This window comes from Natator depressus, chromosome 28 (genome assembly GCF_965152275.1).
Source record: "Natator depressus isolate rNatDep1 chromosome 28, rNatDep2.hap1, whole genome shotgun sequence".
Lineage (NCBI taxonomy): Eukaryota > Metazoa > Chordata > Testudines > Cheloniidae > Natator > Natator depressus.
Window position 1 is genome coordinate 12,726,796 of NC_134261.1, and position 70,166 is coordinate 12,796,961.

The window sequence follows — 70,166 nt, forward strand, 5'->3', positions numbered from 1 at the left end:
CGTCTCCTCCCATCTCCCCCCCGGCCGGCCTCTTCGTCTCCCCCCATTCCCCCACCGCCGGCCTCTTCATCTCCCCACATCTCCCCCCCCCACCCGTCTCTTCGTCTCCACCCATCTCCCCCCCCCCGCCGGTCTCTTCGTGTCCCCCCATCTCCCCCCCCCGCCGGCCTCTTCGTGTCCCCCCATCTCCCCCCCCCGCCGGCCTCTTCGTCTCCCCCCATGTCCCCCCCCCTCCCGCCAGCCTCTTCGTTTCCCCCCAACTCCCCCCCCGCCGGCCTCTTCGTCTCCCCCCATCTCCCCCCGCCCCGCTGGCCTCTTCGTCTCCCCCCATCTCCCCCCGCCCGCCGGCCTCTTCGTCTCCCCCCATCTCCCCCCGCCGGCCTCTTCGTCTCCCTCCAGCTCCCCCCCCGCCGGCCTCTTCGTCTCCCTCCATCTCCCCCCCTGCCGGCCTCTTCGTCTCCCTCCATCTCCCCCCGCCGGCCTCTTCGTCTCCCTCCATCTCCCCCCGCCGGCCTCTTCGTCTCCCTCCATCTCCCCCCGCCGGCCTCTTCCTCTCCCCCATCTCCCCCCCGCCGGCCTCTACGTCTCCCTCCATCTCCCCCCTCCGCCGGCCTCTTCGTCTCCCTCCATCTCCCCCCTCGCCGGCCTCTTCGTCTCCCCCCATCTCCCCCCCCCGCCGGCCTCTTCGTCTCCCCCCATCTCCCCCCCCCCGGCCTCTTCGTCTCCCCCCATCTCCCCCCCGCCGGCCTCTTCGTCTCCCCCCATCTCCCCCCCCGCCGGTCTCTTCGTCTCCCCCCATCTCCCCCCCCGCCGGTCTCTTCGTCTCCCCCCATCTCCCCCCCCCGCCGTCCTCATCATCTCCCTCCATCTCCCCCCCCGCCGGCCTCTTCGTCTCCCCCCAACTCCCCCCCCCCGCCGGCCTCTTCGTCTCCCCCCATCTCCCCTCCCCCCCGCCGGCCTCTTCGTCTCCCCCCATCTCCCCCGCACGCCGGCCTCATCGTTTCCCCCCATCTCCTCCCCCGCCGGCCTCTTCGTCTCCCCCCATCTCCCCCCCCGCCGGCCTCTTCGTCTCCCCCCAACTCCCCCCCCCGCCGGCTTCATCGTCTCCTCCCATCTCCCCCCCCCGGCGGCCTCTTCGTCTCCCCCCGTCTCCCCCCCCCGCCGGCCTCTTCGTCTCCCCCCGTCTCCCCCCCCCGCCACCTCATCGTCTCCTCCCAACTCCCCCCCCGCCGGCCTCTTCGTTTCCCCCCATCTCCTCCCCCGCCGGCCTCTTCGTCTCCCCCCATCTCCCCCCCCGCCGGCCTCTTCGTCTCCCCCCATCTCCCCCCCCCGCCACCTCATCGTCTCCTCCCATCTCCCCCCCCCCGCCGGCCTCTCCGTTTCCCCCATCTCCTCCCCCGCCGGCCTCTTCGTCTCCCCCCATCTCCCCCCCCCGCCGGCCTCTTCGTCTCCCCCAACTCCCCCCCCCGCCGGCCTCATCGTCTCCTCCCATCTCCCCCCCCCGGCGGCCTCTTCGTCTCCCCCCATCTCCCCCCCCGCCGGCCTCTTCGTCTCCCCCCATCTCCTCCCCCGCCGGCCTCTTCGTCTCCCCCCATCTCCCCCCCCCGCCGGCCTCTTCGTCTCCCCCCATCTCCCCCCCCGCCGGCCTCTTCGTCTCCCCCCAACTCCCCCCCCCCCCCCGCCGGCCTCATCGTCTCCTCCCATCTCCCCCCCCCGGCGGCCTCTTCGTCTCCCCCCATCTCCTCCCCCGCCGGCCTCTTCGTCTCCCCCCATCTCCCCCCCCCGCCGGCCTCTTCGTCTCCCCCCATCTCCCCCCCCCGCCGGCCTCTTCGTCTCCCCCCAACTCCCCCCCCCCGCCGGCCTCTTCGTTTCCCCCCGTCTCCCCCCCCGCCAGCCTCTTCGTCTCCCCCCATCTCCCCCCGCCGGCCTCTTCGTCTCCCCCCAACTCCCCCCCCCCCGCCGGCCTCTTCGTTTCCCCCGAACTCCCACCCCCCCGGCGGCCTCTTCGTTTCCCCCCATATTCCCCCATCTCCCCCCCCGCCGGCCTCTCCGTCTCCCCCCATCTCCCCCCCCCCGCCGGCCTCTTCGTTTCCCCCGAACTCCCCCCCCCCGGCGGCCTCTTCGTTTCCCCCCATATTCCCCCATCTCCCCCCCCGCCGGCCTCTCCGTCTCCCCCCATCTCCCCCCCCCGCCGGCCTCTTCGTGTCCCCCCATCTCCCCCCCCGCCGGCCTCTTCGTGTCCCCCCATCTCCCCCCCCCGGCCTCTTCGTCTCCTCCCATCTCCCCCCCACGCCAGCCTCATCGTTTCCCCCCATCTCCTCCCCCGCCGGCCTCTCCGTCTCCCCCCATCTCCCCCCCCCGCCGGCCTCTTCGTGTCCCCCCATCTCCCCCCCCGCCGGCCTCTTCGTGTCCCCCCCATCTCCCCCCCCCGCCGGCCTCTTCGTGTCCCCCCATCTCCCCCCCCCGGCCTCTTCGTCTCCCCCCATCTCCCCCCCACGCCAGCCTCATCGTTTCCCCCCATCTCCTCCCCCGCCGGCCTCTTCGTCTCCCCCCCTCGCCCCCCCCGGCGGCCTCTTCGTCTCCCCCCATCTCCCCCACCCGCCGGCCTCTTCGTCTCCCCCCAACTCCCCCCCCCGCCGGCTTCATCGTCTCCTCCCATCTCCCCCCCCCGGCGGCCTCTTCGTCTCCCCCCATCTCCCCCCGCCGGCCTCTTCGTCTCCCCCCATCTCCCCCCCCCGCCGGCCTCTTTATCTCCCCCCAACTCCCCCCCCGCCGGCCTCTTCGTTTCCCCCCATCTCCTCCCCCGCCGGCCTCTTCGTCTCCCCCCATCTCCCCCCCCCGGCCGGCCTCTTCGTCTCCCCCCATCTCCCCCCCCGCCGGCCTCTTCGTCTCCCCCCATCTCCCCCCCCCGCCGGCCTCTTTATCTCCCCCCAACTCCCCCCCCGCCAGCCTCTCCATTTCCCCCATCTCCTCCCCCGCCGGCCTCTTCGTCTCCCCCCATTTCCCCCCCCCGCCGGCCTCTTCGTCTCCCCCCAACTCCCCCCCCGCCGGCCTCATCGTCTCCTCCCCATCTCCCCCCCCCGGCGGCCTCTTCGTCTCCCCCCATCTCCCCCCCCCGCCGGCTTCATCGTCTCCCCCCATCTCCCCCCGCCGGCCTCTTCGTCTCCCCCCCCCGCCGGCCTCTTTATCTCCCCCGATCTCCTCCCCCGCCGGCCTCTCCGTCTCCCCCCATCTCCTCCCCCGCCGGCCTCTCCGTCTCCCCCCGTCTCCCCCCCCCGCCGGCCTCTTCGTCTCCTCCCAACTCCCCCCCCGCCGGCCTCTTCATCTCCCCCCATCTCCCCCCCCCCGCCGGCCTCTTCGTCTCCCCCCATCTCCCCCCCCGCCGGCCTCATCGTCTCCTCCCATCTCCCCCCCCCGGCGGCCTCTTCGTCTCCCCCCATCTCCCCCCCCCGCCGGCTTCATCGTCTCCCCCCATCTCCCCCCGCCGGCCTCTTCGTCTCCCCCCCCCGCCGGCCTCTTTATCTCCCCCGATCTCCTCCCCCGCCGGCCTCTCCGTCTCCCCCCATCTCCTCCCCCGCCGGCCTCTCCGTCTCCCCCCGTCTCCCCCCCCCGCCGGCCTCTTCGTCTCCTCCCAACTCCCCCCCGCCGGCCTCTTCATCTCCCCCCATCTCCCCCCCCCCGCCGGCCTCTTCGTCTCCCCCCATCTCCCCCCCCCGCCGGCCTCTTCGTCTCCCCCCATCTCCCCCCCCGCCGGCCTCTTCGTCTCCCCCCAACTCCCCCCCCCGCCGGCTTCATCGTCTCCTCCCATCTCCCCCCCCCGCCGGCCTCTTCGTCTCCCCCCATCTCCCCCCGCCGGCCTCTTCGTCTCCCCCCGTCTCCCCCCCCCGCCGGCCTCTTCGTCTCCCCCCGTCTCCCCCCCCCGCCGGCCTCTTCGTCTCCCCCCATCTCCCCCCCCCGCCGGCCTCTTCGTCTCCCCCCATCTCCCCCCCCCGCCGGCCTCTTCGTCTCCCCCCATCTCCCCCCGTTCCCCCCCGCCGGCCTCTTCGTCTCCCCCCATCTCCCCCCCCGCCGGCCTCTTCCTCTCCCCCCATCTCCCCCCCCCCCGCCGGCCTCATCGTCTCCCCCCATCTCCCCCCCCCGCCGGCCTCATCGTCTCCCCCCATCTCCCCCCCCCGCCGGCCTCTTCGTGTCCCCCCATCTCCCCCCCCGCCGGCCTCTCCGTCTCCCCCCATCTCCCCCCCCCGCCAGCCTCTTCGTCTCCTCCCATCTCCCCCCCCCGCCGGCCTCTTCGTTTCCCCCCATCTCCTCCCCCGGCGGCCTCTTCGTCTCCCCCCATCTCCCCCCCCCCCGGCCTCTTCGTCTCCCCCCATCTCCCCCCCGGGCTAGGGGGGCTCCGGGCTCGCTCCCTGCAGGCTCCGGCCCAGGGGCTGCCCCCCCCCGGGCAGGGAGGGGTTATCGCCGGCCCCGCGGGGGGGCGGGGACAGGCTCCTGCCCGGGGGGGGGAGGGGCCGGGCCCGGTTCGCCCCCTGCCCCGGTGGGGGGGGCCCCCCCGAGCTCCCCGCGGCCGCAGCGGGGCGGGGCCGGGAGCGGCAGGCGGGGCTCGGGGCGGGGCAAGGGGCGGGGCTGTGGAGAACCCCGCCCCCAACGGAGAAGGGGGGGCAGCGCCGCGCTCCAACGGCCCTAACGGTTGCAACCGTCACGTGCCTTCTCCTTCCCACTCCCGCGCCCACAGCGCTGTGTGCGTCACTTCCGGGGCCAGCTGCGGCGGCGGGAAGCGCGGGGCAGAGCCGGTAAGAGCCGGGCGGGAGGGGGGCGGGGCGCCCGGCCTGGGTCCGAGCCGCGCCTCGGGGGGGGGACTGGGCCGAGCCCCCCCGCGCCTGGGCCAGCCGGAAGCTGGGGCGGGGCCTGCGCTGGTTGGTCCCGGTTCGGCCTCCGTAGTGGGCGGGGGGGGCGTTGAAGTGTCTCTGGTCCCTGGGAGAAGCGGGGGGGGGGCACCCGCCCATCCCCCGCTGCTGCCCCCTTCCCTGGTCCAGGGACCGCCCCCCCCGGGCCCCTTCAAACTGCCCCCCCCCCCGCGGCCCGTGTGAAGGGGGGGGCCCACTTTGTGTCTGTCTGTGCTGGGCAGTCCCATAAAACCCCTTCAAACGGCCCCCCCTCCCCCCCTTCCGTGGCCCCATGAAATCCCCCCCCCGCCCGCTCCGGGGGGGTGTCTCTCCTCTCCTCAAAGGGGGAGTCTGTGACCCGTTCCCCCCCCCCCACAACCGACGGATAGAAAATATCCCCCAAATCCCCCCCCCTCCACAACCGACGGATAGAAAATATCCCCCAAATCCCCCCCCCCGCAACCGACGGATAGAAAATATCCCCCAAATCCCCCCCCCCCCGCAACCGACGGATAGAAAATATCCCCCAAATCCCCCCCCCCCCGCAACCGACGGATAGAAAATATCCCCCAAATCCCCCCCCTCCGCAACCGACGGATAGAAAATATCCCCCAAATCCCCCCCCCACAACTGATGGATAGAAAATATCCCCCAAATCCCCGCCCCCCACAACTGATGGATAGAAAATATCCCCCAAATCCCCGCCCCCCACAACTGATGGATAGAAAATATCCCCCAAATCCCCGCCCCCCACAACTGATGGGTAGAAAATATCCCCCAAATCCCCGCCCCCCACAACTGATGGGTAGAAAATATCCCCCAAATCCCCCCCCCACAACCGACGGATAGAAAATATCCCTCAAATCCCCCCCCCACAACCGACGGATAGAAAATATCCCTCAAATCCCCCCCCCACAACTGATGGGTAGAAAATATCCCCCAAATCCCCCCCCCCACAACCGACGGATAGAAAATATCCCCCAAATCCCCCCCCCACAACCGACGGATAGAAAATATCCCCCAAATCCCCCTCCCCCACAACTGATGGGTAGAAAATATCCCCTAATCCCCCCCCCCCCGCAACTGATGGATAGAAAATATCCCCCAAATCCCCCCCCCCGCAACTGATGGATAGAAAATATCTCCCAAATCTCCCCCCCCCCCCCCACAACTGATGGATAGAAAATGTTCCCCCAACCCCCCCCCCACTTGCTCTCTCCTCGTCCGTTCGACCGGGCTGGGCCCCGAGCGTTGGGCCCCGTCCCGCCGCAGTAACGTACGGCCCCTGTCTCCGACTTTGCCCTTCCCCCGATCCGCCGGCCGGAGGGTGCGTTTCCCTGCAAACGCTGCCTTGTCTCGCTCTGTCCGTCGGTCCCACGGCGACGGGAAACACACTCGGGTTTCACCGCTGACCCGCAACTGGCCCGTGCAGCCGAGAGGGGGTTTGGGGTTTTTTCCCCTCAATTGCCTGGCCTGGCGGCGGTGGGTTTGATTCTGTAGGTTGTGTTTTTCTACGTATAGATTGCATAGCACCATAGCAAGGTAGGGCTGGCCAGGACCTCAAGGTGTCATCAAGTCCAGCTCTCTCTGCCGAGGCAGGACCAAGTGCAGGTAGATTATCTCTGACAGAGGTTTGTCCTCCCTGCTCTTAAAAACTTCCAGAGACAGAGACTCCACAGCCGCCCTTGTAAGACTCTTCCAGAGCTGAGCTACCTTGGCCCTGGGGACACCCACACAGACTTTAGGGGTGAGCAGCTCTGGAGAGAGAGGAGACCCCAGTGAGCGGGCAGCTGGGTAAATAGACGAAAGTTGGGGGGAGAAACATTGACGTGTCCAAGGTCACCCAGGCTGTCCGTGACAGAGCTAGAAAGAGATCCCAGTTCTAGCGCTGTTTTGGGTACTGAAGGTCTCTGCCACACTGGTGTTTTAGGCACTGGTGCAAACCCTTCGTACAGACACAATTTACACTAGTGCAGTCTGATTGGCACGGGTGCACCATGTCCCAGTTGGACGGTTTGGGGTGGGGAGGGGGACAGTGACCTCACTGGGGCGTGGGGCTGGCTGAACAGTGCAGCTGGTAACGGAGGGGCAGCAGTGAGTGCAGGAGGTACGAGCCAGGCGCACAGCCCCACAGGACTGGACACTGACTTCTCCTGACCCAGGGGACACCCCCCCAGCTGTCTGCAGGGACTGCAGCTGAGCTGCCCTGCCAGGACACCTTGTGCATCCATGGACAAACCACCTCTTCCCGCAGCCTAATACAGTGGGATCTGGGGACCTTTCCAAGCTGAGAGTGTTGGGGCTCTGGAGTTTGCACGGTCTGTTCCTGGCTCTGTCACTGATCTGCTTGGTGACCTTGGGGAAGTCCCAGCCCCTCTCTGTTTTCCTCCTACCCATTGTCTACTTGGCTTGTGATCTCTCTGGGGGAAGGACTGTCCCCCTCTGTCTGTGCAGCGCCCAGCACAATGGGGGTGCTGATCTCAGTCAGGCTCTCTGCAAAGCGCAGCACAATGGGGCCCTGATCACCATCAGTGTATTCTCAAATCATTATTTAAAGACTTTAAATAACAAAAAAATCCACCATTTACATTAGTTTAAACCTGCAAATGACCCATGCCATGCCCCATGCTGAAGGGGAAGGGGAAAAACCCCAACCCCCTGGGTCTCTGCCAATCTGAGTCTGGGCAAAATTCCTTCCTATCCCCAAATATGGCAATCAGTTAGACCCTGAGCATATGGGCAAGAGCCAGCAGCCAGACACCAGGGAAAAGAAGTCTCTGTAGTAACTCAGAGCCCTCCCCATCTAGTTTCCTATCACCACCCTTTGGAGATATTTGCTGCTAGCAGTCACAGATCGGCTACATGGCATTGTAGGCAGTCCCATCATGCCATCCCCTCCATAAGCTCCTCCAGGAGCTTTGATAAGTGCGTCCTGGCCCAGCGGAAGGAGGGAGAGGACATAGATAGCTTCCTGACGGCCTTTGAGAATGCCTGTGAGATGCACAGGGTTGACCCTGCGGACAGGCTCCAGTTCCTCACCCCCTTACTGGACCCCAAAGCCGTGGAGGTGTACAGCCGGATGACAGGGGCAGAGGCAGGGGACTACGAACTGTTCAAACAGGCCCTGCTCCGTGAGTTTGGGCTGACCCCCGAGATGTACCGGAGAAGGTTCCGGAGTCAGCGTAAAACGCCTGAGGTCACCTACCTACAACTGGTCAACAGGATGCAGGGATATGCCCGCAAGTGGACAGTTGGGGCCCAAACTAAAGAGGACCTGCTGGACCTAGTCGTACTGGAGCAGCTGTATGAACAGTGCCCTTCTGACCTGAGGCTGTGGCTGGTGGACAAAAAGCTCGAGAACCCCCAGCACGCAGGGCAGCTGGCCGACGAGTTTGTGAACAGTCGGTCAGGGGGTAGCCGGGAGGAGTCCCAAAAGAACAGGCTCCCCCCAATGCAGAGAGAGAGTCACCATGGGGCCTCCCAGCGGGGAAATAGGGAGAACCCCCTCCAAAGGGGAACGCCTGGCATCGGGCCCCTCCGACCCGCTCGAGGGGACCAACGTGACCTGAGCTGCTATCACTGTGGCCAGAGAGGCCACGTACGGACCCAGTGCCCCGGGCTCAGGGACAAACTGAGCAGACCCAACGTACCCAGGGTTAACTGCGTAGGGACTCAGCTGGACGAGGGGCAGACGACCCAGGAAAGGGGGGCTACCAGTTTACCACCTGCTGAGGAGGGAAGAGTACCCCCGGCCAGCTCCGCCAGAGGGCCGGATGCTCCGGACTCAGGGTGCTCCGTTTACAGGGTGGGTGCGGGGCTGTCCCTCCGGAGAGAGTGCCTTGTTCCCCTGGAGGTGGATGGGAGGAAGGTCAATGGATTCTGGGATACGGGGGCGGAGGTGACGCTGGCCCGGCCCGAGGTGGTGGCCCCAGATCGGGTGGTGCCCAACACCTACCTGACCCTGACGGGGGTGGGCGGGACCCCATTTAAGGTGCCCGTGGCAAGGGTACACCTGAAATGGGGGGCCAAGGAGGGCCCCAAGGATGTGGGGGTACACCACCATTTGCCCACTGAAGTTTTGATGGGGGAGACCTAGAGCACTGGCCAAGCAACCCCCAGACCGCCCTGGTTGTGACCCGTAGCCAGAGCCGGCGAGGGGCACTGCACCCTGACCTTGGGGAGGGTACCACAACGGAGGCGCAGGACCCTACCCTGGTGGGGAGGGAGTGCCGAGGAGCACGGCTCAGAGAGGCTGCGGCCTCAGACCTGGCCACGGAGGGGGAACCGGGCCCCATCCCTTCCCCAGCCGCTGAGTTCCAGGCCGAGTTGAGGAAAGATCCCTCCTTGCGGAAGCTCAGGGACCTGGCCGACCTCAGTGTAGGCCGGACCGTGAGGAGAGGCTGCCAGGAGAGGTTCCTGTGGGAGAAGGGGTTCCTGTACCGAGAATGGGCTCCCCCAGGGGAAGGGGAGTCCTGTGGGGTCAGGAGGCAGCTGGGGGTCCCCCAGAAGTATCGCCGCAAGCTCCTGTCCCTGGCCCATGACATCCCCCTCGCAGGGCACCAGGGAATCCGGCGCACCTGGCAGAGGTTGCTACAGAACTTTTACTGGCCCGGGGTCTTTACCACCGTCCGGCAGTATTGCCGATCCTGTGACCCCTGTCAGAGGGTGGGGAAGGCCCGGGACAAGGGGAAAGCGGCTTTGAGACCTTTGCCCATCATAAAGGAGCCTTTCCAGAAGGTGGCCATGGACATCGTGGGGCCTCTCAGCAAGACGACCCGGTCGGGGAAGAAATACATTCTGGTGGTGGTAGATTTTGCCACCCGCTACCCCGAGGCAGTGCCCTTAGCTTCCATTGAAGCAGACACCGTGGCAGATGCGCTCCTGACCATTTTCAGCCGAGTGGGGTTCCCCAGGGAAGTCTTGACAGACCAAGGCTCCAACTTCATGTCGGCCCTGCTCTGGTGCTTGTGGGAGAAATGTGGGGTCCGGCACGACTGGGCCTCAGCGTATCACCCCCAGTCCAATGGGCTGGTGGAGAGGTTTAATGGGACGCTAAAGATGATGCTGAAAACCTTTATGAACCAGCACCCGCAGGATTGGGACAAGTACTTACCTCACCTGCTGTTCGCGTACAGGGAGGTGCCCCAGGAGTCTACCGGATTTTCGCCTTTCGAACTGTTATATGGAAGGAGGGTGAGGGGCCCCCTGGACCTGATGAGAGACGAGTGGGAGGGGAAGGCCACTCCCGATGGAGAGTCAGTGGTGGAGTATGTCCTGATCTTCCGAGAGAGACTGGCTGAACTCATGGGCCTGGCCAGGGAGAATCTGGCCAGAGCCCAGAGGAAGCAGAAGGTCTGGCATGACCGCACGGCGCGGGCCTGAGCCTACGCCACCGGGGATCAGGTGATGGTTCTCATCCCCGTGAGAAAGAACAAACTACAGGCCGCCTGGGAGGGCCCTTTCAAGGTCGTCAAGCAGCTCAATGAGGTAAACTATGTGGTGGAGCTGTCGAACCACCGCCGGGTGTACCATGTGAATATGATGAAGCCATATTATGCCAGGGGGAATGTGGTGTTGGCCGTGTGTGGACAGTGGGAGGAGCAGGGAGATGACCCTTTAGTAGATCTGTTCCCTGGGACCAGAGCTGGTTCTCCCCTGGAAACAGTTCCCCTCTCGGATCAGCTAACCCCTGCCCAGCAAGCTGAGGTCAGGGGGGTGCTGCATCCTTACCGACAGCTGTTTTCCAACCAGCCTGGACGCACTAATCTGACTGTCCACCGGGTGCAGACGGGGTCGCACCCGCTGATAAGATGCTCCCCCTTCCGAGTCACGGGGAAAACTGCTCAGGACCTGGAAAGAGAGGTCCGGGACATGCTGGCTTTGGGGGTGATCCAGCCATCGGCCAGCCCTTGGGCCTCGCCGGTGGTGCTGGTCCCCAAAAAGGATGGGTCGGTCCGGTTCTGTGTGGACTATCGGAAGCTCAATGCCATCACTGTATCTGATGCCTACCCCATGCCCAGGCCGGACGAGCTCCTAGACAAGCTGGGAGGAGCCCGGTACCTTACCACCATGGATCTTACAAAGGGCTACTGGCAAGTGCCGCTGGATGCAGATGCCCGGCTGAAATCGGCCTTTATCACCCCACTGGGGCTCTATGAGTTCCTGACCCTGCCTTTCGGCCTCAAGGGAGCGCCGGCCACCTTCCAGCGCCTGGTGGACCAGCTCCTGAGGGGGATGGAGAGTTTTGCCGTGGCGTATATTGACAATATCTGTGTCTTTAGCCAGACCTGGGAGGACCATGTGTCCCAGGTTAGACAAGTGCTGGACCGACTCCAGGGGGCTGGGCTGACTGTAAAAGCGGAGAAGTGCAAGGTGGGGATGGCTGAAGTATCTTACCTGGGCCATCGGGTGGGGAGCGGCCGCCTAAAGCCGGAACCGGCCAAGGTGGAGGTGATCAGAGACTGGCCCGCTCCCCACACCAAAAAGCAGGTCCAAGCCTTTATTGGGATGGCAGGATACTACCGAAGATTTGTGCCCCACTTTAGCGCCATAGCCACCCCCATCACTGAGCTATGCAAGAAGGGGAAGCCAGACAAGGTGGTCTGGACCTAGCAGTGCCAGGAGGCTTTCCTGGAGGCTCTGGTCAGTGGCCCAGTTCTGGCAAACCCAGACTTTGACAAGCCCTTTATGGTGTTCACCGACGCCTCCGACACGGGACTGGGGGCGGTGTTAATGCAGGAGGATGAAAAGGGGGAGAGACTCCCCATCGTGTACCTGAGCAAGAAGTTGCTACCCCGGGAGCAACACTACGCGGCCCTCGAGAAGGAGTGCCTGGCCATGGTGTGGGCCCTCAAGAAACTAGAGCCCTATCTCTTCGGGCGACACTTCACCGTCTACACCGACCACTCTCCCCTGACCTGGCTGCACCAGATGAAAGGAGCCAACGCCAAGCTCCTGAGGTGGAGCCTGCTCCTGCAGGATTACGACATGGACGTGGTCCACGTGAAGGGAAGGGCCAACCTGATAGCGGATGCGCTGTCCCGGAGAGGGGGCCCCGAACTTCCCCAGGTCACTGGTCACAGTGACCCCGCTCAGTTCAGTCTCGAAGGGGGGAGAGATGTGACGATGTGACGCAGCAGGGAGGGGGGAGTGTTGACCTGGGAATGTGCCCTGAGGGTGGGAGACCTGAGAGCCTGTCACCTGAGCCTGGAGGGGGAGGTAACACCTCTGCCCAGGAATGTGGACGGAGGCTGGAGCAGGGAACCTGCTGGGTGGGGTTAGTTTCAGTTTGGAGCTGGGTGGAGGAACACAGGGAACCCCAGGGCTGGGGTCTAAGCTCCCTGCTCCCCCAGAAGGACTTGACTGAGGGGTCCTGGGTGTCCCCACAAGCTCTGTTTTGGACTGTGTTCCTGTTGTCCAATAAACCTTCGGTTTTACTGGCTGGCTGAGAGTCTCAGTGAATCCCAGGAAGAGGGGTGCAGGGCCTGGACTCCCCCACACTCCGTGACATCAACCAATACACCTAGGTCTTTCTCCTCCTCTGTCACTTCCAACTGATAAGTCCTCAGCTTATTTGCAAAATTCTTGTTGTTAGTCCCTAAGTGCATAATTTTGCACTACTGATTTTCATCCCATTTTCTATTACTCCAGCTTTCAAGGTCATGCAGATCTTCTTGGATGATATTCCTGGCCTCCTCCATGTTGGCAATCCCTCCCAGCTTTGTGTCACACCCCCACTTTCTGTGCCAAGGTCACTAATAAAAATGTGAAATAAGATCGTTCCCAAGACTGATCTCTGAGGAACTCCACTAGTAACCTCCCTCCAGCCTGACAACTCACCGTTCACCATGACCCCTTGTAATCTCCCCTGTAACCAATTCCTTATCGACCTTTCAGTGCTCATCCTAATCCCCATCTTCTCCAATTTAACGAATAGTTTCCCATATGGAACTGTATCAAATACCTTAATGACATCCAGATAGATTAGAGCTACTGCATTTCCTTTGTCCAAAAAATTAGGTTTCTCACAGAAAGAGATCAGGTTGCTCTGGCAGGATCTACCTTTTGTAACACCGTGTTTTATTTATTTATAGAGCTGAAGGCTGGAAGGAACTGTTAGCAAAGGCTGAGAGTGGCCATGTGGAGGTGGGGGAAGGGATGGCAGACAGTGCGGAGGTGGGAGGGGATGCGGTGTTGGATTTTGTTTTGCAGGAGTCCATGTCCCTGCTCCCTGTGGCGGTGGTGCCTTCCGTACCAAAGCAGCATGTCAGCAGAGCAGACGCACACACCATAGCTCCATCTGGAACACGCGGCATTCAGTTTTTTCCCTTTATTGTTTTCCCCCTGCCTGTGCCCAAGGCCGCTCTCTTCTTAACTTGCTTTTGTTATTTCAGTTCCAGTTTTTAAATGAGATCTAATAATTGCAAAGCTGAATGAAAGATAAACCAAACAGAACCATTTGAATTTTGGCACATACCTGGTAGAAGTACACCTCGTGAGGGTACGCTGTAATTACCTGGTTACCTGTAGCATTTTCTGATGGGGTGGATGAAGCAATGTCAAAGAGCCAAAGTGCTTTTTAGGGCAAAAGGGCTTGTCAGGTGTTTGCTCTCTAGGGAGCATGCCACTGGCCAGGGCTTGCAGACTTTCAGGAGTGGGGCGCTGGATTGTATTTACTGATCTCAAAATAAAAGGTTAAGATGGCTGGTTCACAATATCCAATGAAATCTTCCAAACAATTATAGAAATACACCCTAATGCTATTAAAACAACATGGTATTAATACTGATTCAAAACCGAAATTAAAATAACGAGATAAACGCATGAGAACTGAACTGACTCCTAACTTCCATGTCTTAATGCCTGAACTTTTGCCACTCACTCACACCATCTTTTTTTTTTTTAAAGCTATGCACCACACACAGTCAAGTTAATGAAGGAAAGCACACCAATTATTGACTGCTTTGTGTTGCATTAGCAACTGATTAAGCACCTAATTAAAACTGTACCACTGTAAGTGGAAATGCCTCAACAGAGCTTCGCTCCAATGTGTTTAAATCTGAATGAAAAGTTTCTAAATTAAATACAGGGCAGGATGGTAAACAGGGGGAAAATACACAGAAGTGCCTCTACCGAGTCCTGTTGACTTCTTGTCCCAACCCCCTGCATAAGTTCTGGCTTCTTGGTCAACTCAGCTCCCAGTCCCACATCAGCTGTGCCCTCTCTTAGGCTAACCCGTTTCTACTGTAGTTCTTCATCCCCCTTGTCCAGGCAGGGGGTTGGCGCTGCAGCCCTAAGGCACCTGCGTTAATCACTCTCTCACATACTGGGGCTATTTAGATTTCAGGGAACGATTTATCAGAGTTACTGACTCTGGGAGGTGGGAGAGAGGAGAGACTGAGAGGGAGTTTGCTCCCCACACTCTGTAGGGCCATGTTCAACCCTGGTAGTCTCCATGTTACCTCATCTTCCACCCTCCCCCATGTGTCTCTGCTCATGTGTCAGAGTGTCCCCTTCTGATCATAATGCCACTGGCCTCAGCAGAGCTCCCAGACAGGAGCTACATCACAATGGGGTTATGCTACTGAGAGTAAAATACATCACAGGGAGGATGTAATTATCCTCAAAGCAAGCATTCATTCTTTCACTTCCTAGACTGTAAAGTACTTCATTACTTAAAAGTACACTTGAAAGGATTGGATTTTTATTAATAAATTGCAGTAAATGTTGATTTCACTGTATAGGTAAAATATAGAAATGCTTCTGGAGAAAGTCAAGTTTGATTTATGGATATTTACACTGTATGTTTTGCATGTGACATTGACAATTTGTGTTTGAACAGTTACAAAGATTTGGCTTTTCAAATCTCAACATTTACTGTAATTAAATAATTGTTGTCTGACCACCCCCATAAGTTCCCACAGATCTGAACATTGAAATTGTAAACATTGAAAAAAGGGCTTAAAAATAACTATCGATATCATCTATTGAAATTAAAAAAAGAAATAGACAAAATGAATTTTGCCAAACCCACTTAACAGCAATCGCAATACGCTAGGGTTGGAAATTCACAGTTAAGGCACCCAACCTTAATTCTGCCATGTAGGTCCCATGGCAGATGGCTCTGGCAGCATCAAGTGGGTCCACCACTGCAGGGGAATGCTGAGGGAGTGTCTGAGATCGGGATGAGGATTGTGTGTGTGTGTGTGTGTGATGGGGGTGGGGGTCCATGCCTGGGGATGGAATTCACCTCCCCACCCCTCTGCAGATCCCAGCAACTAGGGATTTATCTAGTGAAGTGGGTGACTTTGAGCCAGACACTGAAAGATCCTTGTGCCTTAGGTTCCACGCTGGCCACAGGAGTTTACTAGTACTCCCTCCCCAGACTCCCAGGGGCAGCCAGGGATAATTAGTGGGTTATGGGAATTAGAAGATGAAAACTCATGAAGAAAGATGATATTTGTGTGTTTATTATTAAATCCCCAGACACCCACCACTCCCCGTCCTCCTCCTGATGAGCTATAAATATCAAAGGGACTCAGCTACTGATCCTGCAGTGAGTTTCTGCCCCTCCCTACTTTCTATAGCAGTACTTGTAAGAACAGGCCAGGGAAACATGTTAATACTTTGAACCAAAATCCGGAAGCTGCTGAGTATGCACAAGTTAAAATGAAACCAAGGCTCCGTCTCTCCAAGGACCTGGCCCCTAGTGCAAAATAATAGACACTCCCCAGAAATCTGAAATGGCCACTTCATAAATGATAGAATCTTATTTATCTCTTGACTTGTGGGAATTACCAATAAAAGAAAGAACCCAGTGAAGGTGATACCATGAGGGAAAGAGCTCATGTGTCTTTACAAATTGGTATAATGTAATCTGGAAATGTATACAGGAAAATGCTTTATTCGTAGCCCTGTGGCGATTGCCTGTACCCTGTAGGGACCTTAATTCTGCCCAATCCCAGCTGCTTCTGTCCCGCTCCATACCCCCAAACCTCTTCACCCCCTCTAACTATCAGCTGCCAGTTTTCCCTCCTGCCACCCTTTCCTCACTGGCAGAGAAACTCTAAGCTCTATCCCCTTCTCTTGGCCTCTGAAAGTTGCCTTGCCCAGGGCTTTGCTGCCTGTGTGAAAGCTCATAACTGGTCCAGTGAAACTCAGTGAAGGGCAGAGCCCCGAATGCTGCCAGCCCTCTCTTTGGGGCTGGAGATGCTCCAGAGACTGTTCCCTTCCCAGGGCGGACCCCTTCTGAGTAGAGAAGGTCTCTCCTGTTAACTCCTGCTCCAGTCCTGGCATTGCAGGTGTGGAGGGACTGGGCCAGTCCAGACTAAAGCAGCAGTTTAACCCCTTCTATGCCAGTGTGGGGTTTATATAGCCTTTCACAGGCACCCAGGCCCAGGGAATGGCCCCCTATCAGCCCCATGGTGGGGTGACCCACTGGCAGCATTGCCTTTGAGGGTGGTGCTCAGCTAATGGGAGGTCAAGAGCACAACAAGAGTCTTTTGTCTTTTTCAACATCCCATAATGTTGATCTTAAATACAAAAAAGGAGCTTACAAGAAGTGGAAGATTGGACAAATGACCAGGGAAGAGTATAAAAATATTGCTCAGGCATGCAGGAGTGAAATCAGGAAGGCCAAATCACACCTGGAGTTGCAGAGTAACAAGAAGGGTTTCTTCAGGTATGTTAGCAACAAGAAGAAAGCCAAGGAAAGTGTGGGCCCCTTACTGAATGAGGGAGGCAACCTAGTGACAGAGGATGTGGAAAAAGCTAATGTACTCAATGCTTTTTTTGCCTCTGTCTTCACAAACAAGGTCAGCTCCCAGACTACTGCACTGGGCAGCACAGCATGGGGGGGAGGTGACCAGCCCTCTGTGGAGAAAGAAGTGGTTCGGGACTATTTAGAAAAGCTGGACGTGCACAAGTCCATGAGGCCGGATGCGCTGCATCCGAGAGTGCTAAAGGAGTTGGCAGATGTGATTGCAGAGCCATTGGCCATTATCTTTGAAAACTCATGGCGATCGGGGGAAGTCCCGGACGACTGGAAAAAGGTTAATGTAGTGCCCATCTTTAAAAAAGGGAAGAAGGGATCCTGGGAACTACAGGCCAGTCAGCCTCACCTCAGTCCCTGGAAAAATCATGGAGCAGGTCCTCAAGGAATCAATTCTGAAGCACCTTGAGGAGAGGAAAGTGATCAGGAACAGTCAGCATGGATTCACCATGGGCAAGTCACGCCTGACTAATCTAATTGCCCTCTATGAGGAGATAACTGGCTCTGTGGATGAAGGGGAAGCAGTGGACGTGTTGTTCCTTGACTTTAGCAAAGCTTTTGACACGGTCTCCCACAGTATTCTTGCCAGCAAGTTAAAGAAGTATGGGCTGGATGAATGGACTAGAAGGTGGATAGAAAGCTGGCTAGATTGTCGGGCTCAACGGGTAGTGATCAATGGCTCCATGTCTAGTTGGCAGCCGGTATCAAGCGGAGTGCCCCAAGGGTCGGTCCTGGGGCCGGTTTTGTTCAGTATCTTCATAAATGATCTGGAGGATGGTGTGGATTGCACCCTCAGCAAGTTTGCAGATGACCCTAAACTGGGAGGAGAGGTAAATATGCTGGAGGGTAGGGATAGGATACAGAGGGACCTAGACAAATTGCAGGATTGGGCCAAAAGAAATCTGATGAAGTTCAACAAGGACAAGTGTAGAGTCCTGCACTTAGGACGGAAGAATCCCATGCACCGCTACAGACTAGGAACCGAATGGCTCGGCAGCAGTTCTGCAGAAAAGGACCTAGGGGTAACAGTGGACAAGAAGCTGGATATGAGTCAATAGTATGCCCTTGTTGCCAAGAAGGCCAATGGCATTTTGGGAAGTATAAGTAGGGGCATTGCCAGCAGATCGAGGGACGTGATCGTTCCCCTCTCTTTGACACTGGTGAGGCCTCATCTGGAGTAGTGTGTCCAGTTTTGGGCCCCACACTACAAGAAGGATGTGGAAAAATTGGAAAGAGTCCAGCGGAGGGCAACAAAAATGATGAGGGGACTGGAACACATGACTTATGAGGAGAGGCTGAGGGAACTGGGGATGTTTAGTCTACGGAAGAGAAGAATGAGGGGGGATTTGATAGCTGCTTTCAACTACCTGAAAGGGGGTTCCAAAGAGGATGGATCTAGACTATTCTCAGTGGTAGCTGATGACAGGACAAGGAGTAATGGTCTCAAGTTGCAGTGGGGGAGGTTTAGGTTGGATATTAGGAAAAACTTTTTCACTAGGAGGGTGATGAAACTCTGGAATGCGTTACCTAGGGAGGTGGTGAAATCTCCTTCCTTAGAAGTTTTTAAGGTCAGGCTTGACAAAGCCCTGGCTGGGATGATTTAATTGGGGATCGGTCCTGCTTTGAGCAGGGGGTTGGACTAGATGACCTCCTGAGGTCCCTTCCAACCCTGATATTCTATGATTCTATGATAATAGTCTATCTGGTGTTGATGGACCTTTCCTGCCAGGCAGGATGTAATTCATTCTGTTGCCAAACAGCCCTTCACCTAGGTAAAGTCTCTCTCCTGTCTGGTGATTTACAGAGCCACAGAGGCTCACAGTGCAGCTAGTCAGATATTAACCCAGGTAGCAACTCACAAGCATTCAATAAAGTCTAAACACTAAACACATTCTTATAATTCTCATCCCTGTTTTAACAATAGTAACACAGGTGAGCCAGACAGATTCCAGCTCTGTATTTGTCCATGTTCAGTTAAGACATGGGGGCTTTTACAAGAGCTAAAACCTCATCTGCCAGGGTCACAGGCAGGATGGGTAGGGATGGTGTCCCTAGCTTCTGTTTGCCAGAAGCTGGGAATGGGCGACAGGGGATGGATCACTTGATGATTCCCTGTTCTGTTCATTCCCTCTGAAGCACCTGGCATTGGCCACTGAGCTAGATGGACCATTGGTCTGATGCAGTGGGCTGTTCTTATGTTCACAGTCACTATCCGAAGTATCTACTCATTTGGACTCACTGGGGAGCCACAGAAAGAAACAAGGTGTGCTGAGGCAAGACGGCCGAGTCTCACAGCCCCTGGGGTCATGCTTGCCAAAAGCTAAAACTAGGCCCAACCCATGAAAGGGGGCACTCCCAGGAGAGAGTGAATTAAGGCTTGAGCATCAAACAACTTCGTAAACCTGAGACAGTTGCCTTGGGGACAATGACGGGAAGAATCCCCCAAAGGGACTCCTTTGATTCTGCTGTTCTCTGGCCTTTGGTTCATAGAACTGGAAGGGACCTTGAGAGGTCCCTTTAGTCCAGTCCCCTGCACTCAAGGCAGGACTAAATATTATCTAGACCATCCCTGACAGGTGTTTGTCCAGACTGCTCTTAAAAATCTCCAATGATGGCGAGGAAGGCTACACTCCCTCGGCAATTTATTCCAGTGCTTAACCACTCTGATAGTTAGGAAGTTTTTCCTAATGTCCAGCCTAAACTATCCTTGCTGCAATTTAAGCTCATTGCTTAATTATTACTTCTTGTGTCTTGCTTACAATACTCCTCCTAATACATCCAAGAATGATATTTGCTTTTTTTTGCAACAGTGTTACACTGTTAACTTATATTTAGCTTGTGATCCATTGTGACCCCCCCAGATCCCTTTCTGCAGTACTCCTTTCTAGGCAGTTGTTTCCCATTTTGTATCTGTGCAACTGATTGTTCCTTCCTAAGTCGAGTACTTTGATACTGGGAGGGTTTCACCATGTCTCAGAGGGTTAAATCCTGGTGGGAGGGGGCTAGGCCTGTACTGGAATAAGGTCACACTGTGCTTCACAGTGTGGCAGAAGCTAGAATGTCCATTAGCAGGGAAAAATCCTGGGGGGAATTGTCTTGTGGAATGGACAAAAGCCCCACCTGAATTCTCTCACGTTGCCCTTCTCGCCCTGGCAGGCTACAGAATAACATCCATGTTTCGCTCCAGATCATCCCATCCTCCCAGGGGGAAGGAAATGGCTGCAATGGAGCTGGCTCAGGTAAGCAATTATCAGGGAGCTGGTGATGGGCTCTGCTTTGAGGGAGGGGAGCAGTACAGGCAAAAGAGGGTGGGAGCTGCTAGAGGTGGTGGGAGGCAGGAAATATTTAGGGTGGGGAAAGGGAGGGGACAGGTTGTGACAAACCTGCTGAGACTTGTGTAATCTAGGGTGTGATGGGTTGTCACCCCGGGGTGCAGTCTGGGGGGCTTCTGGGAACCGCTGTGCCCTCTAACCCTCAAGCTGGGCTGGCCCTTCTCACACTGCGTTCTGGAGATTCAGCCAGCCTCTCCAGGCCCTCTTATTCCAACATGACAGCAGGTGGCGCCATGCATCCAACTAAGCTACCTGAGTGCTTTACCTAAGCCACTCAAGGACAGATAGAAGACATCAGCCAATTTCCCAGCTCCCCAACCTTGCACACCTGCTGTAGTATAAATCCAGAATTATACCATCTTACAGTGCACGGGGATCTCTATAATGTAAGCTCATTAATATAGTTTGCCTTTCCCTCAATATGGGGAAGATATGCACAACAAGCTTGTGCTAACCAAGCTGAGATTTTCCCCAGACACTTCACTCAAAATACACTGGTTAAGATAAAGCATAAAACAAGTTTATTAACTACAGAAAGATAGATTTTAAGTGATAGCAAACAGATCAAAGCAGATTACTTAGCAAATAACCAAAAACTCAAACTAAGTCTAACATACCAGATGGATAGAATTTGAATTAGGAATTTCTCACCCTGACTAATGATAGAAGCAGTCCACCAAGTTTCCATACACAAGCTAGAAATCCCTTTGAACTGGGGGAAGTGCTGGTCCCAGGGTAGTCTTTGTTCCTCAGGTGTTTCCAGTAGTTCTCTTGTGTGGGGAATGAGGCTAAGAGATGATGTCACACCCCACCTTATGTAGCTTTTCCATATGGCAGGACCCCTTTGTTCCAAACTCAGTTCCCAGTCCAGTTAGTGGAAAAATACACGTACCAAAATGGAGTCCAGTGTCATGTGGTCTGGTCACATTCCCTGCTGAGTCATAGTAGCCATGACTCATAGACTGGCTGAAACATTCACAGGAAGGCTACACTCTTCCACGGTCCATTGTCTTTGTTGATGATCCATCAGCACTGTCTGGCTTCTTCACTGTTGTACCTGAAAGGCTAGTTGTGGGTGTTACCCCGAGTAAGCACATTTAAAATACAAATACATAGTCAATGTCCATAACTTCAGATACAAACATGATCCATGCACACAAATAGGATAATCATATTCAGCAAATCATAACTTTTCCAATGACACCGCACATGATGCATCTTGCACAAAATACATCATAATTATGTCCTAATCATTTTATAATCATACCACTATGCTGAATGTGGAGTGTAATGTCAGATAGGGCCTGATTTCAAAGCACTGGAGTTGGGAATGGAACTTCCCCTCTTCGTGGAACAGGAAATAACCCTCCAGCCAGAGCTGGGAAAACTTCCCGGACTCCCAGTGCTGGAGCCTGAATCTACCGACAGTTCATTAGTTCCTTGACCCCCCCCCCATCTTTGTGGCAACTGCAGACTTTATCAGTGATGATTTTATATTCTCTTCCAGGTCATGAATAAGAATGTTAAATAGCACAGAGCCAAGAACCAATCCTTGTGGGAACCCCCTAGAAAGAAATCCACTCGACCATGGTTCCCCATTTACAATCACAGTTTTTAATCTATTTAATGTATGCTGTGTTTCCATATTCGCTGCCTCATTAACTTGCCCAGTATCGATGTCAGACTAACACTCTTGTAATTAGCTGGGTCATCTCTTTTACATGTTTTAAATATTGGCAGAGCATTAGCTTTATTCTAGTCTTCTGGAATTTTCCCTGTGTTCCAAGTCCTAATTAAAATCAACATTAACAGTCCACCACGCTCCTCCACCGGGTCTTTTAAAACTCTTGGATACAAGTTATCTGGACCTGCTGATTTAAACACGTCTAACTGTAATACCTGCTGTTTACCATCCTCGTGAGTTATTGTTGGAATGGAACGACTGTCATCGTCAAGATCTTATGATATGAGTACCTCATCTGTTTTTCTCCAAATCCAGGAGAGAAATATTTATTGAACACTTTTACCTCTTCTACATTATTTTTGATAATTCTACCATTTCCATCTAGTAATTTAGCACTACCATTGTTAGGGATTGATTTTGTACTTAATATACTTTTAAAATCTTCCTTCTCATTTTCATTGATTGGTCATTGTTTTCTGATAGCTTCCCTTACCAATTTTCTACAATTCTGACCTTCTAACTTTTATTCTTTACTATTGACTTCCCCTTTCTTCCATATATTTTATTGGGAGAGTGTTGGGATTCCTACCAGGGAGCCACCAGCAGGGTCCAGAGACAGCCCCATCTCCTATATCAAACTCTGGGTAGTAGGTATGTGATAAATGTGAAGACCCTGCCTCCATCTGTCAGCTGGGAGAAACAAAGTTTCTCTCTTTGTACCCTCTTATGCCTCCTGGGTGCTCTAAGCAAGGTGTTGTGGGGCTCTGTTAACATGTGCCTCCTGGAGCTTCCATTTACCTGGTGCTGCTGTTCTGTGAATAGTGGGGCTGTGACTGGGGCAGCAGGTACTGAGTGTTGGACTCTTTCTCTTTCAGGGGCTGGTGACTTTTGACGAGGTTGCTGTGTATTTCACCAGGGAAGAGTGGGCTCTGCTGGACCCTGTTCAGAGAGCCCTCTACTGGAATGTCATGCAGGAGAACTATGAGACGGTGGTCTTGCTGGGTAAGGAGTCTTGTCTCCTCGGTTATTAGAAGCTGTGGGGTCTCTAAAGAACCTGAGTAGTAATAACTTTATACCTTTATTCCTCATACAAGTTTTGACATGTTTCCTTGCTCCCCTTTTTTTTTGCCTGATCTCCCACCCACTAGAATAATTTTTGGACATGTGCCTTTTTGGTGCCATCATTCATTTTAAAAGTGCATATAATGTATCCTTATTGGCTACATTGATAACTGTAGCTTTCATGCCTTTTCCTCATTTTAAGAGGAAAATATGCCGCCTGTAGAATTCTAAATTAGGTAAATAGGTGTATGGCTCATGCATGGCTTGTGTGACAGTCAGACGAGCTCCTCTTTTGATAGACAAACATATGATGTTGCCATTCAGGACCCCACGGGTGAAGGGATAACAGAGCCGTAGGAGGGGAGGAGAAGGGGGGAGTAGATAATTCTGGGGTGCCAGGACATGGGGAGGGTGTGTGCAGGGTTAGAGCTAAGAAGCAGCAGGGAGGGATGAGGTAGTGAGAGACGAGGAGAGAATACAAGAAGCTGCCAAGGTACCGTGAGGTGGCTGAGAGTAATGGGAAGAAGGGGAGGGGAGTGTGGAGGAAGGGCATGCGGGAATTGGGGTGGGAGGGAGGAGAGGTATGGGGATGTAGAGCTGTGGTGGATCCCAGACCTTTAACCCTGAATCCCCACCCAAGCCTTGTTGCTTTAGAGCCTACACTCCAGTTTTATTTCTGTTCAGTTTCACTTCATTAAAAATTTTTCCAGCCAAATATTATTTTAACTCTTGCCCTCCCTCTCCCACTCATTACCCCCCTCCCCATGTCTATGCACAGCGACCCTGGCCACCCATCCCCAGTCCTTGCTGCACTCCTCCCTCCCATAGCAGGGCCCCTACCCAGGCACAAATGGGCACTTTGTTGATGATGTCACAGGGTGGTAGTGTAGCCTGTACCATTTTTACAGCTGTAAGATTACGTATTCCGAAGCCCTTCACATCAGTCGGGCATATCTCTATACGCTGATAGAGTCTGTTCCCCGGTGTTCCGTTCCCAGCTCTGATACCGCAGAGCCTTGCCTGTGTCCCTGTTCCCATTCCTCCCCCTTAACAAACATTTGACATTGGTGAGGCCTCATCTGGAGTACTGTGTCCAGTTCTGGGCTCCACACGACAAGAAGGATGTGGAAAAATTGGAAAGTGTCCAGCGGAGTCAAAAAAAATGATGAGGGGACTGGAACACATGACTTATGAGGAGAGGCTGAGGGAACTGGGATTATTTAGTCTGCAGAAGAGAAGTGTGAGGTGGGATTTGATAGCAGCCTTCAACTACCTGAAGAGGGGTTCCAAAGAGGAAGGAGCTCAGCTGTTCTCAGTGGTAGCAGATGACAGAACAAGGAGCAATGGTCTCAAGTTGCAGTGGGGGAGGTTTAGGTTGGATATTAGGAAACACTATTTTACTAGGAGGGTGGTGAAGCACTGGAATGGGTTCCCTAGTGAGGTGGTGGAATCTCCTTCCTTAGAGGTTTTTAAGGTCAGGCTTGACAAATCCCTGGCTGGGATGATTTAGTTGGGGTTGGTCCTGCTTTGAGCAGGGGGTTGGACTAGATGACCTCCTGAGGTCCCTTCCAACCCTGATATTCTATGATTCATAGAATCTATGATCCCAATTTCTCTTCCGTCTCCTCTTTGACTCTGTTTATACAGTAATATTCTAAGCTATACCTTAAGCAATCATTGTACTGAAATTTAACTAACCAATCCTAACATATCATAACATAATTCTGTAACCAATTATATCCCACTACTCTAATTAACTTACACCTAGCAAAATTAATTATACAGCAGACAGAAACAATTAGAGAACCAGACTGATTAACAATGTAAAAGTGGTGGCCGTAAAGATAAAACAATACAGAAATGAAGGTTTCACAACCACAACCATTGACAAGTGATTTCTTGCCAGACAGGATGCTGTTAAACTAAGTTTTCTTTAACCACCTTAAGATCTGTTTCTTTATCTGGTGGTGATGGGCACTATCCAGACATAATCGTCTTCCTAACATCCCAGTACCACCTTATGTCAGTGTGACTGGTTTGGGATGTGAGGATATGACCCTATGCTTCCCAGCTTATGGCTACCCCTGCTGCTTAGCCAAAGGCCTTAGCCTAAGAAGAAGGCCTCAGACGATCCTAGTGAGAGAAGGCCCATAAACAGGCGGACTGCGATTTTGATTCTTTGTTTTTATACCCCTGTAAGTAGCTAAGTGATAAAAATACACCTAAGTTCTTAAAGTGTAGACTTTACAGGCAGGCCTCAATATCTGTCTTCTAACAGTGGGTTCTATCCCTTCCCCCATTCTGTGCCTGTCTTGTCTATTTAGATTGTAAATTCTTCAGGGCATGGGCCATCTACTGTTCTCTGTTTGTACTTTGCCTAGTACAATGGGGACCTGCTGTTAGTTGGTCCTTAGGCACTAAGGTAATGAATATGATTTATAATAATAATAATAACTCTCCTGCTACTTTGAGCCAAGAAAGCTGGCCTTGGGATGTTACTGTTTAAAAATGATCTGGGGTTAAAATCATGGAATATTCTTTGTGACAAGTATCCCACAAATTCCACTGACCTCCTTTTGTTTTCTTTGCGTGGAGTAGGGTTTCCAGTTTCCAAACCTGATGTGATATTCCAGATGGAACGAGGGGAAGAGCCATGGGTTCCAGACCTCCAGGGCTCTGAGAAAGAAGTGCTCCTGAGAGCTGCCTGCACAGGTGAGGAATTGGTAAAGCCAACTCAAAAACTGTTTGGGAGCGCAGGAAACATTTGGGATGCCATAGAAAGACCTTGTGAGCTCTCCAAGTTCAAGATTGTTCCCTGCAGAATGGAATCATTCTGGCAGATGTCCCTCATGGCTTCTCTCCTATTCTGACTGACAACTGGCAGCAGGTCCCTCTCCGATCTCGCTTTCCCATGAGTGTTCTGATGAGATGGGGACCAAAACTGATCCCTTCCTCTGTGGAAGGGTTTGGGGAAAATCAAGCTCCGCAGAGGTTTGATCTCTTCCACACATATTTTGGTTTGTTGGCTCTTTTTTCCATTCATCTATCTGAGATTTCCTTTCTTTCTGGTGCAGGGAATGACCTATGTCTGGATTCTCTCTGTCTCCCATCAGGTGATGGGATGGTGGCTGAGAATGAGGAGGAGAAACCCCAGCAGGAAGATGCTGAGCAAGTAGAACCACATGGGACGTTATCAGGAGGATCGAAAGGGAATGTTTCCGGGAGTTGTGCGCTCTCAGAAAAAGCAAAAGCCTGTGAGACTCAGCAGAGGCCAGAGGAAAACTTCAGTAGCCACTCAGACATTAATACACGTGACAGAATCAACTTGGAAGAGACACGCTACACATGCCATGAGTGTGGGAAAAGCTTCAATCGGAGCTCAGACCTTCTCACACACTGGAGAAACCACCCAGGAGAGAAACCCTACACATGCTCTGAGTGCGGGAAAAGCTTTAGTGGGCACTCAGCCCTTATCACACATCGTAGAATCCACACAGGAGGGACGCCCTACATGTGCTCTGAGTGCGGGAAAAGCTTCAGTCACAGCTCACACCTTATCACACATGAGCGAATCCACACAAGAAAGACGCCCTTCACATGCTCTGAGTGTGGGAAAAGCTTCAATCGCAGCTCACACCTTATCACACATCGTAGAATCCACACAGGAGAGAAACCCTACACGTGCTCTGAGTGCGGGAAAAGCTTCAATCACAGCTCTACCCTGAGCACACATAGGAGAATCCACACAGGTGAGAAGCCTTATGGATGCTCTGAGTGTGGGAAATGCTTCATTCGTAGTTCAGCTCTCATCTCACATCAGAGAATCCACACAGGAGAGAGGCCCTACACATGCGCTGAGTGCGGGAAAAGCTTTAATCACAGCTCTACCCTGAGCACACATAGGAGAATCCACACAGGTGAGAAGCCTTATGGATGCTCTGAGTGTGGGAAATGCTTCATTCGTCGTTCAGCTCTCATCTCACATCAGAGAATCCACACAGGAGAGACGCCCTACACATGCGCTGAGTGCGGGGAAAAGCTTCAGTCAGAGCTCTCACCTCATCAGAGATAAGAGAATCCACACAGGGGAGACGCCCTTCACGTGCTCTGAGTGCGGGAAAACTTTCAATCAGAGCTCCAGCCTTATTAGACATGAGAAAACCCACATGAGAGAGAACTGTAATAAATGCTTTGACTAGGGCTGGCCAAAGATTTCTGCACCATCTTCACTGTGGTCTCTCAGCTCCACCAGATGAGTTGCCAGCTTCTGCCTTTTGCCGCTCACTTTCTTTGGGGTCAGTCCTGTGATCTTTTCTATCCACTCCTTTCCTTTTGAGTTGTAGGTATGTGTGTCCCTCCAGCCAGGAATGTTTATCAGCTCCAGGTGCGGGAGAGAGGTTTGATCCAACAAGGTACACTGAAGCAAAAACTACCCGTGCCTTACATCCACTAGGACTGTACATGGCGTTGGCTGCTCAAGTGAGTGATCTTGGTGTGGAAAGACAATTATAGTGGTAGAGCAGATGCAGCCCAGGTGCAGTGGTTGGCATTAGCTTTCCCCTTGACCTGACCTAAACTCCATCACTTTTCCTAGTCTAAACAAACCCTGAGCATCACGGTTATACTGTTCCCCCATTTCAAAGCAATTGTTAGACATCAAGTTTCTCCTTCGGGAACAAATGGTTTCATTCCCAGTTGCTCTGATGTTGCTTCAAGTGGTGCTGGAGAGCAGATATTTTACAACCATTTTCCTCACTTAAAATATATTGAAGTATAACAAAGGGTAGGGATAGGGAAAATGTCATTTCACGCTCTGTAACAACAAAATGAACTGGGAAGAGGATTCCTTAGTAAATGACTTGTAACTAAGCAAAATACCCATGCGTTGGGCTCCCAAAGCAGCTGTGGCCCAGGCCCTGCAGGCGGTCACTTTTGAAGATCTCTCCTTCGTAATCAGGTGCATGTTGCCTATCATTTGGGAAATGCAATCCCTATCCAGGTAGAGATAGGAAAAATGGAAGTGACATTTCTATTCAGCTCACCCCGGGAGATTACACCTCACCATCGCTCCTGATATGTTGTGTGGTTGGTGAAGAATTCTACGCCAGAGAAGTGTAAAATTACTCCAAGGAAGGTCAAAGATTTGACAAGAACTCAGGTAGAAACTGCTGGTACTGGTGGTTGATTTTCACCCCAGAGATGGAAGCTATGGTGACCTGTGGCCCAGGTAAACTATTTTTTAGAACACTGCACCCTAGTTAAGTGGCACTGATCACACTCCTAAAGGATGCCATGATTAAATTGGGCACAACTCTCTTTTGCCATTTGGATCCAAAGTTTCATGAAGCAATGAGAGAATCATAGAAGATTTGGGTTGGAAGAGACCTCAAGAGGATGCTATGGTGACCTGTGGCCCAGGTAAACTATTTTTTAGAACACTGCACCCTAGTTAAGTGGCACTGATCACACTCCTAAAGGATGCCATGATTAAATTGGGCACAACTCTCTTTTGCCATTTGGATCCAAAGTTTCATGAAGCAATGAGAGAATCATAGAAGATTTGGGTTGGAAGAGACCTCAAGAGGATGCTATGGTGACCTGTGGCCCAGGTAAACTATTTTTAGAACTCTGCTCCCTAGTTCAGTGGCACTGATCACACTCCGAAACGATGCCATGATTACATTGGGCACAACTCTCTTTTACCATTTGAATCCAAAGTTTCATGAAGCACAGAGAGAGGAAAAGGAAGCGATGCTCAGTGGGATAGCTGCCCAGAGTGCACCGCTCTGAACACCTCTGCAAATGCCACAAGTGTGAACACGCTATTGCACAGGCAGCTGACAGTGTGAACACACAATAGCAGTTTCCCTTCAGCGCTCTCTGAGCGGCACTTGTAACTGCCAGCGCTGTAACTCTGCCCGTGTAGACGTAGCCTCAGAGAGACTGACTGCCAGGATCCCAGCACTGATCCCCTCTGGGGAATGAATCACAACGTCGACAGGCTATGCAGCCTTCACTCGTCTCCCTGTACCTGACAAGCCTGCTAGCCCAACGTGCCGCACCATCTATGCCATTACCTGGTTCCTTAACTGCGGCTACAGTTCCTGCTCCAGGTGAATCCAAAGACCGAGAGGTGCAGAGATCCAACCCCTTATAATCTTAGTAACATTTTGTTCCTTTTTCTCTTTTTTGTCTGTTTCTTTTTATGAATGTGGAGACCTCCCAGCCCTTCTATTAGATTGGGGTGTAACAGAGTGTGAGTGTGTGAACACCTCTGAAACCTACAAAGGGAAGATGCTAGGAAGAGTAGTTCCCCAAATCTTAATAGCCTTCAAACTCTGCCCGATGAAATGACTGAATGCATGCTCCTCACCTGCGGAAGCATTGCAAGGAATTGAGCTGTCAGATATGTATTTTTCAGCGAGAGCTGTTTGAACTTCTTTTACTAATGTCTCTCTAAGGTCTGTATGTGTTTTGGGGCGAGAGGGCGAGTTGAAGTATTAGCTACACAATAGTGAAATCTAAGGAGACAACTGTAATTAGCTTTGAGGTTGTAGGCAAAATATAAGCAATAATTTGGTTTTGGTTTTGAAATATTCAGCTGGCTAAATCTGGGTTGCATTGCCTGGGTAAAAATCTCTGATTGGGGTTTTGGCATCACTAAATATACACCTGCCTTCTTGGGTTGCTCTTTTAGGATTTATAAGGGTTGATTTTCTGCTGTATTAATCTGATGGTTTGACTAAATTGATGACTTGATTCCAATGCAATATCCTCGTTAACTCACTGATTTACTGATTTGACCTGAACTTTATCACTGCATTGTTTATAGTCATAGCAGTTCACAAATTTATCTTATCTGCTCCTGGGATTCCTTGAAATACTCTTATCACTTCATCATTTAGCTTTGTTATTGTGCAGATCCATGTCATTCTGCTATTTCATTTCTATTTTACCAACAAGTACTCTTGGAAAATATGCAGCTATAAGTACTTGCTAGTTTTAGCAATGACATCTGCGTTTCTAGCATTGCACTTGCGATGTTTTTTACTGAGATTTCTAATTTGGAATTTTTAATTCTAACTTTTTCTTCTTCTTCTTAGAGCAGAAGTTTGTTCTGCTGGATCATCTGACTTCCAGCCTGACTGAATTTCTGGGCTGGTCTCAAAATGGTTTTTTTTTTTTTTCAATCCACCAATGGTGATTGCCTTTTGCAACTGCTGTGTTACCTCTCAGTGCAGCCCTTAGTGTTTTTCCACATGCCATTGCTTGTGTGTAGAACTGGATCCACACGTATCCTATAAAGGCAGTATATCTCTCACGTCACATCCATCTCCAAGGCAAAAATCTATTGTCACTTTTGCTGAATGTTAGAACGGCTGCAGTGGGTCAGACGAATACTCCGTCTAGTGCAGGACCGTGTCCTCGGGCCGGGGCCAGCAGCAGGTGCTTCTGAGGGAATGAACACGACAGGCAATCACTGCGTGAACCATCCTGGCAGTCGAGAGGTTTAGGGACACCCAGAGCATGGGGATGCATCCCTGATTCTATCGGCTCATAGCTGATGCACCTATCCTGAGGAACTGATCTAATTCTTTGTTGAACCCCTTTATAGTTTTGGCCTTCAAAAAATAATGAACACACATCTACAACCCCAAGAGGGTTTGACAACCACAAGAATTCTAAAAACCTGAATTATACACCCTGAGGTCAAGAAATTGTAATCAATACATAATATTTTGTTCTTATGTGTCTCTTTGATCCTGAGCCTTTCGGGTGCCGTAAGGCCACTTCCACAAAAGCTGGAGCTAAACACCTGAATGAAACTTGGTCTCCCCTCATACTTTTCCTGTTACCTCTCCCAAACCTTTCATAGCCCTAAGGCCATATCTACACTACAAGCCTATGTTAACTCAAGTTATGTCAGCCTAGACTCGCTACAGTTACTGTGTGACTTGTGTGACTTACTGGTGCTATTGTAATAAATAAAATAGAACTGTCATGGTGATCAATTACACCAGCATACAAGTATATTGAAGGCGAACCCTAAGGAAATCAAGAATTTAAATTATCCCCCACATGTCCCGCGTCCCACTACAATGAATCCAACCCACAGGTCACTTGGGCAGAAGTACCAATGTCAGGATGCTCCATTGTGAGCGCAGTAAATGAAGCTGCAAAATAAATGATGTTTGAATGACCTCACTCTGTGTTTTACACTCCTGTATTAAGAGGCAGTTGATACAGATGTACAGGGTCGTTTGGAAGCAGTAGGCTCTATGCGTCCATCCCCCACCACTATTAAGTTTTAGCAAATTAGGACAAGTCATCAAATAAGAACCACCCTAGGGATCAATAACGGCTACTGGTAACAATTTGCTACCTCTGTACCAGAAGATGGGAAAGGCGAGAAGTACCAAATTTGGACAAGTTAGAACAACTGTAGGTATCAGTAGCTGCTACTGGTAGCAAATTACACCAGGTGGCAGTTTTTACAATCTCTTACATATGAGTAACTGCTACAGGTAGCAAATTCCTACAAGTAGCAACTCTGCTCCCCGGCTTTTCTTCGGCTCCTGCTCTCTCCTTAGCTCAGCCCCACTCTGGCCCAGGTAGTTCCAGCTCACATGGAGGATGGGACCCCGTGGCCTGGCAACTCCCTCATTAGTCTGCCTGCCCTGTCAGTCAGGCTAACTTGGAGCTTTGACCTCTCCCCATTGCCCCTGGGGACTGAGTCCCATTGCCCCTTCCCCTTTCTTTTGGTACTGGGAACTAGCCAACCAAAAAACCCCACTAAGTTTTAGTAAGGAGCCAACAATCCCCTTCTACAAGCCAGCCCTGTGAGGGTCACAGATGTCCAGAGAAAACAGCACAAGCTGGTTCCATGGTGTAACGGTCAGCACTCAGGACTCTGAATCCTGCAATCCGAATTCAAATATCAGTGGGACCTCGTCTTTGCTTGCGAGTCTTTTCCCTCCTGCTGGGTGACTCACGCCCACTGGAGCCAGGTCTTCAGTCGGGATGGCCGCAGTGGGGTGGGCCTCTAGAACTTGCCGCCCTGGCTACCGATGCCTGCAATCCTGTGGTTTGACCTGATGGTTGGGATTCTCGCTGCTTCACCTGATGCCCACAAGTTTGGCCCTTGTGCTTGCTGCCACACTTTTCCTCTTGCCCACGTGGACAGGAGTGCCAGGGCCAGGCTTCCTAGTCAGGGCTAGGCAGGAGGGAGGAAGAGTCCCAGGCTGGCGCCCACCACACCTTTCCTCCTCTGGGCACCTAGAGCACAGGTGTCTGGTGCTGACAGCTCTAAGGGAAGGCTTAAAAGCCACAGAGCAACCCAGGGTGAGGCAAGAGGAGGGGCGGACCATGCCTATGCCTGGCCAGCAGACAGCCACAAAGACACCCAGCCAGCCTGCTCCCTGCCATGCCAAACACCCACCCGCAGACCAGCATGTGGGGTGGCTGCTGATGCTCTGTGGCCAACATCAGAAGACAGTAGGAAAGCAGGGCCAGCCCCACTGGTGGGGCCTCTGGCCGTTCCCATTCAAGGTGCTCACTTTTGCAGTGGGGCAGGAGATTTTTCCCCAAGAGGCTTTTCCCCAGCTGGCGAGAAGCAGAGAAGCACCCAGCCTCTCCAAGCACTTATTCAGAAAAGGCAGACACTGTGTTTCTCAGGTCATCTACTGAGGGAGGCAGAGACACTCTGGGCACAAGAAGTCGAGTTCCCAGCAAGACGTGAGACTTAATTCTGTGGAGCCAGGTGCAGGACTTTGGCAGGGAGGCTTAAGCATGGGGGATTGGGGTGCAGCGGATGGACCGGCTGTCTAGGTGTGGAGATTTAGTGGCACTGAGGGACAGGAGGTGTACGGGGAGGTTTTGGCAAACCAGTAAAGTGCCTGAAACCACTATGGCTTATTGCTAAAAGCAGCCAAGTCAGCAAGCTGTAAACTGGTCATTCAGCAGTCTCAGCTTGACCAAGGCAGGAGGGCAGGGAGTTTTGGGTGCCACAGAAAGGGCAGCTTGACCCCGCGTCCTTCCTGATAAGAATTGTGTTGAAGTTACTGATGCATCTTAGAAGAGCAGGATGTGCCCCAGGAATGTCTATTGGGGCCTCAAGGCTGCAAACTCTGGAAGAACCCACACCTGGTTAATCGATAATCAGAAGGAACCTCTTGCTTGACCATTGAAACTGCTTACTTAACAAGTTTGCTTTAAGGGACATGTCATTTTATTACTAATGTATAAATCAGGGGGAAAAGTTTGAGGTGGTTGGACTCTTTTGGACTCTCCCTCTGGATACATCTTGCAGTCCCCACCGGCAGATGGAAGATTTGGCCACCAGAAGCCTGCCGCTGTGTCACTCGAGAGCCACACTCAGCTCTGGTAATTATCAAGGGTTGGGGGTGCCTTACTAACCTCTCACGGACACGTGTACGTGCTTGAGACTAAGTAAAGTTTAGCTTTAAGTGAAAGCACTCTTGTGTTGTCCTGTTTGTGCCAGCCATTGATTGGTCGGACGGTCGTGTCTCCCCGATATATTTCCTGACACCACCTCGCATAGAGTAACAGTTACCGAGACCTTTGGGTTGAAAGAGCCCCAGGTAACAGAGGGAGGAGGAGGAGGATACTGGGCTAGATGGACCTTTGGTCTGACCCAGTCTGGCCGTTCTTATGTGGCTTGCCGAGGTCACCTATGGATCTTCTCTTTGTGTCTCTGAATTCTCTACAGGGCTGCATAAGCTGCAGCAAGTTTCTGGTCTTGGGTTCAATCTTGAGAAACAGGATTGTTGGCGAGGCAGGGAGACAAAGGGTATCACGCCTCACAGCCAGCAGACGTGAATGAGCCAAGGACAACGGGTAAATGTGGTGCATGAATGAGCCCAAACTGGAAGGTTTCTTGTTGGCCTCAAAAGGTAGTTGCTCAAAGGGAGTCATCTGGTGTGATGAAAAGAGGGACCCACGTATGGACCTGACTAGCTGGGGGAGTCCTTGCACTGGGGGGGTTTCGGGGGTTTAATATGTGCTCCAGCAAACAAGTCCCTCTACGTGTGAGGGGAGGGGCTCGGTGGGGAGGGCTATGGGGTATCAGTGTGAATCGAGGGGCTGCGAGGGGGAGGGTCCATGGGGGTGTCAGTGTGAGGGGAGGGGCTGTAACCGGGAGGGCTATGGAGTGTCGCTGTGAGGGGAGGGGCTGTGCGGGGCAGGCTTTTCGGAAAACAATACCTCTCACGAGCCTCATGGCAAAAGCCTGAGCGTTGGCAGCACTGAGTCGGACGGAGTCTTTATTCTCCGGGATTCCCTGGAGCAGGGGTGCCCAACCTTGATCTTTCTGTGGCCCCTGGCCCAACACGGTATAAAACCTCCACAGCCCACCTGTGCCAGTACAATAGGTTTTCTGCACGCCCACTAGATTGAAAGCCAGGGCTGTCGTTAGGGGTTAGCCAGCAGAGCAATTGCGCAGGGCCCCACAACACAGGGCCCCCCGTGAACAGAATTTGCTCCAGCTTTGGCTTCAGTCCTGAGCGGTCAGGCTCAGATTTCAGCTTTCTGCCTGACCCCAGCAAGTCTAAGGCCGGCCCTGCTTTCTGGTTTATTTCGGCGGACCCCCCCCCCCACCTTGAAAGCTGCTCGCTGCCCCCTCAATCGGGGACCCCTGGTTGAGAACCACTGCCTGGGAACGCTGTTTAAAGGAGGGAGCAAAGCTGCTGCCTTTCCTGGTGGCTGAACTGAGGCCCTTAGAGTGGGATACTCAGGCACGGCCAGCCGCACGGGGGAAGCTCACGGAGCAGCTGCCTGGCCTCCGGGACTGTCTGAGCCTCCAGGGCCCCGGGGGGCAATGAAGCAGCTGGGTCAGGCTGGGAACCTTGATTCCCAGAGAACTGCCCTAGCTCCCTTTCAGCAGCAAAGTCCATTCCCCCCACCCCTGATGAATCAGCCTGGAGCCAAGGGCAGAGCGGGGGGTTTCTCCTTTCACTCCTGCTGGGGAGTGCGGGGGTCCCGGGGGCATTTCTAGACGAGCATTTGGAACTGAACTGGGGGAACCGGCCGTTCAGAACGGAAAGCTCACGTTCAGACAACATCTTTCTTTACAGTTTTTTATAATACGACATAAGCCTTCAATCCTAGTGTCGCCGTCGTCGATAACATGGCTTGGTCAGCCTGGTAGGACACCGAGGGTAAAACTGACCAGCTCTTCAAAGCCGAGAGAGTGGAGAGAAATCACCTCTCAGAGTCAATGCGTGTAGAAGAGGGGTAGTCAACAGGCAGATGGCGGGCCAAATCCGGACTGCCAGACGCTTTCGAACGGATGCCGAAATCTTTTTATTTACCGATTATTATCATTATTGTTATTTTTTATTATTATTTTCTCTGGAGCAAGACATTTGGACCTTGACAAAAAATAATGGATCACCCCTAAGAATTGCTACCTTCCTTATGTCCTGCTGGCCATTTCCTTTCCCTCCTTTCGGTGAAAAGCGTTGGGCTTTTGCGCAGAAACTTTCTTTCCTCGGGAGAGACCCAGGAGCGGGGGCTGCCTGCACGTACCAAGCACCCACTAGATTAGAAGGTGACCGACGAACACCCTTAAGACGAGGCAGCCGTCCCTGTCAAAAATCATCTCCTGGCTCCACTTGAGTGACAGCCTGAGTCGTTGCTTAGCCGGGCAGAGCCCAAGGATGGGAATCGTCAGCAGCAGCAAACCCTTCTGTGCGTAGCGGGAACCAACGCAAAGGTGCTTTAGAAGGAGCTGTCTCCTTCCTTCTGCGGTGAAAGTTGCCATTCTGGTCATGGATTTTCATTGCCCGTCTCAGGGGGCAGAGGTGGGGTTGGCGCTACCGCAGGCTGGGATGTGGCCCCCGTGTCCCCATCTGTCCGTCACGCTGGGAGCCCGTCTCCGCTCCCAGCTGACAGGCCGCCTCCAGCCTGTCCGGCCAGCTCCTGAGCGCTGGGGGGGTGAGTCATTTGGTGTAAGTGGCACGTAGGAGACGCTCTCCCAGAGGCATTGGTGGTATAGTGGTGAGCATAGCTGCCTTCCAAGCAGTTGACCCGGGTTCGATTCCCGGCCAATGCAGGGATGTGCTCTTTTCTTGGCCGGGAATTGGTTCCAAGGAGTCACCGCTTGCTCCTCTCCTCCCCCAAGGCCCAGCTTGCCCACTGCTCCTGCCCCTACACCCCTCCTCTGAGGCCCTCTCTGCCCCCTCCCCCAGAGAAGTGTGGGTGCGAGGGTCTGGGGGGGGGAAGAGGCGGAGCAAGTGCGGGAAGAGGAGCAGCGTGGGTGGGGCCCTGGGGGAAGAGGCTGAGTGGGCCCATGGGGGTAAGGGGCCGAGCCCAGGCGGGGTCAGAGTCCGAGCGCCGGTGGACCTGAGCCCAGCCCCTCTGCACTCAGGGGAGCAGTGTGGGTCCATGAGTAAATCCTCAGAAATCTCACACCTGGGTTTGTAATGTCAGGCCCCAGCAAACAAGTCCCTCTATGTGGGAGGGGAGGGGCTGTGAGGGGGAGGGCTATGGGGTGTCTCTGTGAGGGGGAGGGGCTGTGAGAATATGGTCACCTCCAGGCAGCAGGAGCCCCCCTGAGTTGGGGGCTGAACTTCCCCCTTCCCCCAGGTGCTTTGGGGGGGCCCTAGGGCCCAGCATGGAGCTGCTATCCCTGTGGGGTCCCTGGGAGCCACAAAGGGATGATGTGCGGTTACTGCCCCGTCTGCCCTGGGGTGGGGGCCTGGAGCCCCCGGAACGGCCCTGGGGGACGTCACTGTCTGTGGAAAAGCACGTCTAGGAACAGGGATTCCCCGCTGCATGACAGCGGCAGGAAGGAGATGAGAGAGGTAAAGCTCTAGCAAAGTCTGGGTACGCTGGGTGTGAAGGAGGGTGCCCAGCTCTCCGTCTGCAGAACGGCCAACCCCAAACGTTCAAAAACCCTGAGTCAAGAGCACCAAAAATCAGGAGACTGGCTTTAAAACCATGAGATTCTGCAAAAAAGGAAGAGAGCTTTGGATCTTTTTAATCGCCTTCTGCTTGTTGAGCATTTAGGGCGCACGGGGGTCCCATTTTGAAGCTTTCTCCACAGCCACGTACTGTTTCTTTAAGAGCCAAGGCTGAAATCATCACATACTCACTTGACTCCGGGAGCTGGGGCTTTATGGAAAAACAATAATTCTCACGCGACTCATGGCAGAATCCTGAGCGCTGGCAAATGGAGTGAGTCCTTATTCCCCGGGATTCCCCCCCGGAGCTCCGCCTCGACACGTCTGAAGTGGGGGGCAAAGCTGCTGCCTTCGCTGATGGCCGAACTCAGGCCCTTAGAGTGGGATATTCAGGCACGGCCAGCCGCACGGGGGAAGCTCACGGAGCAGCTCCGGGACCGTCTGAGCCCGCAGGGCCCCGGGGGGCAATGAAGCAGCCGGGCCAGGCTGGGAACCTTGATTCCCAGGGAACTGCCCTGGCTCCCTGCTCAGCAGCAAAGAAGTCCATTCCCCCCACCCCTGATGAATCAGCCTGGAGCCAAGGGCAGAGCGGGGGGTTTCTCCTTTCACTCCTGCTGGGGAGTGCGGGGGTCCCGGGGACATTTCTAGACGAGCATTTGGAACTGAACTGGGGGAACCGGCCGTTCAGAACGGAAAGCTCACGTTCAGACAACATCTTTCTTTACAGTTTTTTATAATACGACATAATCCTTCAATCCTAGTGTCGCCGTCGTCGATAACATGGCTTGGTCAGCCTGGTAGGACACCGAGGGTAAAACTGACCAGCTCTTCAAAGCCGAGAGAGTGGAGAGAAATCACCTCTCAGAGTCAATGCGTGTAGAAGAGGGGTAGTCAACAGGCAGATGGCGGGCCAAATCCGGACTGCCAGACGCTTTCGAACGGATGCCGAAATCTTTTTATTTACCGATTATTATCATTATTGTTATTTTTTATTATTATTTTCTCTGGAGCAAGACATTTGGACCTTGACAAAAAATAATGGATCACCCCTAAGAATTGCTACCTTCCTTATGTCCTGCTGGCCATTTCCTTTCCCTCCTTTCGGTGAAAAGCGTTGGGCTTTTGCGCAGAAACTTTCTTTCCTCGGGAGAGACCCAGGAGCGGGGGCTGCCTGCACGTACCAAGCACCCACTAGATTAGAAGGTGACCGACGAACACCCTTAAGACGAGGCAGCCGTCCCTGTCAAAAATCATCTCCTGGCTCCACTTGAGTGACAGCCTGAGTCGTTGCTTAGCCGGGCAGAGCCCAAGGATGGGAATCGTCAGCAGCAGCAAACCCTTCTGTGCGTAGCGGGAACCAACGCAAAGGTGCTTTAGAAGGAGCTGTCTCCTTCCTTCTGCGGTGAAAGTTGCCATTCTGGTCATGGATTTTCATTGCCCGTCTCAGGGGGCAGAGGTGGGGTTGGCGCTACCGCAGGCTGGGATGTGGCCCCCGTGTCCCCATCTGTCCGTCACGCTGGGAGCCCGTCTCCGCTCCCAGCTGACAGGCCGCCTCCAGCCTGTCCGGCCAGCTCCTGAGCGCTGGGGGGGTGAGTCATTTGGTGTAAGTGGCACGTAGGAGACACTCTCCCAGAGGCATTGGTGGTATAGTGGTGAGCATAGCTGCCTTCCAAGCAGTTGACCCGGGTTCGATTCCCGGCCAATGCAGGGATGTGCTCTTTTCTTGGCCGGGAATTGGTTTAATTTCAGTCACGCTGTATCAGTTTATCAATGGAATGAGAGAATTAATGTCCCAAATCCCAGCAGGTCATTCAACCCCCGGTGGAGGAAGAAAGGGGCGGGACTATACAGCGAGCTGTTGGAGTCATCCTTGTATTACAATATTTGGTTTATTTTTTTAAATGTTTCCTTTACTTACCTCTCCATTTTAGACTCAGCCTTTAAGGTCAGAAGGGACCAGCATGATCACCTAGTCCGACCTCCTGCACCTTGCAGGCCAAAGGACCCCACCCACCCACTCCTCTAACAGACCCCTAACCTCTGCTTGAGTTACTGACGTCCTCAAATCATGGATTAAAAATGTCAAGTTACAGAGAATCCACCATTTACACTGGTTGAAACCTGCAAATGACTCATGCCTCATGCTGCAGAGGAAGGCGAACCCCCCCCCCAGGGTCTCTGCCTATCTACCCTTGGGGAAAACTCCTTCCCAGCCCCAAATATGGCCATCAGTTAGACCCTGAGCATGTGGACAAGATGCACCGGGCAGACACCTGGGAAAGACGTCTCTGCAGTAACTCTGAGCCCTCCCCATCTATTGTCCCATCACCGGCCTTTGGAGATATTTGCTGCTAGCAATCACAGACCAGCCACACACCGTTGTAGGCAGTCCCCTCATACCATCCCCTCCATAAACTTATTAAGCTCAGGCTTGAAGCCAGTTAGGTTTTTTGCCCCCACTGCTCCCCTTGGGAGGCTGTTCCAGAACTTCACTCCTCTGGTGGTTAGAAACCTTCACCTAATGTCAAGGTAAAACTTGTTGAGGGCCAGTTTATATCCATAAGTTCATTAATAGTGGGGGCATGTGATAGTGTGGGGGAGGGAGAAAGACTGGAGAACTGACAGGAGGAGCCAGAGAGATTCCCTGTTCCCCGACCACCCATCTCTGGGAGGAACCAATTGGAATTGCCCTTGGGAAGCTGCCGCTAATGACTCAGGTGTAAAATCGTTATTCCATTGGAATCAGATTAAAGCCTCCTCACACCTAGTGTCACAGTCATTGGCATGGCTCCTTCCTGGGATGTCACCGGCCACAGCAATCCAATGAGTGGAACCAGATCCCTTTTCAGCACCAAGGCACACAAAGAAATCTTGGGGCTTTTTGTTCCTTAGCTTCTGGCGCCATCGAGTGGCCCTTTGGTTTCACTCATTTCTGTTAAAACCTTGAGCATTCTGCAAAGAAATGTTAATTCCCCGGGAGAGACTCGGGAGCGTTTCTCTCTTTTGTGTTGTTAAGGATTGAAATGTTCCCCGGGTTCCTCGGTCCCAACCTGCCTCTCGCTCTACTGCCCATGCAGCCCCATCCCAGCCCTCAGCCCCCGGTAGATGCTGATTCCCGCAGCCCCATCTGTGCAGGGTGTGAACCCTGTCACTCCGCATTGCCTAGTTCCCCTAACTCTGAGGGACTTCAGCTCCTCTCTGTCCCCAGGGACCCTCCACACCACTCCCCTGCGTACCACGGTTCAGCTATTGCGGTAGCATGAGTCTGACACTCACTTTAGAGGCCCCAGATTAATAACCATTTTCAATATGCCCTTACTGGAGAGCCTACTGCAATATTTGGGTGGGGGAAACCTGTTAAAAATATTCATAAAACTCCTTTCCCAAGAGAGTCACAGGGCTCTTGATATCCCGTGTTTTGGGTGACGAACGTCCACTGACCATGTAGCTGATTGTGGTATAAACATCTTCGATTTCCCTAGTTAGATAAGATCCCATCTTTACATAAATGTTAGGGAACCCTGCCCCAAAATATTGATAATCTTAGAACAGTTCATCTGCAGAATTATTACACTAAGGCACATATGCAAAGCGTGTGCCCTACCAGTGAGATACTCCCCGCCCCCCGCCACACAGCTAATGCCATACAGGGGGAGAGGGTCTCCATGCCTGATCTTGGTGGCAGAAGTGGTTTGGGGCTTCAAGAGCTTCCACATTATCCTGGGATGACCCCCATCCTGGTCCTGGGAAATGATACGAAAGACCCACCTGGCGATGGAATGGATTGAACCCACAGCCACAGGGGTGGAGCCGGGGGGCATCCCCTGGCACATTAGAAAGTCAGCACCTCTGCTCTGTCTGGCAAAACGACATGCCAGCAGTTTCGTTCAAAAGGTACCACTGATTGCTTCTGTCTGTGCTTTAGTTTGTAATACTTCCGTTCGTCTACCTATAGTTGTCACGGTCTGGCCTTTCCTTTGTTTTTGTCAACATTTAAATGGAACTCCTAGGTGGTGGGTTAAGACTGGTGGGAAATATTGTGTTGTTACAAAGATTGGTCAAGGTATTGCTAAGCAGGGCTCAAGTTTCATTATAAAAACCAGGGTCCAAGAAAGAAAGAAAGAAAGAAAGAAAGAACTCCCCTCCGAGACACAACCCAAACCAACGCGGTCAGAATCCTCTACACGGCCGCGAAGTGCAGGAACCAGAATCCAGATGAGACCGACCGTGTCTGGCCAACAGGGAAAGTCCATCGGCGTGATCAGGATTGGTGAGCCCAGCATTGTACGCTTAGCGTGTGTGTTTTCTATTTTGGTAATTGTTAATAAATAGAGGTTAAGGACAAAGATGACTCATGTCTCCCCACACTTGGGGCGGGGGGACACTCTAAAGGGCAGGACATGTGACTGCCCCTCGTGTCTCCCCTGCACAGTGACACCCCCCACACACCTTGCACCCAGCCCTGTGCTGCCGAGCTCTCCCTGCCCCGCTGCCCTCTCCCTGCGACATGTCATCCGGGGGGTGGGTTCTGTCCTCCCTTCACCTCCTCGCCCCTGCAAGTTCGTTGGCTTCTCTGGCCCACTCCCTGCCTGGACTCAGCTATTGGGGACAGGGGCCGAGCATGCCAGACAGGGAGGGGAGCTTCAGATCACATGGCCATTGTCCCTGGAAGCAGGGCCTGGGCGGGGAGCGGCCCGCTGCTGCTCAAGGTGCCTCGGACAGGGGCCAAGCAAGCCGGAGCATCACCTCCCCCCACCCCTGGCATGTTTCTGGCTCGCTGGTCCCCTTTCTCTCTGTTCCTGTAAAGTGAAAGGAAGAAAACTCCCAAATCCCTCTTGGTGCAGGGAGCCAGGTTTGCTGCTCACAGTCTGAATTTCACAGACTTCCAAGTCTGGGACTGTCTAAGAACGGCATTTCTCATGGGAAGGTGGAGGCAGAGCGATTAAACTGGGGATGCCCAGACCTCGAATGGGTGTGAGCTGGAAATTAATAATATTTTGAGGATCATTGGGGGGTGTAAAGGAGTGAGCAGGGTGGGGCCAGTGGGGGAAGGGGTGGAACAGAGGTGACATAGTGGATGGGGTCATGGGTGGAAGGCATGGAAGCCGCTGCTTAGCGAGTAGGGTTCAGTTTAGGGCAGTGGTCCCCAAAATGTGAGGGATGCCTCCTAGGGGGTATAGAGGAATGTTCATGGGGGCACCTCAGGGCCCAAGCCAGCCCCCATGGAGGGCAGGGAGGGAGCACCACTCAGCCCCCAGCTCTACCCCAACCCTGCCCCCAGCCTGGGCCCCTGTCTCCTGGCCTGGTCTCAACCCCCTTATCCCTGTCCACACCCCTCTCCCCAGCAAGCCATGGCCCCGGTCCCAGCCCTGGTTCTCGACCGTGGCTGCTGAGGGGCCACAGACACAGATAAGAAGGCACAGTGTGAAAAGTTTGGGGGCCACTGATTTAGGGTGACGCCCTCAATCACTTCTAATAAAAGGTATTCCTCACCCACCTAGCCCCTCAAGCAGGACAACCTAGGTGTGTTCTGCCGCCCTTTACTTATCCAGGAAGGATCATAACATTTCATTGCACTCATGTGATTTGTAACCCAGCCCCAGCCAAAATTGGTCCTTTTGGCAAAGCCGCCCCATCATGCTGTGTGCCTAGGCGGAGTAGGCGGGTCTATGCAAACACAGTCTGTTCCTGAAGTCTTTCCCCCAGCTCCTCACTAGATGTGAGGGGGGAGCTCATTCAGACCCTGCTTCCGCTTAGTATTTAAAAACGCCTTATTGTCCCGACCTCTGCTGGCCTTCGATTTCTCCTCCTGTCCCAGCCTTGGCAGCTCAGATGGGGTGGCCGAGTGGTTAAGGCGATGGACTGCTAATCCATTGTGCTCTGCACGCGTGGGTTCGAATCCCACCCTCATCGAAGGCGTTCAGTCCTCTCTCTTCCTTCACAAGCAACCATCTCCCCCTTTGGTACAATGACAGACCAACTCACATTGCTTCCTGCAAACAAAAACCTTCTCAGGAACTCAGAACCCCCTGCTTTAAACCAAGTGCCTAAATTCCAGATTTCAAAACGAATTCTCTAGTCCTGTATTTCTTAGTTTTTATCTCAAAAGGTAACAGCCTCATAATCTCCCCCAAACACCTTGTGGCCTCCTCAAATAATTAAAATGCCCCCATCCTCAGCAAGGCCACGACAGTGACCCACACCTAGAGTGTCTAGGCCAAGCTGTTCGGAAGGAGGCAAGTCAAACATTTTCTCTCCGCTTCCCTTGGCAAGGTCTGACCGGGAAAACAAAATCCCCCAAATGGAAAATTTTCCGCTGGAAAACCAATACTCGTCTGTTTGGGGACTTTGATTTGAATGGATTATTATTATTCTCTTCTGATCTCTGAATTATTTCAGTTCAGTCTTTGTCCTCGAGATGTGTTGCCAGGTCTTGAGTTGTGCGGGAGAGAGGCCAAGTCATGACGTCTCTTCCCTTCTTTCATTGTTTCTTCCAACTTGCTAGGAAGCTGCTTTGCTACGTTATGAGTCAAGCAGTGTCCGGGCTGTCTCGGAGAAGTCTGCATTGTATACAGCTCCTGGGAGAGTCCTTGGGAGCGCGGATACCTTGGATGGGCCAGCAGCGAGTCTGGGGTCCCGGTCCCGTCTCCCCCCATCTCCCCCCTTCCTCCCCGGGTCCCGTCTCCCCCCATCTCCCGTCTCCCCCCATCTCCTCCCTTCCCCCCCCAGGTCCCGTCTCCCCACTTCCCCCATTTCCCCCCAGTTCCATCTCCCCCCCCATTCTCCCTCCTTCCTTGCCCCAGCCCCGTCTCCCCCTTCCGCCCTGGTCCCATCTCCCCCCTGCCCCCTCAGTCCCGTCTACCCCCATCTCCTCCCTTCCCCGCCCCCCCGGTCCCGTCTCTCCCCATCTCCCCCCTTCCCCGCCCCTGGTCCGGTCACCCCCCTTCCCCCATCTCCCCCCGCTCCCGTCCCCCCATCTCCCCCCTTGCCCCCAGTCCAGTCTTCTCCCTTCTCCCCATCTCCCCCCGGTCCCGTCTCCCCCCATCTCCCCCCTTGCCCCCAGTCCAGTCTCCTCCCTTCTCCCCCCCCCCGGTCCCGTCTCCCCCCATCTCCCCCCCGGGCTGGGGGGGCTCCGGGCTCGCTCCCTGCAGGCTCCGGCCCAGGGGCTGCCCCTCCCCCCCGGGCAGGGCGGGGTTAATGCCCGGGCCCCCCCCAGTGCAGACCCCGCGGGGGGGAGGGGCAGGAGCCGCGGGGGGGCGGGGACAGGCTCCTGCCGGGGGGGGGGAGGGGCCGGGCCCGGTTCGCCCCCTGCCCCGGTGCGCGGGGGGGGGGCCCCCGAGCTCCCCGCGGCCGCAGCGGGGCGGGGCCGGGAGGGGGGAAAGGGGCGGGGCTGTGGGGAACACCGCCCCCAACGGAGCGGGGGGGGCCAGCGCCGCCTCACAGCCCCGCCCTGCAACCGCCCTAACGGCCAGAACCGTCACGTGGCCGCACTTCGGGGGCGCGCGGGGCAGAGCCGGTAAGAGCCGGGCGGGAGGGGGGCGGGGCGCCCGGCCTGGGTCCGAGCCGCGCCTCGGGGGGGGGGGACTGGGCCGAGCCCCCCCGCGCCTGGGCCAGGCCGGAAGCTGGGGCGGGGCCTGCGCTGGTTGGTCCCGGTTCGGCCTCCGTAGTGGGCGGGGGGGGGGGTTGACGCGTCCCGGGGCGGCCACCCCCGGGGAAGAGCGCCTGTGACCGTGTGTGTTGCACCTGCCCATCCCCCGCCGCTGCCTCTTCCCTGGTCCAGGGACCTGCCCCCCCGCGGCTCCCTTCAAACTGCCCCCCCCGCGGCCCGTGTGAACGGGGGGGACCTGTCACGTTCTGCGTGGGCGTTGGAGAGTCCCATAAAATCGCTTCAGACTGCCCCCTTTCCCCTCCCCTCCTTCCCTAGCCTCACAGAAGACCAGGGTTGGAAGGGCCCTCAGGAGGTGTCTAGTCCCACCCCCTGCTCAAAGCAGGACCGATCCCCGACTAATCATCCCAGCCGGGGCTTTGTCAAGCCTGACCTTAAAAACTTCTAAGGAAGGAGATTCCACCACCTCCCTAGGTAACGCATTCCAGTGTTTCACCACCCTCCTAGTGAAAAAGTTTTTCCTAATATCCAATCTAAACCTCCCCCACTGCAACTTGAGACCATGACTCCTTGTTCTGTCATCTGCCACCACTGAGAACAGCCAAGCTCCATCCTCTCTGGAACCCCCTTTCAGGTAGTTGAAAGCAGCTATCAAATCCCCCCTCATTCTTCTCTTCTGCAGACTAAACATCCCCAGTTCCCTCAGCCTCTCCTCATAAGTCATGTGCTCTAGACCCCTAATCATTTTTGTTGCCCTTCGCTGGACTCTCTCCAATTTATCCACATCCTTCTTGTAGTGCGGGGCCCAAAACTGGACACAGTACTCCAGATGAGGCCTCACCAGTGTCGACTAGAGGGGAACGATCACGTCCCTCGATCTGCTCGCTATGCCCCTACTTATACATCCCAAAATGCCATTGGCCTTCTTGGCAACAAGGGCACACTGCTGACTCATATCCAGCTTCTCGTCCACTGTCACCCCTAGATCCTTTTCTGCAGAACTGCTGCTGAGCCATTCGGTCCCTAGTCTGTAGCGGTGCATGGGATTCTTCCGTCCTAAGTGAACCTCATCTGTCCTTGTTGGACCTCCTCAGATTTCTTTTGGCCCAATCCTCCAATTTGTCTAGGTCCCTCTGTATCCTATCCCTGCCCTCCAGCGTATCTATCACTCCTCCCAGTTTAGTATCCTCTGCAAACTTGCTGAGGGTGCAATCCACACCATCCTCCAGATCATTTATGAAGATATTGAACAAAACCGGCCCCAGGACCGACCCTTGGGGCACTCCACTTGATACTGGCTGCCAACTAGACATGGAGCCATTGATCACTACCCGTTGAGCCCGACAATCTAGCCAGCTTTCTATCCACCTTCTAGTCCATTCATCCAGCCCGTACTTTAAATTCCTGGCAAGAATACTGTGGGAGACCGTGTCAAAAGCTTTGCTAAAGTCAAGGAACAACACGTCCACTGCTTTCCCCTCATCCACAGAGCCAGTTATCCTGTCATAGAAGGCAAATAGATTAGTCAGCATGTCTTGCCCTTGGTGAATCCATGCTGACTGTTCCTGATCACTTTCCTCTCCTCTAAGTGCTTCAGAATTGATTCCTTGAGGACATGCTCCATGATTTTTCCAGGGACTGAGGTAAGGCTGATTGGCCTGTAGTTCCCAGGATCTGCTCTGGGGGGTTTTCTCTCCTGTTGTCAAATGCGGAGTTTGTGAAAAAGTTGGGGGGAGAAACATTGATGTGTCCAAGGTCACCCAGGCTGTCCGTGACAGAGCTAGAAATAGACAGAATTTACACTAGTGCAGTCTGACTGGCACTGATGCACCATGTCCCAGTTTGAAGGCTTGCGAGGGTAGGATGAAAACGGTGACCTCATGGAGACCTGGGGCCGGCTGAACAGTGCAGCTGGTAATGGAGGGGCATGAGCCAGGAGCTCAGCCCCACAGGACTGGACACTGACTTCTCCTGACCCAGGGGACATCCACCCCCAGCTGTGTGCAGGGACTGCAGCTGAGCTGCCCTGCCAAGACAGCTTGTGCGTCCATGGACAAAGCACCTCTTCTCGCAGCCTAATACAGTGGGGTCTCAAAAAGAAAAGGAGGACTTGTGGCACCTTAGAGACTAACCAATTTATTTGAGCATGAGCTTTCGTGAGCTACAGCTCACTTGATCGGATGCAAATAAATTGGTTAGTCTCTAAGGTGCCACAAGTCCTCCTTTTCTTTTTGCGAATACAGACTAACACGGCTGTTACTCTGAAACAGTGGGGTCTGGGGACTTTCCAAGCTGTGTGTGAGGGGGCTCTGGAGTTACTGGGGTCTGTTTCTGGCTCTGTCACTGACCTGCTTGGTGACCTTGGGGAAGTCCCAGCCCCTCTCTGTTTTCCTCCTACCCATTGTCTACTTGGATTGTGATCTCTTTGGGACAAGGACTGTCCCTCTCTGTCTGTGCAGTGCCCAGCACAATGGGGGTGCTGATCTCAGTCAGGTTCTCTACCATGTGCAGCATGATGGGGCCCTGATCTCCATCAGTGTCTGTGCAACACAAGGCACAGTTTATGGACTCACAGGCTTCAAGGCCAGAAGGGACCATCATGGTCCTCTAGTCTGACCTCCTGCACATCGCAGGCCACGGAACCTCACTCATCCACTCCTGTAATAGACCCATAACCTCTTGCTGAGTCTTCTCTTCTCCAGACTAATAAACACAGTTATTTCAATCTTCCCTCATAGGTCATGTTTTCTTGACCTTTAATAATTTTTATTGCTATTCTCTGGACTTTCTCCAATTCATCCACATCTTTCCTGAAATGTGGCACCCAGAACTGGACCCACTACTCCAGTTGAGGCCTAATCAGTGCAGAGTAGAGCAGAAGAATTACTTCTCGTGTCTTGTTTACAATACTCCTGCTAATACAACCCAGAATGATACTTGCTTTTTTTGGAACAGCGTAACACTGTTGACTCATATTTAGCTTGTGATTCACTATGACCCTCAGATCCCTTTCCGCAGTACTCCTTCTTAGGCAGTCATACAAAATGGGAAATTTGTGCAACTGATTGTTCCTTCCTAAATGGAGTACTTTGCATTTGTCCTTATTGAATTTCATCCTATTTGCTTCAGACCATTTATCCAGTTTGTCCAGAACATTTTGAATTTTAATTCTATCCTCCAAAGCACTTGCAACTCCTCCCACCTTGGTATGCTCCACAAACTTGATAAGTGTAACAGAGAGACTCTGCCACTGGGAGGGTTTCACCATGTCTCAGAGGGTTACACCCTGTTGGGAGGGGGCTAGGCCTGTACTGGAATCAGGTCACTCTGTGCTTCACAGTGTGGCAGAACCTAGAATGTCCATTAGCAGAGAATAATCCTGGGGGGAATCGGCATGCAGAATGGACAAAAACCCCATCTGATTTCTCTCACGTTGCTCTTCTCGCTCTGGCAGGCTACAGAATAATGTCCACATTTCGCTCCATATCATCCCATCCTCCCAGGGGGAAGGAAATGGCTGCAATGGAGCTGGCTCAGGTAAGGGATTATCAGGGAGCTGGTGGTGGGTTCTGCTTGGAGGGAGAGAAGCCGTAAATACAAAGGAGGGTGGGAGCTGCTAGAGGTGGTGGGAGGCAGGAACTATCTAAGATTGAGAAAGGGAGGGGACAGGATGTGACAAACCTGCTGAGACTTGTGTAATCTAGGGTGTGATAGGTTGTCACCCCGAGGTGCAGTCTGGGGGGCTTCTGGGAACTGCTGTGCCCTCTAACCCTCAAGCTGGGCTGGTCCTTCTCACACTGCTTTGCTGGAGATTCAGGCAGCCTCTCCAAGCCCTGTTATCACCCAACATGACAGCAGGTGGCGCCATGCATCCAACTAAGCTACCTGAGTGCTTTACCTAAGTCACTGAAGGACAGATAGAAAACAATGGCCAATTTCCCAGCGATAAGTGTTAGCAAACAGATCAAAGTAGATTAATTAGCAAATAACCAAAAAGTCAAACTAAGCCTAACATATAGATGGATAGAATTTCAATGAGCAATTTCTCACCCTGACTGATGATAGAAGCAGTCCACCAAGTTTCTATACACAAGCCAGAAATCCCTTTACTCTGGGACCAGCACTTCCCCCAGTTCAGTCTTTGTTCCTCAGGTGCTTCCAGGAGTTCTCTTGTGTGGGGAATGAGGCCAAGAGATGATGTCACACCCCAGCTTATGTAGCTTTTCCATATGGTGGGAACCCTTTGTTCCAAACTCAGTTCCCAGTCCAGTTCGTGGAAAAATACAGGTACCAAAATGGAGTTCAGTTTCATGTGGTCTGGTCACATGCCCTAGCATGCCCTGATGAGTCATAGTAGCCATGACTCATAGGCCGGCTGAAACATTCACAGGAAGGCAAAGCTCTTCCTTGGTCCATTGTTTTTGTTGATGAGCCATCAGCACTGTCTGGCTTCTTCATTGTTGTACCTGAAAGGCTAGTTGTGGGTGTTACCCAGAGTAACCACATTTGAAATACAGATACAGAGTCAATATCCATAACTTCAGATACAAACATGATCCATGCACACAGGTAGGATAATCATATTCAGCAAATCATAACTTTTCCAATGACACCGCACATGATGCATCTTGCATGAAATGCCTCATAATTATGTCCTGATCATATCATAATCATACCACTATGCTGAATGTGGGGTGTAGTTTCAGATAGGGCCTAATTTCAGGGCACAGGAGTTGGGAATGGAAAAGGAAATAACGCTCCAGCCAGGGCTGGGAAAACTTCCCAGACTCTCAGTGCTGGAGCCTGTATTTACTGACACTTCATTAGTTACCACCACCCCCAATCTTTGTGGCATTTCTATCTAGTAATTTACCACTACCATTGTTAGGATTAATTTTGTACTTAATATATTTTTTAAAACTTCGTTCTCATTTTCATTGATTGATCATTGATTTCTGATAGCTTCCCTTACCAATTTTCTACAATTCTGACCTTCTAACTTACATTCTTTAGTATTGACTTTCCCTTTCTTCCATATATTTTATTTGGAGAGTGTTGGGATTCCTACCAGGGAGCCACCAGCAGGGTCCAGAGACAGCACCATCTCATTTTTCAAGCTCTGGATAGTAGGTATGTGATAAAAGTGAAGACCCGACCTCCATCTGTCAGCTGGGAGACACAAAGGTTCTCTCTTTCTGATGCCTCCTGGCTGCTCTAAGCAAGGTGTGGTGGGACTTGGTTAACATGTGCCTCCTGGAGCTTCCATTTACCTGGTGCTGCTGTTCCCTGAATAGTAGGGCTGTGAGTGGGGCAGCAGGTCCTGAGTGTTGGACTCTTGCTCTTTCAGGGGCTGGTGACTTTCGAGGAGGTGGCTGTGTATTTCACCAGGGAAGAGGGGGCTCTGCTGGACCCCACTCAGAGAGCCCTCTACAGGGATGTCATGCAGGAGAACTATGAGACGGTGGTCTTTCTGGGTAAGGAGTCCTGTCCCCTTCCTTATTAGAAGCTGTGGGGTCTCTAAAGAACCTGAGTAGTAATAACTTTATACCTTTATTCGTCATACAAGTTTTGACAAGTTTCCTTGCCCCCCTTTTTTTGCCTTCTCTATCACCCACTAGTATAATTTTTGGACATGTGCCATCCTTATTGGCTACATTAATAACTGTAGCTTTCTTGCCTTTTCCTCATTTTAAGAGGAAAATACGCTGCCTGTAGAATTCTAAATTGAGTAAATAGGTGTATGACTAATGCATGGCTTGTGTGACAGTCAGATGAGCTCCTCTTTTGATAGGAGAGCGTATAATGTTGCCGTTCAGGACCCCACAGGTGAAGGGAGAACAGAGCCATGGGAGGGGAGGAGATGGGGGGAGTAAATAATTCTGGGGTGCCAGGACATGGGGAAGGTGTGTGCAGGGTTAGGGCTAAGAAGCAGCAGGGAGGGATGAGATAGTGAGAGATGAGGAGGGAACACAAGAAGTTCCCAAGGTGCCGGGAGGTGGTGCCGGCTGAGAGTAATGGGACGAAGGGGAGGGGAGTGTGGAGGAAGGGCATGCGGGAATTGGGGTGGGAGGGAGGAGAGGTATGGGGATGTAGAGCTGTGGGGGATCCCAGACCTTTAACCCTGAATCCCCACCCAAGCCTTGTTGCTTTAGAGCCTACACTCCAGTTTTATTTCTGTTCAGTTTCACTTCATTAAAAATTTTTCCAGCCAAATATTATTTTAACTCTTGCCCTCCCTCTCCCACTCATTACCTCCCTCCCCATGTCTATGCACAGCGACCCTGGCCACCGATCCCCAGTCCTTGCTGCACTCCTCCCTCCCATAGCAGGGCCCCTACCCAGGCACAAATGGGCACTTTGTTGATGATGTCACAGGGTGGTAGTGTAGCCTGAACCATTTTTATAAGGCTATAAGGTTACGTATTGGGGTACAACTTGCCCTTGTCCATGGCTACTCAAAATTAATTGAGGAGATGAAATTTGGTGAAACACACAGAAACTTGATTTAATACAGACAGTTAGAATTGATATCATAGGCAAAAATCAATACACATAATGATTAGACTAAGATAAGTATAGTAAAGAGGGTCTTCCACTGTGCATACTTACAAGTTATGGACACCATTGGTAACCAAAATCGAGGGCGAGGGAGACCATCAGAAGGGAGGCCCTGCTTCAATTTACACTATCTCGGGGACCTGACAAGATGAAAAAATGGTTACAAGGAGAGGTATTTTATCTGCTTTCTTATGGTAATAGGATGGCTGTATACCATATCTGCTCCTTTACTCTGATTACAATAATGTCAATAGTTGCCCCAACCCATATGTGGCCTTTGGGAAATCCATAATTAAGCATCAGGCATTAATACTTATGATTTACATCACTTATTTCTTAATAATTCCAATATATGAATGATGTCCAACTGCTGAGAAACTACATAGTAACCTAGTTGCTAAAGCCGCCCCAAACTTCCTTCTTTCAGAATCCTGTGGCGTATTGCACCTGTTTGTGGTTACTCGTTTGTCTCTCAAAATGAGGGTGCAAAATATCTGACCTGGGGTTCTCTTCTTAGACCTATTCAGGTAAATCCCAGACTTCAGCATAACTACTCCCACAAAGCCTCAACCTAATATAAGGCCCTCACCTGTAGCAACCTTAGGTTATGTCTACACTACTGCGGTAAGTCGACCTATGCTGCGCAACCCTAGCTACGTGAATAATGTAGCTGGAGTCGATGTACCTTAGGTCGAGTTACCGCAGGGTCTACTTACCTAACTCTTCTCGTCAGAGTAGAGTACAGGGGTCGACTGGAGAGCGATCTGCAGTCATTTTGGCGGGGCTTTACTAGACCCGCTACATCGACCACCGGTGGATCGATCTCAGAGCTTTGATCCTGGCTGTAGTGTAGTCCCTGACCTTAATAGCCCATTTATTTATGTTCACCTCGTTCCCCCTCCACACATGTTCCAAGCTAATAAGCAATACTCTGATCATGACATTTTACCTGTAGTGAGTATAAAATTGCCCACAAGACATGGTGGTCATAGATCATAAAATTAGGTCGGGGTCAACAGGAATGAGAGTTTGGAGAGAGTCTTGTTCCCCCTCTCCCCATCTGCAGCAGCCACAAGCTGTCTTCCCTCCAGGCTCCTTGGATCTTTGAGCCTGGCCCTCCTGAGTTTGCGTGGCCCAGTTCTTGTTTCTTACATTCTCCTTTTCTGGAAGAATTAGAGGCTGTTGCTCCCAAAATTTTGTGTTTAATTCCCCAGCCTACTCCACATACTGGGGGAGTTTAACTCTCCCTCCCATTATACCTGAGTCAGTAGGTTTCCTAATTCCCAAAAATGTGCTTTTGCGATGTCACAGTTCTGGGGTAGCTAAGCCTTTGACCTGCCTCCATGGTCGGCTCAAGGAATGCCCTCTCAGGTATCAGGCCTCTAGCCAGCCCCTCTCTATGGGTAGGGACCCATATGCCTCTCCTTTTTGACCAGGGTTTGAGGATTGCAGCTTGTCTTTCACTGTGTTCGCTGGACTAACCTCCAGTTCCTGTGCTTTGCTTTCTCTCCAAGGGCAGTGAGCAGTGTGTGTGTGTGTGATAGAGGTAGGAATTTTGGTGATACTTGTATGATGCCAATATACACCTCAGTTTCCCTCTGTGATTGGTATTGCTATGATTATAAAGAGCAGGAGACATGAGGTGTTTTGTCACGTAGCTGTCATGGGGTGATATGAATGGGTCATTAAGGACTGGCTGGGACCAACCTACATCAATGGAATACCCGACAGAGACAAGGGAATAATTCTCACCTGTCCATGGAAGGATATTTGCTTGGCTAAGTGAAGCATACATGGACTCGTTATGTTTTTGGGAGCAGGAGGAACGGGGCTCGCAGACACAGGGAGCTCTGCTGGAGCGAAGACAAATGGACAGGCACAATGAAAGGAAACCAAACAGTTTTCCACAGCAGCATGGCTCAAGGGCATTGGCCAACATGGACTATATTGTCTTCTTCACGTCTCTGTCCTAATCTAAGGACTTTCCAATGCTGTGTTTTGGTTGACTAATAAACCCTGCTGTGTTTTAGAAGTCTGCCCAGTGTCACAGCAAAAACTTGCTCTGTGCATTGACTGAGGAACAGTCTCTGAAGAGGAGTGTCGTTCAGCTGGACCTGCTGGGCAGAGCTCACAGGTTGAAATAGGAGTGTTGAAGCCAGAGGCTCAGTCTCTGGTGTTGAAGCTCCATGGCCCATCCTTGTGGAAGAGTGGGACCCCTTGGGGGTCTCGTGCACTGAATGGGCACCTCCCAAGGACTGTTTAAAAGCCAGGGCATTGCACAGATCCTATGGATCCATGACAGTGTGCCTGTGTGCCTTATGGGGAAAAGATATAAAACAAGAAAAGGATCTAAATGTGTATTTACCATCGCCCCCTCATCAGTCCTCATGGGAATCCCTGATCCGTTCCAAAGTGTATTAAAACCTTCCTTAAAGGCTTACCTCTTGGTTATCAGGTCGTGTCAGTTTTGTTAGAGGGCTTTCCCTTCGCCCTCCCACTTCCCTGGTTCTTGTCACGCAGACAGAAAGCAGCAAAAGACCAGAAGTCCGAAGCACAGATAATACAATGTTTATTGAGGTTAGTTTCCAAGCAAGCATACTCCGAAGCCCTTCACACCAGTCAGGCTTATCTCTATACGCCGATAGAGACTGTTCCCCAGTGTTCCATTCCCCGCTCTGACGCCGCTGAGCGTTTTCCCTGTGTCCCCCTTCCCAGCTCTGATGCCGCAGAGCTTGCCTGTGTCCCCGTTCCCTGTTCCCATTTCCCCCCCTTATCAAACATGATTCCAATTTCCCTTCCCCGTCCTGTTTGACTCAGTTTATATAGTAATATTCTCAGCTATACCTTAACCAGTCATTGTACTGAAATTTAACCAACCAATCCTAACATATTGTAACATAATTCTCTAACCAATTATATCTCACTACCCGAATTAACTTACACCTCGCAAAATTAATTATACAGCAGACAGAAACAATTAGAGAACCAGACTGATTAACAATGTAAAAGTGGTGGCCATAAAGATAAAACAATACAGAAATGAGGGTTTCACAAGCATTGATAAGTGATTTCTTGCCAGACAGGATGCGATCAAACTAAGTTTTCTTTAACCATCTTAAGATCTGTTTCTTCATCTGATAGTGATGGGCACTATCCAGACAGGATCGTCTTCCCCATACCACCTTATTTCAGTGTGACTGGTTGGCATGTGAGGATGTGACCCTACGCTTCCCAGTTTATGGCTGCCCCTGCTGCTGAGCCAGAGGCCTTAGCCTAAGAACAAAGCCTCAGACTATCCTAGTGAGAGAATGCCCACACACAGGCAGACTGTGATTTTGATTCTTTGTTTTTATACCCCTGTAACTAGCTAAGTGATAAAAATACCCCTAAGTTCTTAAAGTGTAGGCTTTACAGGCAGGCCTGAATATCTATATTCTAACTACCCCTTCCCCCATTCTGTGTCTGTCTTGTCTATTTAGATTGTAAATTCTTCCAGGAATAGGCCATCTACTATTCTCTGTACTTTTCCTAGCTTAATGGGGACCCACTGTTAGTTGGTCCTTAGGCACTAAGGTAATGAACATGATTTATAATAATAATTACTTTCCTGCCACTTTGAGCCAAGGAAGGTGGCCTTGGGCTGTTACTGCTTAAAAATGATCTGGGGTTAAAACCATGGAATATTCTTTGTGACAAGTATCTGACAAATTCCACTGACCTCCCTTGTTTTCTTTGTCTGGAGTAGGGTTTCCAGTTTCCAAACCTGATGTGATCTCGCAGCTAGAACAAGGGGAAGAGCCATGGGTCCCAGAGCTCCGGGGCTCTGAGAAAGAAGTGCTCCCAAGAGTTGCCTGCACAGGTGAGGAATTGTGATCAATGGCTCCATGTCTAGTTGGCAGCTGGTATCAAGTGGAGTGCCCCAGGGGTCGGTCCTGGGGCCGGTTTTGTTCAATATCTTCATAAATGATCTGGAGGATGGTGTGGATTGCACCCTCAGCAAGTTTGCAGATGACACTAAACTGGGAGGAGTGGTAGATACGTTGGAGGGTAGGGATAGGATACAGAGGGCCTAGACAAATTGGAGGATTGGGCCAAAAGAAATCTGATGAGGTTCAACAAGGACAAGTGCAGAGTTCTGCACTTAGGATGGAAGAATCCCATGCACCGCTACAGACTAGGGACCGAATGGCTCGGCAGCAGTTCTGCAGAAAAGGACCTAGGGGTGACAGTGGACAAGAAGTTGGATATGAGTCAACAGTGTGCCCTTGTTGCCAAGAAGGCCAGTGGCATTTTGGGATGTATAAGTAGGGGCATTGCCAGCAGATCGAGGGACGTGATCATTCCCCTCTAGTCGACATTGGTGAGGCCTCATCTGGAGTACTGTGTCCAGTTTTGGGCCCCACACTAAAAGGAGGATGTGGAAAAATTGGAAAGAGTCCAGTGGAGGGCAACAAAAATGATGAGTGGACTGGAACACATGACTTACGAGGAGAGGCTGAGGGAACTGGGGATGTTTAGTCTTCAGAAGAGAAGAATGAGGGGGGATTTGATAGCTGCTTTCAACTACCTGAAAGGGGGTTCCAAAGAGGATGGCTCTAGACTGTTCTCAGTGGTAGCAGATGACAGAACAAGGAGTAATGGTCTCAAGTTGCAGTGGGGGAGATTTAGGTTGGATATTAGGAAAAACTTTTTCACTATGAGGGTGGTGAAACACTGGAATGTGTTACCTAGGGAGGTGGTGGAATCTCCTTCCCTAGAAGTTTTTAAGGTCAGGCTTGACAAAGCCCTGGCTGGGATGATTTAGTCAGGGATCGGTCCTGCTTTGAGCCATGGGTTGGACTAGATGACCTCCTGAGGTCCCTTCCAACCCTGATATTCTATGATTCTATGAATTGGTTAAACCAACTCAAAAACTGTTTGGGAATGCAGGAAACATTTGGAATGCCATAGAAAGACTTTGTGAGCTCTCCAAGTTCAGGATTGTTCCCTGCAGAATGGAATCATTATGGCAGATGTCACTCATGGCTTCCCACCTATTCTTACTGACAATCCCTCCCCAGTCTCGCTTTCTCCTGAGTGTTCTGGTGAGATGCAGATCAAAACTGATCCCTTCCTTTCTCCTCTGAGGAAGGGTTTGGGGAAAATCAGCTCGTGATAGATTTGATCTCTCCAACACACATTTTGATTTGTTCATCCCTTTTTCCATTCCTCTGTCTGAGATTTCCTTTCTTTCTGGTGCAGGGAGTGGCCTATGTCTGGATTCTCTCTATCTCCCATCAGGTGATGGGAGGGTGAGTGAGAATGAGGAGGAGACACCCCAGCAGGAAGGTGCTGAGCAAGTAGAACCACACGGAAAGTTCTCAGGAAGATCCAAAGGGAATGTTTCTGGGAGTTGTGCACTCCCCGAAAAAGCAAAAGCCTGTGAGACTGAGCAGATGCCAGAGGAAAACTTCAGTAGCCACTCAGACCTTATTACACGAGACAGAATCAACTTGGAAGAGACACGCTACACATGCCTTGAGTGTGGGAAAAGCTTCAATCGGAGCTCACACCTTATCACACACTGGAGAACCCACACGGGAGAGAAACCCTACACGTGCTCTGAGTGCGGGAAAAGTTTCACTGATAGTTCATCCCTCATCTCACATCAGCGAATTCACACAGGAGAGACTCCCTACACATGCTCTGAGTGTGGGAAAAGCTTTAATCACAGCTCTACCCTGTTCAAACATCAGAGAATCCACACAGGAGAGAGACGCTACACGTGCTCAGAATGCGGGAAAAGCTTCATTCAGAGCTCAAACCTTATCACGCATCAGAGAATCCACACGGGCGAGAAACCTTATGGATGCTCTGTGTGTGGGGAACGCTTTAATCAACACTCGCAACTTATCAGACATTGTAGAATCCACACGGGAGAGACGCCGTACACGTGCTCTGCGTGTGGGGAATGCTTTAGTCAGTACTCACAACTTATCAGACATCGTAGAATCCACACAGGGGAGAAAATCTACACATGCTCTGAGTGCGGGAAAAGCTTCAGTCGGAGCTCAGACCTTATCAGACATCAGAGAATCCACACCGGAGAGATGCCCTTCACGTGCTCTGAGTGTGGGAAAAGCTTCAGTTGGAGCTCAAACCTTACCACACATCAGCGAATCCACACAGGGGAGACACCCTACACGTGCGCTGAGTGTGGGAAAAGCTTCAATCGGAGTTCTACACTTATTACACATTGGAGAACCCACACTGGGGAGAAACCTTATGGATGCTCTGAGTGCGGGAAACACTTCATTGACAGTTCATCCCTCCTCTCACATCAGCGAATCCACACAGGAGAGACACCCTACATGTGCTCTGAGTGCGGGAAAAGCTTTAATCACAGTTCTACCCTGAGCACACATCGGAGAATCCACACGGGTGAGAAACGTTATGGATGCTCTGAGTGTGGGGAACGCTTCATTCGTCGTTCAGCTCTTATCTCACATCAGAGAATCCACACAGGAGAGACGCCCTACACATGCGCTGAGTGTGGGAAAAGCTTTAAACACAGCTCACAGCTTATTAGACATCAGAAAATCCATGAGAGAAAACTGTAAGAAATGCCTTGATTAGGGCTGGGCCAAGATTTATTTATTTATTTTTTTAATATCACATTTGCTAATTCTCACATAGTGATCTGCGCACTATCTTCACCGTGGTCTCTCAGCTCCCCCAGATCAGTTGTCTGCTTCTGCCTTTTGCAGCTCACCCTTTTTTGGGGTCAGTCTTGTGATCTTTTCTATCAACTGCTTTCCTTTTGAGTCGTAGGAGTGTGTGTCCCTCCAGCCCGGAATATTCATCAGCTCCCAGAAGGAGAGAGAGGTTTGATCCCAACAAGCTACACTGAGGCAAAATCTACCTGTGCCTTACATCCACTAGGGCTGTACATGGCGTTGGCTGCTCAAGTGAGTGATCTTGGTGTAAAAAGACAATTATAGTGGTACAGCAAAGGCAGCCCAGGTGCAGTGGTTGGCATTGGCTTTCCCCTTGACCTGACCTAAACTCCATCACTTTTCCTAGTCTAAACAAACCCTGAGCATCCCGGTTATACTGTTCCCCATTTCAAAGCAATTGTTAGTCATCAAGTTTCCCCTTCGGGAACAAATGGTTTCATTCCCAGTTGTTCTGATGTTGCTTCAGGTTGTGTTGGAGAGCAGACATTTTTACAACCATTTTCCTCACCTAAAATATATTGAACTATAACAAAGAGCAGGAACAGGGCAGGGATAGGAAAACATGTCATGTTACAGAGGGGAAAACAGAAGAAGACAGAGTAGGTCAGAGGGATTCCCTTACTCCCCATCACCATCCCAATCCCCTGTTGTTCAACTGATTAGGTCAATATTTCTTCTAAAGGGTTGGGAAGAGGATTCCTTAGTAAATTACTTCTAAATAAGCAAAATACCCATGCACTTGGCTCCTAAAGCAGTTGTGGCCCAGGCCCTGCAGGAGGTCGCTCCTGAAGATATCTCCTTCCTAATCAGATGCATGTTGCCTATTATTTGGGAAATGCAATCCCTATCAAGGTAGGGATGGAAAAAATGGAAGTGACATTTCTCTTCAGCTCACTCCTGGGAGATGCTGCAAATGTGTAGAAAATGAAATCCATGTGGAATGTGATATACCTGCAGAAAGACACTTATTTTTAATAGATACCTGACATTTGGTGTCTTACAGGGATTCTAAGCAGCACCTGTATTTAGTCCCTAATTTAAATCTGTGCCACCAGATTAAAGGAATAAAAGGGCATATTTGGGGGAGTTATACGTCACTATTGCTACTTATATGTTGTGTGGTTGGTGAAGAATTCTACGCCAGAGAAGTGTAAAATTACTCCAAGTAAGCTCAACGATTTGACAAGAACTCGGGTAGAAATTGCAGGTACTCGTGGTTGATTTTCACCCCAGAGATGGACGCTATGGTGACCTGTGGCCCAGGTAAACTATTTTTAGAACCCTGTTCCCTTCTTAAGTGGCACTGATCACACTCCTACAGGATGCCATGATTAAACTGGGCACAACTGTCTTTGCCATTTGGATCCCAAGTTCCATGAAGCACAGAGAGAAACAGCTGATTCCTTCAGAGGCATTCCATGGCTATGCATCCCAATCTGGCTGCTTTGTTGAACAAGAAGCACTTCCATGCTGGGCAAATGATGGTAGCCAATGAGGGAATGTATCAGATTCCAAGTTCAGACTGAAGGATACATGACTGCTGAGTCCAGAGACTGTGGTTTGGTCTCTTCGTTTTGCTCTAGAGTCTAATGCATTTGTATCACTTCTCCACCTCCTGCTACTTTGAAAAATTAGAAAGTGTGGAAATAGAGCAAAGTTGTTTTTTCTCATGATGCAACCTTGCCAAGTGGTGTGAGACCCCTTCCACCCACACTTATGGGAGAAGACCCGGGGAGAAATGAACTCACAGAAATGGAAGGCTCCTAGCTTATGGTAGAATGTGACTTCACACAAAGCTGACTGGGTGGAAATGGGAATTAAGAGAACACTGCCCTATCTATTTATATTTTGTAATCGGTGAATAAGTTGTTACCAGCGACAATGAAATTAAACATGAAGTTAATCAGTGTAATGTAAGAGGCTGATTATGTGATAACTTTCAGTGTTACAATAGAATTCAGGTTTTCTTCTAGTTCTCTCCCTGCCCCTCCTACTATATAGGAAATAGTGGCTAATCCTGAAATTAATACCTCACTCCAAAGGAATTAGAGTGGGGGAATATGTGAGAGAAATAGCATGTATGGGAATAGAGAACCAGTATAGACTGTAATTATTTCTATTTAAAATGGAATTTATTTTGATAAGCTTTAAAATAAATCTTCTGTTGGGAGGAAAATTACTTGAGACAAGATGTGTAATCTTTTACCCAGTTAGAGGGTAACAGCCACCGAGTTCCCCAGGGCTCTCGTTTGCAAAGCAAAGGTGTCACATCAGGCAGGAGATGTTGAAATCTAAAATGGTGATGGGTGTGTGATGGGAGCTTTTTTTTGTTGTGGGTTTAGTGTTTTTTTTTTAATTTAATTTTTGTTTTGTTTTTGCAACCAGTTATTTTTATAGGTGCTGAGGCCCCTTCTCCTTTTGAGCACAACTTTTAACCCTCCTTTTAACCCTCAGGCCTGGCTTTGGAAACCTCCTCAGAACTGGCCTCGTGTTTCTTTCATGTTTGATATCTTTGGGGTTCACACATCCACACTAAGTGCGGTTCACAGCAACAGATACTTTGAGAAACCTGCTGGGTTAAGCGGGCCTATTCCAAACTGACTTTGGCCGAAAGTCTGCCTCAATTCAGCTGGATTGGAACAGGTCTGTATCAAAGGAGTGGTTCACTCCTGATTTGCCCAGAGACCTTGGGGGAGGTGTGGTAAGATAGGGTAAGTAGGAATCGACACCAGAAAAGTTAAATGTAAGGGTGAAAGACCTTCACCTTGTAGGTCAACAAGCCTGTTCTGTTCATTCCCTCTGACGCATCTGGCACTGGTCGCTCTCAGGCAACACACTGGGCTGGATGGACCATTTGTCTCACCAGTATGACCAGTCTAGCGTTCTTGTGTAAGCCATGTAGGGCCTTGTCTACACTGGCAAGTTTCTGCGCAGTAAAGCAGCTTTCTGCGGTGTAAGTCCCGAATTCTACACACTGCCAAGCCGCTTACTGTGCAGTTGCAGCACCGACAAGAGGTGTAGAGCTTTCTTTGCTGGGGCTACAGCGCCGCGGTGCCAGTGTAGACACCCTGGTCGATTACAGAATTGCGATTGGCCTCCGGGAGTGGCCCACAATTCCTGTTCTCGCCTCTCTGGTCATTGGTTTGAACTCTACTGCCCTGCCCTCAGGTGACCATGAACCCCACCCCTTAAATTCCTTGGGAAATTTGAAAGTCCCCTTCCTGTTTACTCAGTGATGCATGCAGTGGTCTCAGCGTATCTTTCCAGGTGACCATGCCTACTCCACGCACTAGACGATCCCCGGCTTGGAGCAATGCCGAGCTGCTGGAACTGATCAGCATTTGGGGAGAGGAGACTGTCCACTCCCAGCTGTGCTCCAGCTGTAGGAATTGTGATACGTATGGACAGATTTCACAATGCAGGAGAGAAAGGGGCCATGACCGGGACATACTGCAATGCAGGGTCAAAGTGAAGGAATGCCTACTCCATGGCGCAGGAGGCAAATCGCTACTCCAGTGCTGCATCCACACGCTCCCGGTTCTACAAAGAGCTGGATGCGATAATTGGTGGTGACCCCACCTCCAAAGCGAAGGCCACTGTGGATACTTCGGTGGCTGACATGCCAGTCGAGAGTGGACCGACCAGGAGGAGGAAATCTTGGACGAGGATGTGGCGGCGGAGGGGGACCCAGAGGCAGAGGATGAGTTGGAGCTCAGAGCTGCATGCAGCCAGGAGTTCTTCTCTACCCCGGAGGATGTTAGCCAGTCACAGCTGTCGGAGCTTGGCAAAGCGCAAACAGGAGAGGAGGCCCCTAGTAAGTGGGTTTGATTTTGGGAATCACTGAAGTGAGTTCTTGGGGGCAGGAGGGTTGCAGAAAGCAGGCTTGTGTCTGCATGATGTGTGTACCACCACATGCCCAGTGATTTCCTCTGCCCCTGCTGTTACCATTTTGGGGGTCTTGTGGCTCATGTGTGCTTGCCTGGGGTCAGCCAGTTAGTGACAGGTATGTGAATAGTGGCTGTGTTTTAAATCTCTGCCTCAGTGATCTCTGTGTTGCAAACAATACTGCTTCTGTAAAATGTGCATTTTGGCTTCACAGATATGCCTTTGGGAGCCCAGCCTCCCTCTTTGTTATCACCGGCTGAATGGCTGCTCAGAATTAGAAAGCGGCCATGAAGAACTAAAGAGAACTTTCTGCATGAGGTCATGATGCACTCTGTGGCCGAAAAACAAGAATTAAAGGAGTGACCGGACAGCGAGAAGAGGGACTGAAAGGAAAATGCGGTACACCAGAACGAAGCCATGGAGGGGCTCTTAAACATTATGGAGCGCCAAGTAGACACGCTCCGGGCGCTACTAGCACTGCAAACCGAACAGCTCTGCGCCCGCCCACTCCTGCAGCCTCTGTCGCAAAACTCTTTCCCATGCACCCCCCAGACACCGCCAACACACTCTTAGCAACCTCCTGGCTCTAGTCCATACCCGCTGCATTCTACTCCTGCCCCATCACAGTCCAGCCCTGCAGTTTTGCCCTGCTGAAGTACAGTACCCACTGCACTGTACTCCAAAGAATAAGGTTGCATATGATACCTGGACATACACAAATCTTTAAGCGTCCCTGGACCCCACCTCCTCATGGGACCCTCCCTTCCCCCATCCCCCACAGTGCTGATGTGGTGTTTTTTTTCTCTCTCCTCCGGTGGTTGCTTTTTAATAAAAGAATAGTTTTGCTTTGAAAGGAATCTTTATTCCATTAATAGAAAGCAAACAGAGCCTTGCAAAGAAACACGCAATTTTCTTAAATCTTTGTGATTGGTGCAAACGATGCACTATAATCACCTCTTAGCATGACAAGCACTGCACTCCTGTGCATAGCAACAAATGTTAGTGGCTTTCAGTTTCCAATTGCTGCCTCGAGGCACCCTCATCCTTATGGCCCCATGCTGTGCCCCTCTAATAGCCCTGGTCTCTGGCTGTTCAAATTCAGCCTCCAGGTACTGAGCCTCAGCGGTCCAGCCCTGAGAAGTTTTCACCCTTTCCTTCACAAATATTATGGAGCATACAGCACGCAGCTATAAGCATAGGAATATTGTCATCGGCCAGGTCCAGCCTGCCATATAGGCAGCGCCAGCGGGCCTTTAAATGGCCAAAAGCACACTCAACAGTCATTCTGCACTTGCTCAGCCTGTTGTTGAACCGCTCCTTGCTGCTGTCAAGATGCCCCGTGTACGGCTTCATAAGCCACGGCATTCAGGGGTAAGCAGGGTCTCCCAGGATCACAGTGGGTATTTCGACTTCCCCTACAGTGAACTTTTGGTCCTGGAAGAAAGTCCCTGCTTTCAGCTTCCTGAATAGGCCAGTGTTCTGAAAGATAACATGTGTCTTGCCCCTTTCCGGATCAGTCTGCGTTAATGTCCATGAAACACCCACGGTCATCCACAAGTGCCTGGAGAACCATACAAAAATACCCCTTGTGATTAATGTACTTGGTGGCTAGGTAGTCAGGTACCAGAATTGGAATGTGTGTGCTATCTATCCCCCTCCACAGTTAGGGAAAGCCATCCACAATGTCACACACATTGCCCAGAGTCTCAGTCTTTCAGAGCAGGATGCAATTAATGGCCCTGCACACTTGTCAACATGCCTCCAATGGTCGACTTTCCCACTCCAAACTGGCTAGCGACGAATTGGTAGCAGTCTGGAGTAGCCAGCTTCCAGAGTGCAATTGCCACGTGCTTCTCCAATGACAGGGCAGCTCTCATTCTCTTAAAAAGAACAGGAGTACTTGTGGCACCTTCGAGACTAACAAATTTATCTGAGCATAAGCTTTTGAGGGCTACAGCCCACTTCATCGGATGCATAGAATGGAACATGTAGTAAGAAGATTATATATATATATACACACACACACGCATACAGAGAATGAGGAAGTTGCCATACAAACTGTAAGAGGCTAATTAATTAAGATGAGCTATTATCAGCAGGAGAAAAAAAACTTTTGAAGTGATAATCAAGATGGCCCATTTAGACAGTTGACAAGCAGGTGTGAGGATACTTAACATAGGGAAATAGATTCAATATGTGTAATGACCCAGCCACTCCCAGTCTCTATTCAAACCCAAGTTAATAGTATCTAGTTTACATATTAATTCAAGCTCAGCAGTTTCTCTTTGGAGTCTGTTTTTGAAGCTTTTCTGTTGCAAGATTGCCACCCTTAAAACTTTTACTGAGTGGTCAGAGAGGTTGAAGTGTTCTCCTATCGGTTTTTGAATGTTATGATTCCTGATGTCAGATTTGTGTCCATTTATTCTTTTGCATAGAGACTGTCCGGTTTGGTATCTACCAATGTGATATATACCATCATGTGCCAACTATGCCCCTCTGGTATGTACATTAGCCAAACCAGACAGTCTTCAAGTTCATTGTTGGCTTAAGTGGTTCTTCATTGGGCACTTAATTTGCACACTCCTTTCTCAAGAAGCCTTTACAAAGGCTACTTAAAAATCAAGCAAGTACATAGCCAATATTCATAATTTCAAATACAAAAATGATACATGCATACAAATAGGATGAATAGATTCAGTAGAGCATAACCTTCGCAGAGATTTGTTACATGGCATATGTAGCATGAAACATATTCCAGTTCTGTCATATACATACATTCATAAGCATATTTCCATAAAGCCTTGGGGGGGGGGGGGCGCACCGTCACAATATGAAGCAGTGTCTATGGGTCAAAAGCGTGAACACTCTGGATGAGGTGGTGTCTCTAGCTGATGTCTTCAAGCAGAACCAGGCATCTATTGAGTGTAAACCACAGAAAGGGAAGTTTAAACCTGGTGGGAAGCAGGGTTCCCGTTTTACCCCTGGGAAAAAGGGTGGCTGGGAAGCTGGGCACTCATCCGCCAAACCATTCCTCTAATCCGCATCCCAAACCTCCTGTGAAAACAGAAGTGCGGAAAAGATGCTATCACTGTAATTCACCTGAGGAATAAATGCCCTGTTCTGAGAGAAAGCAGACAACAACTAGCCCATGTTAATTCTGCTGTCCTCAACACAGGCGCTAGACACTTATCGTCTTGGTTTTGTGAGATTATCCTCTGCAGAAACCATAATAAACTTGGTCTGCTGAGAGAAAGGGGAAACTGAGGCACACAACCTCATTGCATTGATGGCTAAATGCCAAGATACCTACACTCTAGAAAACCTGAATATCTGTATTGAGCTAGTACCAGTTGGAAAAGCAGAAGGATTAACAACGCTGCACAGATACAAAGAGAGACTTTCTAGCAAGCCAGAGATGGCATACTGGCTAATTTTGAGATCATCAGACTGATCCAGAAAGTGTTAAAAGATACACAGAACTTTGCAAGAGCACATGTGGGAAACACTACCAGGTTTAGCAACACTGGGAGTTCTATGGTCAAAACCTAAGAAGGACCTTAGGCACACTGCCTCCGCATCAGACAGTGACTAACACTCCTGTGGCAAACTAAGGGGGAGGTGTGGCACTCTGGATCCAAAAGCAACACAAGGGCACCCCCATAGTTACCGTGGGGATAGGATTGCGATATGCTTTGTACAAAGTATGCCTTGGGAGGTATCATTTTGAAAGCCCTAATCTGTTCAACATTAATGTCTTGTTGGGTTGTTTGAAGCATTGCTACATGTGTTACTGAGAAATGTTAAGCTGTTGGGAACACCCACAACAAGCCTTTCAGTTACGACAAAGTAGCCGCCATCTACAGCCAGAGGGCACCAATGGCTCATCAACCCACCATCCACTAGCGCAGAGAACACTTGGAGAAGGCATGTATGCCACAGGGGTGGATTAACACAGGTCACAAGAAGGATCTTTCTAGCAAGCTGGAAGAAGGTATAAAGAGAGAGGGAGAGACATCGTCACTTGGGCTCTCGCCTCCCTCCCATCTCAACATCTGGAGGGACGTCTGGAAGACAAAGACTGAACTGGGGAGTTTGGTTCCAGGCTGGAAAAGGGGCCAGTCTGTGTATTGAGGAACGGTTACCTGCTCGCACCAGCTGCCAGGGTGAGAAAAGCTGTTTGAGCCAACTCTTGCTTAGAATAAAAGTTTGGATTTACAATGGGTGTTTCTATTTTTATTTCTTAGGATAACTAACTTTGACCTGTATGCTTACCACTTATAATCACTTAAAAAATCTATCTTTCTATAGTTAAACTTATTTTAATGTTTTATCCTTATCAGGAGTTTGTCTAAAGCAGAGGTGGGCAAAATATGGCCCGCAGGCCACATCCAGCCCACAGGACTGTCCTGCTTGGCCCCTGAGCTCTCGGCTGGGGAGGCTCGCGCCCGGCCCCTCCCACGCTTCTCCCCCTCCCCCGCAGCTACGCCGCCGCTCCTGCCAGCACCACGGCTTGCGCCCACCCACCTCCCAGGCTTTCTAATAAGCCTGTCCTGCCACTCTGAGTGGCATGGAAGGGGGCGGGGAGCAGGGGAGTTGAGATAAGGGGCAGAGGGTCCTGGGGGGCAGTCAGGGGACAGGGAGCCGGGGGCAGGGTCCCGGGGGGCGGTTAGGGGAGGGGGGTCCCAAGGGGCGGTCAGGGGACAGGGAGCAGGGGGCGGTTGAATGGGTGGAGATTCTGGGGGGGGGCGGTCAGGGGATGGGAAAGGGGGGTTGGATAGGTGTGGGAGCCTTGGGGGGCCTGTCAGGGGGCAGGGGTGTGGATAGGGGTCGGGGCACTCAGGGGACAGGGAATGGGGGGGGCGGAGTTAGATATGGGACAGAGTCCCAGGGGGGGCGGTCAGTCCCGGGAGGGGGCAGTCAGGGGACAAGGAGCAGGGGCGTTGGATGGGTTGGGGGCTCTGAGGGGGGCAGTCAGGGGGCAGGAAGTGTGTGGGGGGTGTCATAACCATAGAGGTAGCCTAAATTTCTCCTTACCTGTAAGGGGTTAAGAAGCTCAAGTAACCTGTTTGGCACCTGACCAAAGCAACCAATGGGGACAAAAGATACTTTCAAATCTGGTGGTGGGGGAGAGGTTTTGTTTTGGGTTCTTTGTTTCTGTGGCCATTCGCTCTTGGGACTAATTGGGACCGGACACCAATCCGTGTTCTCCAAATCTTTGTGAACAAGTCACTCATATTTCAAACTTGTAAGTAACAGCCAGGGAAGGCGTATTAGTCTACCATTGTTTTCTCAACTTGTGAATTTTCCCTTTGCTAGAGGGAGGTTTATCCCTGTTTTGTTGTAACTTTGAAACTAAGGCTAGAGGGGCTTCCTCTGTGCTCTTCGAATTTTCTGCTACTCTGTAAGGTTAACTACCAGCCTAAGTTTACAGAGGTGATTCTTTTACCTTTTTCTTTTTAAATAAAATCCTTCTTTTTAAGAACCTGACTGATTTTTCCATTGTTCTAAGACCCAGGGGTTTCGGTCTGTAGTCCCTTTGTAACCAATTGGTGAGGATATATGCTCAAGCCTTCCCCAGGAAAGGGGGTGTAGACTTGGGGGAATATTTTTGGGGAATAGGACTCCTACAAGTGGTCCTTCCCTGAATGTTTGTTAAACCACTTGGTGGTGGCAGCGATCCCAAGGCAAGAAAGGAATCTGTGCCTTGGGAAAGTTTTAACCTAAACTGGTAAGAATAAGCTTAGGGGGTCTTTCATGCGGGTCCCCACATCTGTACCCCAGAGTTCAGAGTGGGGAAGGAACCCTGGAGGTGGGGTGAGGGCCAGGCTTTTTGGGGAGGCACAGCCTTCCCTACCGGGCCCTCCATACCATTTCACAACCCCGATGTGGCCCTCAGGCCAAAAAGTTTGCCCACCCCTAAAGGCTAAAGTGCTTGAGAAATCTGCTCAGGTTACAAAGGCTGGGTCATGTCCACTTTCCTTTGACAAAGTGGCAAACTAGGTAATGAACTTACAGTAGCCAGGCTTCTGACCAGTGCAAAATGGGACAGTTCTGGGGTGCAAGGCTGGGGAGCTGGGGTGAATTGGCTAGAACCTATTGATGGTTTATGAGTGGCTGGGAGATCATTCGTGTAACACAACTGGGTGTGTCCCTGTCTGTGGATGGCTGTGTACGTCCAGTGCCTGTCAAAGGCTTGAGGCTTGACATCAGCATCAGAGTGTGAGGCAGCCCAGGTGGGTAGGTTTGGAGGGCTCAGAAGTCCCCGCAGTTCAGGTTTCACCCTGGGGACCCCATCACCCACAGGCAGTGCAATCCACACTAAGGCAGTTGGATATTTCAACATTGAAACCAAAACATTTTTCATGTTTAAGCTACAACCCCGAAGCCAATTAAATCTTCCTCCTTAGATTTCATGATTGCTAAACCCTTCTCCTTCCCCCTCCTACCCAGATAGAGACCTCACTGGGGCTTTAATAAGCAGAAATTTAACAGCTTGTCACTGAATAGTTTACAGTTAACAGTTTAGTTTCTTCAGACTTCACAGAATGGGGAGGACACATTCAAGCATTTCAGAGGGCAGAGTTTGAGGGACATTTAGATTTGGAGAAGTATTCTATCTGGTGCGTTCCCTGTGTGCATTCCACAGGTGAACAACACTGGTGCGCACACACTGAGCCACAGTCACACCCTACTATGAAAGGAAAGCCAGGACATCTACCAGTCCATAAAAGGAAAGATAGAAAATGGGACAAGGAACACTGAAATGACGAGGGGTTGGAAGTCTCCAGCTCTCGGCTTGTTCGTACTCACGTACAGTAGGGGCAGCAGCTGTAGTCAAGAAACCAAGTGATTGGGCAGCTGGGCCAGCACTCCCCACTGCTGGGTTTTCTCAAGTACAGGGAGATGGAAAAGGCTGCAAAGCCTGTCACTGATGACATGACTTCCTTCCCCAGAGAGGATCAATCTTTCTTAGAGAACTTGTTGACTGGAAAGGTGAAAGTTCAGCCTGTATCATGGTCTTTATGGTTGACCATTCCAGCTTACTCCACCTTATGGTGCGTCCCCTGAGATCTCTGGGCAAATCAGGGTGAAGTATGCCTGGGATACCAACAACATGAGCCAATGCAGTTGGAATGAGGCAAACTTTGGGCTAACATCATTTTGAAAAATTCTTCCCTAATCCAGCAGTTTTCTTAAAGTATCTGTTCATGAAAACCACATTCAGGGTAGATGTGTGAACCCCAAAGATAAAAATGAAAGAAAACTAAGGCCAGTTTTGAGGACGTCTCCACAGCCTGGCCTAATGGTTCAATGGCTATGCTTTAATATCTGGCCTTTTCAAAAGGAAAGCGGTCTGACTACCCATAAAAATAACTGGTTGCAGATGTTTTTAACAAAAACAAAAAACCTAGCAATGGCCTCATGTGTCCATCATCTTTCTTATAAATATATATGGACATCTCATCACAGAAGTCATGTCTTTCCTTTGCTAAGAAGAACTAGGGGAACTCGGTAACCCGTACACTCTAACTGGGAAAATGTTGCACAACTCTCTGCTTGAGGAGTTGTCCTCTTAACAGAAATTGACTTTAAAACTTGTCAGAATAAACTCCATTTGAAATGGAAATAATTAAAGTCTATACTGATACGTATTCTCATACACATGATTACTCTCCCATATTCCATCACCGCAACCTTTGGAGTACGGTTTTATTTCAGAATTCCTTAGTAATAAGGGGTAAAATACCTCAAATAAGATTTTAAGGATTAGCTACTGTTTCCTAAAGTACTAATGAAAAGAGAAATATAATCAGAAATATACTGGAAAGATGGAAGTTATCACATAATTAGTCTCTTGTTTGTTAACAAATAATTAACTTTATGTTATTGTTATCAGGGACAATGAAATTAAATATGATCAAAGATTACACAATCTTATAAAATATGTTACCTTCCTTTTGTTCCATTTAATACCAATTTCCACCAAGTGAACCCTTCTGTAAGCTTGTGGTTTACACGCATACAGGTGCCTTTCTTTTCTGGAAGTTAATTTATCTCTGGCTTTTCTGCCATAAGTGTTGGTAGAAGGGGTCTTACACTATGTGGGAAGGCTTGCAACATGAGAAAAACCAATTCTACTCTATTTTCACACTTTTAATCTTTCCAAGTAGCTGGAGCTGGGACGCAAAGACATAAAACACAAGACCAAAACTAACAGACTAAAGCATAAAATCAGGACTCAGCATTCATATATCCTGCAGTCTGACCTTGGAGCTTGACAGACTCATTCCCTAATGGGTTACCATCACTTACACAGAAGGAAAGTCCTTATTGTCCAACAACACAGACGCATTGGGATCCATGAGGAAGGAATGTCCTGAGAAAAAGAAAGGATGCCTTCACTTTGCTTTGTGAAACTTTGAGAGCAATTGTCCTTTACCGTTTGAATCCAATCTAACCATGGCATCTTTGGGACTCTAATCAATGCCACTGAACTAGGGAGTTGTGTTCTAAACACAGTTTTACTTGGACCATAGCTCACCAGAGCTTTCATCTCTGCAGTGAAAACCAACTACTGGGTGCCTGCTGTTTTTACGTGTGTTCTTGCCAAATCCTTGGTCGTGATGGGGGCAAATTGACATTTCTCTGGAGAAGAATCCTTTACCAAACCATCCAAAATCTCAGAAGTGCCGGTGAGGAATGGCCTCCCCAAACATGCCCAGTTTATTTCTTTAATCTGATGGAACA

At 51.5% G+C, this 70,166-nt stretch overlaps 1 protein-coding gene and 3 non-coding genes across 4 annotated transcripts; all 4 read left to right on the forward strand.

Moving 5' to 3' along the window:
- The first annotated feature begins 4,651 nt into the window (after window positions 1–4,651).
- On the forward strand, window positions 4,652–57,447 carry LOC141978941 (uncharacterized). The gene is given in 7 exon segments (XM_074941342.1): window positions 4,652–4,790; window positions 19,810–19,892; window positions 22,545–22,671; window positions 25,330–25,443; window positions 25,806–26,752; window positions 56,253–57,397; window positions 57,399–57,447. Coding segments are annotated over 6 exon segments (2,433 nt in total). The 5' UTR covers window positions 4,652–4,790; window positions 19,810–19,826; the 3' UTR covers window positions 57,433–57,447.
- TRNAG-UCC (transfer RNA glycine (anticodon UCC)) lies at window positions 35,732–35,803 on the forward strand. Its single transcript has one exon. It is a non-coding gene; the product is annotated as a tRNA-Gly (tRNA).
- On the forward strand, window positions 38,289–38,360 carry TRNAG-UCC (transfer RNA glycine (anticodon UCC)). The gene has a single exon. It is a non-coding gene; the product is annotated as a tRNA-Gly (tRNA).
- On the forward strand, window positions 42,485–42,566 carry TRNAS-GCU (transfer RNA serine (anticodon GCU)). The gene has a single exon. It is a non-coding gene; the product is annotated as a tRNA-Ser (tRNA).
- Window positions 57,448–70,166: the final 12,719 nt, after the last annotated feature.